General features: G+C 35.7%; 8 protein-coding genes across 10 annotated transcripts in view; 5 read left to right on the top strand and 3 right to left on the bottom strand.

The window, feature by feature from the left end:
* LOC133866585 (uncharacterized) overlaps positions 1-8,583 on the top strand; it is a 17,052-nt gene extending 8,469 nt beyond the window's left edge. For 2 of the 3 annotated variants that reach the window (XM_062303153.1, XM_062303151.1), the window contains 4 exons: positions 3,301-3,352; positions 4,345-4,418; positions 5,514-5,603; positions 8,306-8,583. In XM_062303153.1, coding sequence (XP_062159137.1) covers positions 3,301-3,352; positions 4,345-4,418; positions 5,514-5,603; positions 8,306-8,372 — 283 coding nt within the window. In that variant the 3' untranslated portion in view covers positions 8,373-8,583. The remainder of the gene's footprint in view (positions 1-3,300; positions 3,353-4,344; positions 4,419-5,513; positions 5,604-8,305) is intronic. The other variant, XM_062303152.1, reaches the window with a different exon arrangement.
* A 3,686-nt stretch (positions 8,584-12,269) lies between these two features.
* Positions 12,270-17,977, bottom strand: LOC133865252 (putative laccase-9). The gene is made up of 7 exons (XM_062301623.1): positions 17,787-17,977; positions 17,532-17,683; positions 16,284-16,528; positions 15,964-16,089; positions 14,364-14,958; positions 13,525-13,883; positions 12,270-12,631 (listed from the first exon to the last, which is right to left on the bottom strand). Exons 1-7 carry the CDS (start codon positions 17,880-17,882, stop codon positions 12,426-12,428), a joined length of 1,779 nt encoding a protein of 592 aa, XP_062157607.1. The 5' UTR covers positions 17,883-17,977; the 3' UTR covers positions 12,270-12,425.
* A 10,313-nt stretch (positions 17,978-28,290) lies between these two features.
* LOC133866792 (polyadenylate-binding protein 3) lies at positions 28,291-37,051 on the top strand. The gene is made up of 7 exons (XM_062303435.1): positions 28,291-28,802; positions 31,425-32,203; positions 32,347-32,424; positions 32,540-32,629; positions 34,841-35,134; positions 35,678-35,902; positions 36,309-37,051. The coding sequence occupies exons 1-7, from the start codon at positions 28,562-28,564 to the stop codon at positions 36,531-36,533; spliced, it is 1,932 nt and encodes a 643-aa protein (XP_062159419.1). The 5' UTR covers positions 28,291-28,561; the 3' UTR covers positions 36,534-37,051.
* Positions 37,052-37,485: 434 nt separating this feature from the next.
* LOC133866078 (uncharacterized) lies at positions 37,486-38,915 on the bottom strand. Its single transcript, XM_062302639.1, has 4 exons — positions 38,865-38,915; positions 38,439-38,736; positions 38,199-38,363; positions 37,486-37,964 (listed from the first exon to the last, which is right to left on the bottom strand). The coding sequence occupies exons 1-4, from the start codon at positions 38,913-38,915 to the stop codon at positions 37,660-37,662; spliced, it is 819 nt and encodes a 272-aa protein (XP_062158623.1). The 3' UTR covers positions 37,486-37,659.
* Positions 38,916-40,863: 1,948 nt separating this feature from the next.
* On the top strand, positions 40,864-44,121 carry LOC133866788 (uncharacterized). Its single transcript, XM_062303423.1, has 3 exons — positions 40,864-41,208; positions 41,455-41,619; positions 43,920-44,121. Exons 1-3 carry the CDS (start codon positions 40,891-40,893, stop codon positions 44,016-44,018), a joined length of 582 nt encoding a protein of 193 aa, XP_062159407.1. The 5' UTR covers positions 40,864-40,890; the 3' UTR covers positions 44,019-44,121.
* A 2,567-nt stretch (positions 44,122-46,688) lies between these two features.
* On the top strand, positions 46,689-55,019 carry LOC133866628 (DEAD-box ATP-dependent RNA helicase 39). Its single transcript, XM_062303216.1, has 9 exons — positions 46,689-47,467; positions 48,027-48,122; positions 48,380-48,568; positions 48,739-48,879; positions 50,617-50,757; positions 51,605-51,747; positions 53,561-53,690; positions 53,866-53,914; positions 54,443-55,019. The coding sequence occupies exons 1-9, from the start codon at positions 46,931-46,933 to the stop codon at positions 54,904-54,906; spliced, it is 1,890 nt and encodes a 629-aa protein (XP_062159200.1). The 5' UTR covers positions 46,689-46,930; the 3' UTR covers positions 54,907-55,019.
* Positions 55,020-55,325: 306 nt separating this feature from the next.
* On the bottom strand, positions 55,326-55,928 carry LOC133866629 (uncharacterized). The gene has a single exon (XM_062303218.1). It carries the CDS (start codon positions 55,887-55,889, stop codon positions 55,491-55,493), a length of 399 nt encoding a protein of 132 aa, XP_062159202.1. The 5' UTR covers positions 55,890-55,928; the 3' UTR covers positions 55,326-55,490.
* Positions 55,929-57,451: 1,523 nt separating this feature from the next.
* LOC133865352 (embryogenesis-like protein) lies at positions 57,452-58,492 on the top strand. The gene has a single exon (XM_062301742.1). It carries the CDS (start codon positions 57,631-57,633, stop codon positions 58,153-58,155), a length of 525 nt encoding a protein of 174 aa, XP_062157726.1. The 5' UTR covers positions 57,452-57,630; the 3' UTR covers positions 58,156-58,492.
* Positions 58,493-70,415: the final 11,923 nt, after the last annotated feature.

Here is a 70,415-nt window from a genome sequence, read left to right as displayed (position 1 = left end):
TGTTCTTTTGTGATCCCTGGCTTATTATGTTCTAATTGAAAATATTGCTGATATATAAAAAAGAAAAAAGAAAAGAAATATATATGGAGTTAATGTTATGAAATTTGTTTGGATGTTTTACTTTTCATGAACTTAAGTTTGTATTCTCCTTTATATCCCAAAACGGATCTATGTTGTCACACCCCCGTTTTGGGATATAAAGGGGAATGCGAACTTAGGTTCATGAAAAGTAAAACATCCAAATAAATTTCATAACATTAACTCCATATATATATATTTTATTTTTTTATATATCAGCAATATTTTCAGTTAGTACATAATAAGCTAGGGATCACAAAAGAACACTGTTCATATACAAAAAGGTCAGTTCGGTCTATGTCCTGTTGCTTAAGGGGGCTTCTACCATCCTCCAAAGTAATCCGGTCTTGCAGTGTCATTAAACTTTACATAAACAAAAAAAAAAGATCACTGACTAAACACTACGGTCAATCAAAGCAAATATAGACCCATTGGTTTGCATCAATGGGCCAAAACTGCGGGTCGTCATAGGTTGCGACCCCTATAAGTATGCCTGCTAGGAGGACAATGATGTGGAGTGCCATCTGAAAGTTTAGAGGGGAAAAAAAAAAAGGAGAAGGGGAATGGGTCTTGTGCGAGTGATGGAAAGAAAAGCATTAATAAAGGCTGAATAAAATAAAAGGAAAGAGGGCTTTTGAAACTACCTCTTGAGTTGAACAACTTTGAAGCTCGAGAATATCTGAAAATTAACTTGTTGCTGATGTCTTGAACGGCAAGAATGGTTGATTAAATAGAGGAAGGAGAGGAGTGTTGTGGTTTGAAGGCCCAGAGCATGGGTGCAACATGTAGTTGGTCGACTGAAATGTGGCGATGGGTTTCAGCAACGTGCAAGTGAAGATCAGAAATGTGGCGATGTTTTGCGGAGGTGGCTTTCAGACACGTAAATAAAGATTTGAAAAGTGGCAATGCTTTTGCAAAGTGTCAAAGACTTCAAGTCATTCACTGTAACGTGTAAGGGGAAAAAGAAAGCAATCTGTGGTGGGAGAAGTGAAAGGTGGAAGACATGCATGTGGAGGAAAAAAAAAGAAGAAAAATTAGTACCAAAGTGAAAAAGAAGAAGAAGAGAGTTCTTAGATGCATTATGTTCATGCTTCAAAGATTCTGCTTTGTTGTTGTACTAATGCTGGGGATAATGGGTAATGTTTAGCATTGCTATTTAGATTTTATAAAAATAATTATCAATACTCCAAAGAATCCAACAGAAGTTTTTACATTATATGTAGAATACTTGATGTTACCTTAAGTCATGCCAGTACAGCAAGCTACCTGTTCGGTTAGATTTACCTTATAGAGTAGCATATTTCTACATTCCTTCTTGCAACTGTAAATTGTAATTGCCTGAGCCTCATTTACACTTTCTTTTTCCATTAATTCTCAGTCGATATCCGTTATGCTATGACATCTTTGTTGGTAATCCATGTCTTGAAAGATGTCTTTTCCATTTCAAGCTGAGAAATTAGGCATTGGGTATGAGGAACGTTATTAGCATATAAGCAAAACCTGTATCTGGGTTAAGTGGGACAGGCTGGAAATGTCTGCTGTAGTGTTCCATCCTATCTCTTAGGAAGCATATGAAACTGCTTAGAGGTTATCTTGACATCAACTTCCAATACTGATAGTTTTAGATAAGAAGTTACTTAAGTTGTATTTTTCCTAGTTATTTTCACTAGCTGAAGCCACTTGTGGTTGGACATGCGAATGTCACAGTAAATCTGCCCGCCTCTAACAACTTGGATTACTCCTGCACATCGAGGGGATTGATGGCATGTTATGACAGCTAGCACAAGATAAGATAGTTTCAGCGTCACTTAGATGAATCAGTATGTAGGCAGTTTCGTTTTGGTTAGGCTTTTAATTTTCAATTACGAAAAAAAGATCTAGTCAAACAATATTTAAAATTACACCCTTTTTATTTTGTTCTTACCCATACAAGAAGAGTACTTAGTAAATTTCCGTCCATTGTGTCTGGTTGTAAGTGCGTAATTCTATACACCATCATTTTATCCCCCAAAGCTGATGTGGTGTGGTCCCCAACGAACAAAACCCATTGCCATGCACCACATGCTATGGGGGACCACATCACATCAGCTTTGAGGGGATAAAAAGATGGTGTATAACATGACTCAGTTATAAGTTGCTTTTCAATGTCATGAATATTCTGTCTTTTTATATTAGGATGTAGAATAATAAAAAACTATTTCATGGAATCTTAAAACAATATTCTGATATGCAATGCTCTGGTTGGTTTGTCTGATTGGATTTCAAATTGCGGGCCTTCCACTTTTCTATTGTAGGTTTAATCCATCTAAAATTGAGAGTTGGCAAGTGTGCTCATGGGTAGTCTCTCACTTCCTGTTGGGACTAATCTGACCAACATAGGGAATTAGAAGAGAAGGATATTAAAATATTATTGAGGCCTTTTGGTTTAATTATATATGCCTGTTAGTTTATCTCTCATGTATGTTTCTACCAAATAAGAGGAATTTCTTTTCCCCTGTAACTGGCATGCCCAGAGTGTTTGCTGTATATTAACTCTTGCCACATTCCTTCGATACAGCCCCAAGCCTCCAAGGTTTCTAAGACTGTCCTGCATTATGATTCATATTCTTCACTCGGTATTATTATTATTTATTATTTATTTGTTTTTTTTTTTTAAAAAAAAACTCTTTTTGATGAACAATTTAAAAACTACATATTTTGGATACATTTCATATGGGTGGCACCTTTTTTGATATTGCTCATTGACACTTCAGACCGAACTATTTTTAAGGTTTTGGCTTGATGTTATGACATGATTAGATAAATGAGTCTGGTTACCTTTTTCAGCAGGCTTATGATTTATCTACTTTAGGTTGAGATTCCAATACCTAATGTGTTATAGCAATATTCATTTTTCCTTTTTCATTTTTAACAGTTCTATCATTATTGAAAGTTACTAGTATCATATATTTGACATAAATTTTGCATTTGCTACTTCTTTTCCTTCTTTTTTCATTTGTAACTTACACTCGCATCCAGTGGGTTTAGAACTTTTACCTCACCCTCCATCCTGTTCTCGAAAGGGAAGGAGATGCCATTTGAGCTAAAGCTCATTTGCTTCTTTTACACTTGCTTTTCGTGCATGCTTGTGCGTGGGACATATATGTTTCCTTTTCAAGTTTCTCTTTCTGAAGGTCATTTATCTGTAATGTGAATGTAATGATTCTGATAAAATGTTTGCAGGTGGATGAAAGCAACACTAATCGACTTCTATATCAATGTTGTGGCTCTATCAGTACGTCCCAAGTGCCTTCATTTTTGTGGGTTCGTTTCTTTTTGAAAACAAATGATGTCACCACTTAAATTGTAATGAACATGGAGAAGTGATTGATCAACTTTTACTAGAAAGTCGAAAAGCAATTATGTGTTGCATTGTGACTATCATCATCCTAGTGGACATCCAATTAGTATTATGCTTCTGAAATCCTAGAATCAGCTTTTTTAATTAATGAATATATCTTTCAATAATAATTTAAGCACCGCTAGGTTCAGCTTCTGGAAAGAACTTATTAAAAGCGCAAGTTTTATTTTTTTTAATTTTTTTTTAAGTATAATTTTGAATTTCATCTATTCTTCCGGGAGCGAAAAGTAGTAAGAGGAATGTGAAAGGGGTGCTCCTATGAGATGATCTCAAGTTAGTTACATAATGCAGCTATATGTGGCTCTAGTACATCAGAAATTATGCCAGTACAAATATTGCTTACTGTTAAAATCATTATCAAATAGCATATCAAACTTTTAAGCATGAGAACTGAAAAATAAATTTATAAATTTTGACTGGATTTTATCTCTTCTATTTGATTATTAGAGATTAATTTTTCCCATTGAACTTGTTAAATTTGTGTCAAATTTCAGCTGCCAAAAACTATGCCTAAATTTGATTCTTATTCTACATAGTTGCCCCTTCTGCTAGACTTCTTTCATATTTGTGCCTCAAACTCTGTACTTCGTTGCTGACCAATGAATTTCATCAAATTCAATTTTTTTCTTCTTTTCTTCTTCTTCTTTCTTTCTTTCTTTTTTTTTTTTTTTTTTTTTTTTCTTTTTCTTTCTTTCTTTCTTTTTTTTTTTTTCTTTTTTTTTTCTTTTCTTTTTTTTTTTTTTTTTTTTATAAAAAAAAAGGTTGTGATGTATCAGAAGATTTACCTGGCATAGTAAGTGTTTAACATTTATGGATTTTTAATATCTGTATAATTAGTATGTTCATACTTCCATTTTAAATATCAGGTTTGGGTGAACTACAAGGAATCAAGTTGGATTAGTTCAATCTTTTGGATAATTCTATTGATATCTTTTGGCAGGTAACATTTCACTGATGATTTTAATGTTGCTGCCCTTAGATTTATTTTTATTGCCTGGATTACCTAGTTCTATGCCTCCAGAATATGATGTTTCTTAATAAAAATGGTTTTGACATCTACCTTGTTGCTGTTATTATTTATTATCTTTGAAAGGATCCATGACATCATATTGTTGTTGATTACTTCCTATCTTGGACAAACCATGAATTAAGTTATTCAATGAATTTTCTTAATTTTCTCAGAAATTATGCCTTTTTTCGAAACTCGTGTTTGTCTATGTATGGATATAGATGAATGTATTGTAACACCTCAGCCCTATATTGAGAAGATGAGTAACCCACGTAGAGTGGACGGTTTATAAAGATAGTCATGAGTGCTAAGTCTTATATTGCCTAGTTATTAGGTAAAACTGAGTTTTATAAGAAATTTTAGAGAAATCCCAAATTGATTAGTTCTTTTGAGGTGATAGCGCAGATGTAGTTAGCGTTTTTTCCTAGGTCGTTACAAATAGTATCAGAGCCACCTAGTAATGCCAGGCCATGTGGTATTCGAGCTTTGCATGATGTGACCCTAACGAGGATGTCAGAAGTTTAAGAGGGATAGTTTGTAACACTTCGGTCTCATATTAGGAAGATGAGTAGCCCACATAGAGTTGGTGGTTTATAAAGATAATCATGAGTGCTAAGTCCCACATTACTTAGTTATTTGGTGAAACTGAGCTTAATAAGGAATTCTAGGGAAACTCCAAATTTACTAGTTCTTCTAGGGTGATAGCGCAGATGTGGCTAGCGCTTTTCTCTAGGTCGTTACATGTATGTTTCAGCAACATAAGATAATGCTCCTTTGAAAAATTTGAAAATAGCAAAGACAAGATTTTTTTTTTTGTCTTATTACAGTACAACAATCTAGCAACTAAACCAAAAAAATATGGTATTAAACTATAAGTGTGAAATTTTTTGGTTGGGCACATCTCTTCTATGTTATCATTTTAGGTGTCCATGCTCTTTTAACACCAGCATAGGGCATAAAATTGTTCTGACTGCTTTAACGTAGTTTGGACTTGTTACTAATATTTTTGTTTCTCCAATGCTTTAGTATTACTACATGTTTCTTCATTGCCTGGAAGCTGTTCCAGCTCAATTTGGAAGATCCAGTCTACCTTGTTTTATCGAATTGTGGCAACAGGCAAGTTTAATCCCATGTTTGGCTTTTGAATTTTCACACTACATGTAAGTAATAAGACCTGGTTTACCTGTTTCTTTGTGATTATCATGGACTTATGGAAGACTTTCATAATATGTATTTGGGATTCATTTTTATTCATAATATATGGATATGTGTATGTACATGTGTGTGCATGTGCATGCGTGTGTGTGTGTGTAGTGTATGCGTGTGTAGAAACAAAGCCCTATTTGTTTGATGGCTGCACCTACTGTGCACGGGGGTATGTTGTAGACGTTTTGAAATGCTTCAAGTGTCCTTACATTCGAGGACTATTTTTAGTAAATATATGGATGTCTCACCAAAAATTTATCTACTACATATATGACCCTTTAATCTTAAATTATAAATAATCTTCTCTAATTTGGATTGTACTTAACAAAGAATTATATTTTTGATAAGTAATCGAAATTTCATTAAAAGCAAAGATGTAACTCAAGTACACAAGAAGTATACAAGAGTAACTTAACAAAGAATTACATTGATACAGGAATGTGTATCTATGTTTGGTCATCCTACTGAAAGACTAGGGTTGATGACATCTTAGTAAGGAAGCAAACACCTTAAGCAAACATAAGGAAACTTTTTACTGTCTTGAGGATAACTGAGCTCAAAAATTAAGATCTTGTTATTCAATAAGTTTTTAGGGTGTATTTACTAATAATAACAGAATCTAAAACTTAAGAATTGTTGAAGTTTTGTAATCACTCCTAAGACGTGTCTCTTGGTGTTTGGAAACTTGGTTGTGGATTGACCTGGAGTTGTTTTAAACTTGTTAATTTACTTAAGGGTATGCTTACTTAAAGAATCTACGTGCAAGAAGTTGTTTGGGATATCAAGGGATTAGATAGCTGGTTTATACTAACTCCAACTTGGCTGATATTTTAGTAACCGGCTTAAGCTGGTGATGATAATGGCATTCTTTTGCAATGTTCCGCGTATTTTCTTTCAGGCTTCCACAACCTACGAAACTGATGTGTTAGGAAATTGCTTAAGTTCTGATCAAAGTGTACTGCAATACTTGGACAATATTTTGGGGTAAATTTACCTAACAGGTTCAGAACAGTAAACAAACTAAAGAACAAGATTTTTTTTCTCTGGGTGGGTAGACGGTTTCGTTTTTTACCTTTGAATATGTACAAATGGAGTAACCTTTATTGCCTATGCACAAGCTAAAACTGTGTAAAAGAAAAAAGAAATGGAAACCCAAAGAAGAAAAAAGGAAAGCCCAAGTTGGTGTTACCTCCACCAGTACTGTAATGTTAATATTTAGCCATTAGCCCATAATGCTTGCTATATGACAGTTGTAGTGGTTGCTCCCAAATGAGATCAGTCTTCAGTACTCACTCAGCTCGGCCTACTTATACACCTATTGGCTTTGAAGGGAGCTTGTTCAAATTGCTAAGAATGATTCTTGCAATGGGATCTTCACCTCCATTAACTTTGGAGTGTTGGGCGAAGTCACAGGTTCAAATCCCATTGAGTGCATGAGCAATTGCCATGGAAAAAATAAAAATAAAACAAGAGAGAGAAGAGGGTAGGATACATGTTAGGGAAGAATTTGGTGATATTACTATTATAGCTGACTGTTATCCTTTATGTTGATACTCAAAGAGGAAATAATCCTAGAAAGAGACGAGAAAGGTGGCTCCTTTGTGCATGTGATGTTTATATGCTCAATATTGTTTTGTATTTTGCCCTTGTCGTGTGACTCAGTGACTAAGAATAACATAGGAGGATTTACAAGTATTTTGACATCTTTTTGCACTCCTACTGTTGCATGTTTCTTGTTTCCTTAATCCTTGGTATCAAAAGGGTTCTGAGATGTTGAGTACAGTTTGTTGTTCTGTTCCTTGATTGCTTTCTCCAACATTGAGTGCAACTGTGGAAGGTTAGTGGTTGGCTCAAAATTTACTGTTACCAAGTGAACATGTTAATTATTAGTTTTGTCAAACTGCAAATGAAACAGAACAGGACTGCTTACTTCAGTTGCTGACTACTATTGATCCTTCTGATGGTTGTCACTGTAGCCAATAGTGATGAGGCATGCCTGACCGTCCTCCAATTTTGTGCTGTGTAACCCATCTATAGGATGGATCTCAATTCAAGCATGTTGCATGTCCTTCCTAGCTGCAACCACGATTGTTAGCCAGTCATGACTATGACTAACATTTTGTGTCAAAATGACCATCCCTTAGTTCTGGGAAGGGGGGGAAATTTTTGTTTGCGTGTCGGGTTTGGTCGTATTAATGCATGGGTATAAGACTACATAAGTTAAATGTAATCCCATTCATTTAATTAAACAAATCAAAATTTTCAATCCTAATTCGCTGATTTCGTATTCGGTTTGTGTTGGATTCACACACCGTGTTCAAAATTGTCAGCTCTAGTGCTGGGGTCAAATTGTTGTAGAATTTGATAATCTACCAGTACCATGTGCAGCTCACTTCGAATTATGGTGGTTCCTTCTCTTAACTTTTTTTCCTTTCTCCCCTCTTATAACTTATCTAGAAGTAGGTTTTGTATGAGGATTTGAAATAAAAAAATTCCAATGCAGTCCCAAATCTTCTTTTGTCATTTTATCTTATCACTATTATTATTGTCATTATTATTATTTTTTTTCTTTTGGAATTTTCATTAATTGTCTCCATAATTGTTCATGGTAGGGCAGAAAACAGGTATAAGTTTGTGGGGAAACGGTGTAACACTGGTCTTGATGAGCAAGGTTCTTAGGTCAATCTGGTGCATATGAAAATTAGAAAACACAATTAGTTGAATATGGAAACTACCCATTTATCATGCTTTTATTTTCTTATTTATTTCTATTATTTTGATTGTAATCTCCTAACAATTTCTTTCCATAATAGTTTGTATTCATTTCCTATTTAAACCCATGTAAACGTATGGAACAATATCATGGAATAAAACAATTTCGCTTCTCCAACTTTCTCTTCTTTCTTCTTCAACTTGGTATGAGAGCAGTTTCTTAAATTTTTTCTGGGTTGTGTGTACTGTTGTGCATTGTCTCGCACAGAGACTGATGTGAGCCTTACGAATGCTGACATTAGCATAAACCCGAGTCCATGTGGCTGTGCGACCGGTGCACCTGACGTGAAAGACTGTCGTTTTTTGACGAATCGGTCGTGAAGGGTTGTCCTTTTTGGTTATTTGAAGGCTTCCGGGGGTTTTTGTGGATCACCGGTGTGCAAAATCATATTCTTTTATTTGGGTAGTCAATCAATACCACCGGTGTATTCCTATAGTTGGGTTTTTCTTAAATTATTAGGGTTGATCTTGTTGCAAAACTTACATTTGGGGACTCTTCAAAGGGAAAACCAACCACTATTTACAACGTGCAAGGTGCTCATTGACGGTTGGTTGGCATTTTAGTTTCGAGTCTTGGAAGTTAGAAATCCATGTAATATCTTTTGCTCAGCGTTTGAAGGCAAGCTGCATAATCTTTGGATGTAGATTTGGCTCCTCCTAACATATAAACCTATGTATTCTTACCGATCCGACAAACAAATGAAATAATAGCCACTTTATTTTTAGAAGGATAAAGTTATCCTTCAAAAAAAAGCCCAGAGAGAGAGAGAGACAACTTGAGCATTGTTGCGCCGGGGGAGGGAGGCTTCACGCCACCCTCCTCCCGGAGCTGGTTTTTTTGGCCTTCCCTGGTGTGTACCAGTGGAAGCTAGGAGTCTCCCAGCCTCTAGGGCCGTGGAGTTTTGTTCCCCCGGCTTGTCTCCGGTTGTGGCTGCTTTCCTCCAAGCTTTATGCTTTGGAGTTTTTCCTTTCTGTTTGTTTTTTGGTTTTTTTCTAGCAGAAGCTACACTAGCAGTGGGTTGAGGGGAGCGGTCGTTTCGTGGTGTCTCCGGCGATGGTTTGTCTGGTCGTGCTAAAGTTGAGGGTAACAATCTAGAAAAGCTTCTGCTCTCGAGAAATTTTCCTTCAGAGGGGAAGAGGCCTCGGTTTCACAGTGAAGGGGGAGGGAGGCACGCCTCCCTCCTCCCTAGTGTTTTTCCTCCCAGCCCTTCTGGCTATGGAGGCTTTTGTTCTCTCCTGGTTGTTCCAGGAGAGTTTTGTTCTCCCTGGTTTTTGTCTCCAGTGGAGCTGATCTCCTCCTAGTCCTCTGGGTCTATGGAGCTTTTCTTTGGTTTGTTTTCTTTGTTTTTTCTTAGTTGTTATGGCAGAAAAGCTCATCTAGAGTAGGCTTTTGGGGAAGTTTTTCTTCTTGTGTCTCCGACGTTCCGAGTCAGATCTACAGTTTGTTGCCGGTTTCTTCACGACACGCGCCCCTCCACTGGCCTCCCAGTCTTCTTCCGGTCCAGTCGCCGCCAACCACGGCCGTGTGGGTCCTCCTTGCTCGGCGCGTGGCTTGCACGCGTCAGGGTGGTTTTCGCCTTGGGCCGCGCGTGTGGGCCACATTCTGCTTTTCCGACTGTGTTCGGTGCTGTCCGGTGTTCTCTGGTGGTCGGTCGTGCAGGGATAACTCCAGGGATGGCGCGTGGCTTCCACGCGCTGTCTCTCCGACGTCGGAATTCCTCCCCGACGGTGGCTCTGTTGTTTTGAGTTTTTTCTGTGCTGTTTGTATATTCCCTTGTTGACTGTGTGTCTCACAGTGTCTTTGTAGTGCACAAATACTTACTGGACTTATTTGTAGTGGTGGTGCTTAAGGGTTGTTCATGTAATATTTGTGTATTGTTTAGACAACTGCTTTGTCAGATTTGTGTCTGACTGAATGTTGGGGTGTCTTGTACCTCTCATTCTATCTCTGTAATACCTTTGGGCTTTTAGAAATGAAAGGAGCACATGCTTCTTTGTTCAAAAAAAAAAAAAGATCTGTGGACCTCGGCGGGTTCTTTGTTGACACGCGCTCTTCCGTGGTGGTCGCCGGCTTCCTCTGGTCCGGTTGTGTCAAGCCACGGCCGTGGTGGTCCCTCCTGCTCGGCGCGTGGCCAGCACGCGCCAGGGAGTTTTCTCCCGCTGCTGCGCGTGCGGGCCTCAGTCTGTCGTTCCGGTGGTGGTTGACGGTGATCGGTGGTTTCGGGCATCCTCCGCTTCTCAAGAGCTTCTGACGACGGCGCGTCTTCTGCACGCGCCGGTTCCGGTGACGACGCTCCCCGATTCTGGCTGTTTGTGTGGTCTCTATTTTGTGTTATTCCTGTGTTCTTCCGATTACAGACTGTCTTTGTAATACTTAAATTTGTACTGGACTATTTATTGGCATGTTGCTAGATCGGCCATCTTTTTTTAGGAGTGTGCGTTATTGTAAAGAGAGGCCCAAACGGTGTCCTTGTATTGTTTATGTATTGCTAGGCAGCTGTTTTTAAGTCAGATCCTTCTAGCTTATGATTTAGGGGTCTTGTACCTCTTTGTCATGTAATTGCCTTCGGGCTTTTAGCAATATATTGTAGCACATGCTACTTGTTCGAAAAAAAAATGCATATATTTTTTATTCTGACATGCACATTTAATCGAGTATCTAACTTAAAAATCACGTGAGAATTACGCGCATTTGAGATGGATATCATTTTTTACACTGCAAGTTTCTTTTATGTCACTTTCTCAGTGTTAGAATATATTCTAAATATAATGCTTCGTTTGTTTGGGAGTAACATGGTTTCTGAAAAATGATTTTGACATTTTTCAATGTTTGGTGGGGGGTAAAAATAATAGTCAACCGGAAAATGATTTCCATCTGACCAAAATTGTTTAGAATTTCGGAAAATGATTTACGTTTTTTCTCCAGACGGCAGGCGCATTCGACTCTTTTTTAAACGATGCAGTTGACCTTCACGTTCAAGTAATCGACCACCACTGGAATCTGGCCAGTGCCGAAATTCGACAACGTCCGGTCATTGTTGCCGGAATCCAGTCATCCCAGATTTCGGAGACCAGGACGATCAGATTCCAGCCATTTTGTGCCGAATTCTAGTCGTTTTGGAGGGATTCTGGCTGTGCCGGCTTCCGGCCTATGGAAGGCCGGAATCCGACCAACCCAGATTCTGAAGAAACTGTCCGGATTCCAACAATACTAGTCAGAATCCGATGAAAGTGCCGGTCAGTTATGGAATCTCGTCACCGGTGATTTTTATATTATTTTACATTAATATTTATATGCTGTGAATAAAAATTGATTTTTATAAGTTAATATAATTGACCAAAAATATATATAAAAAAATAAAAAATAAATAAAAAATTGTGATTTTCCGTATACACCAAACACTGGAAAATGCTTTCAGCGAAAAACATTTTCTTGAAAAATGACTTCTTTGAAACTATTTTACGTCGAAACAAACGGAGCATAATATTATTTATTTATATTTCCTAATCTAGGTTGATTTGTGTTTTATAATATAAGTCGATTTAGGTTTACTTGTATAGGTCGACTTATTCAACTATAAATAGGGAGCTATATATTGTAAAGAATTAAGTTTTTGAGCACAATGTAGCTCTTTAGGCTTTATATTATGAATATAAGTTATAGACCGAACTACGTAAATTTTATATATCTTTTTCCTCTCTTGCTTCCGCTGCTATTCCACTTTTATTCTATTTTACTCATCACTCAGGATTTAAATAAGCCCAATTGGAGGAGAAATTTGCAATTTTGCAAATCTTGCTCTAATAGTAATTAATTATAATCATAAGTAATCATGATCGTAAGTAATTCAATTGTTTTACAATAAAAGTCTTTTTATTATTGAAAACTAGGGCCTCTCCTTGATGTAATAAATAAATAAAACAAAAACTTCATCTAAGGGCTAGCTGTCCAACTAATAATTAATTAATCCTGTCTACTTTATTTTCATCATGTGATTTCCCAACATGTAGGAGCCTAATGTTTGATGAACCGGCCGTACATGGAGGCATGTAAGTAGGGCGCTCGATGATGCTCGTCTCAGGGGTGCCGCCATTTTTTACTATAAACACAGTGTTCATGCCCCAGCTCAGATGTCGATCCAAATGGCAATGCCATAGCCACACTCCTGCAACTCCAACAATGTTTCTTCCATCATTAAACAAAGTTAAATACAATTAAGCTTGTAATTAAAGTATAACAAAACATAGCCCGCCCGCGAGTGTGAGCTCGAATGGTCAATCTTTTTTTTGGTTAATACCATGAGATCAACGGTTCAAGTCCTTACTCGATCAACTGTGTAATACACGGTTGGTGTATTTGAATTTTACCCGATTAGGGATGGGTCACAAAGTGCCATTTGGATCCTCTCCAGTTCTAATGAACTGAGGAGATTCAGTTAGTGTTATTTGGGAGGCAAAATTATCCATAAAAATGTGAAAGGACAATTTTGCCCCTTAAATAAAGTGGTCTTACCTTGAAGGGATTCCAAACGTCATTAAAAAGAAAAAAAAATGAAAACTTCACTTAACGCTTATATTACATTTGCAATTATCTCCCTAAACTTCAAAAACTCTCAATTTAGTGTATCAATCTTTTAATTTTCTTTTTCAATTTTATCTATCCGTTAGGATTTTATGTTAAATCCTAGCAGAGAGGGTGTCAAAATTTTCAAAATACATTTCCTTTATTTTAAAAGAAATAAAAATAAAAGAAGAAAAAAGAAAAAAGAAGATCGAAGAAGAAAAAAAAAATTGTAATGATTTAGGAACTAATCAAGATTTAACGGAATTTGCAAAAATACTCATGCTTGAATCTTTGAAAATTTTAGAGTATTTTGGGTTTTAATCGGATTTAACGGAAAATCATGATGAATGCGTGAAATTAAAAAAAAAATTGAAAGATAAATACAATAAATTGACACTTTTTAAACTTTTAAAATATAATTGTAAAAGTAATAAAAAATTAGAGAATTAAATAAAAAATTTAAGAAAAAAAAAAAGAAAAGTAAAAGAAGCATACCAGGATTACTTGCTTTGAATCTAATGGCAGTCCATCCTTTCTTGGGCAGCGAGACGGTGTTCATCTTAGGAGGATCAATCAAATTGTAGCCTGTTGGGTCAGTCACGTTATCGAAGTTCCCATAACCCGACCCGACTACATAAAAGGTGTAGCCATGGAGGTGCATCGGATGATCCTCCGACGCGTCAAGCACATTGGTTCCCTGAAACACTATCTCCACCTCCTCGTTATAGTTGAGCACCTTCACCTTCGTCCCTTGGACAGTCTTTGTGGCATAATCCGGCACCGTATCTGCCGTGAAGTTGTAAAGAGATGGTGGGTAGTCGGGAAAATCTGTGGTGTAAAACCCACTCATGTTGCTGCACGTGTAACCATTAAGGCTTAGTGGGGTTAATTAACTAATTTAGCTCCCCCATCCCTAATCAATATCTATAACCTCTAAATCCTGACCAACGCCTCCATCATTGCAATTTTTTTCTGTTTTTTTTTTTTTTTTTTTTCCAAAAATAAAGGATGGGTATTTTGAAAATTTTGACATCCGTCCGATATGATTTAACATAAAATCTTAACAGATCGGTGAAATTAGAAGATTTATACATTAAATTGAAAATTTTTTAAGTTTAAGGGAGTAATTACAAATGTAATAAAAGTTCAGATGGATCGGATTAAGTGAAGTTTCTCCTAGCTAGATACTAACGGTAAGACAATTTTTCACATGATCATTTATATATATTCTTGTAGTTGATTTTGTAATTTGACAGTTAACAAACAAAAAAAAAAATTATTGTAATAATTAAGAAAAATAAGGATTAATTATAAGCTAGTAGTAGTATATATACCTGTAGTAGGCAAGCAGTACATCTGTGGAGGGGTTAACCCAGCTGACGTTGTTTAAGCTGGAAGAAAGATCGGTTTCGGTTGTTCCCTCCTTGTCGAAGACAACGTTGTTCATAGAAGCCGTTATATACATTCTGGTGGTTATGTTTTTGGGGACATTGACCGGGTGGGCTTGGTCGGCTAAGCTCCTAAGCCGGCTCGTGAAGTTTAATGCAGGGATGAACTCCTCGTAGCTTGGAAGGCTGCTGGGGAAAATGGGGCTTGCGGAGGGATCATAGCCGCCGCCGCTATATTCAAGAATTGCGGTGGCATTTGTTTGGTCGTAGTCTGTGTCATCCGGCCGAACGCTGTCGTACTGTCTGGCGGCCATGTAATAGCGGTAAGGAGGCTGGTCTGCTGTCACCAAAATATCCATTGTTTGTCCCGGGGCTATCATCAGATAACTGGTGACCACGGGTTTGACGTACGACCCATCCATTCCTACCAAGGTGAGGGTATGTTGGGCAATCGCAAAATACAGCTCTGCGTTCATGGCTGCATTCACTAGACGAAGAAGATAGGTCTTCCCATATTCTACCTGCCAACGGTATGTACTGTCTGCACCACAACATTGATGATTGTATTTACAAATGATGTTGAACAATCATTCCCTTACGATTAATAAGAAATTAGCGAGTTAGATTACTTGGGATTTAATCTATTTAATTATATGAGTTGTAATTAAAATGGGTCTGATTAGGGTTGACTTATATAGTCTTATATCATACTTCGACAACACCAGAACCCGACACGTGACATAATTAAGGACCGACAATTTAATTTTGACAGGTTCCACAAACCTAATTAGTGAATTAGGATTAAGGGGTTTGACTTGTTTAATCAAATTAGTCGAGTTATGATTGACTTATATGATTTTATACACATGTATAACCTTTCAAGAAGTGGAAACTTTCGTGCGCACTATCTCTCCAAATGGACCGCTACTAACCTTGTGTTTGAAAGCATTGCCAATACTACCCTCATTTTCTCCTCTATTAGGATCAATACTGGAAATGATCCCAATATATATAACCTTTCTCTTGTTTGTAATTTGCTTAGAAAAACAAAAGATATAAATATGTATAATCTTATATAGATATCTCGGCACTACACGAACTTTACACTTAAACACGAATTATCATTCATCCTATTATAAGCAACAACTATATTATTGCATAAAGACAATGTGTTTCACAGTAATATATATATATATATATATATATATATATATATATATATATATATATATATATATATATATACCGTAACTCAGGCTCCGTTTGAAATTCACTTTCTCCTCTCCTTCCTTTATTTTCATTTCTTCCAAAAAATACATAAACTTTAAAACATTCTTTATTTTTATTTTTTTTTACTTTTTAAATAACAAACTCACTATAATACAAATTTTGTTCACTTTTTCATATAAATTATTTTAACTTTATATCACATCAATCCTATTTTTTAATAATTAAAAAAAAATTTCCTAAAAGGAAGGAAAGGGTGAAAAATTTTCAAACAGAGCCTTAATTTGATGTGTGCGTGTGTACAAATGAACCTACGTACCGTTAGAGCATGGCAAGAAATCTCCCGGTTGGCCATTGATAATGTAACAATCTGAGCGAGGAACGTCGGCACCGTCGTCGAGGTCCTCAGCAACTTCTTTGTTCACGTCACCCTTATACCAAGATCCTGATCAAAGTAGCAAAAAAACAATTTGCTTGATATATATATATATATATATATATTGGCAATATTGCAGACATTAATCAAAATATTAATTAAGTGATTGTACATAATTATGTGAAGATCGATTAATAATATAATTAATCTTATAATTAGGAACAAATTAATATAATGTAGGAAGATTTAGCAGCAGTACGTACCGAGAACGACAATTTCTTCTCCATCGGGCTGGGGAAAGGGAAAACCGGTTTCCTCATTGGGCAAGGCAACAATGGCACCATGGACACCAGCTCGAGTCCAGTCACTGTGGGCATGCCACCAAAGGGTTCCTTCCTCGTCCGAAAATCTGATCTCGTAAGTGAAGTTTGAACCCGCTTCTATTGGGCACTGTGTGATGTACTCTGGCCCATCTGACCATGGGTTCCTTGGTTGATGCACTCCATGCCTATATATATATATATATAACCAAATAATTAGATATATACTTTCACGATTTAATTAAAAGAATTAGTTCACGTTACAATCGGAATTCTTTAAATTCATTTTTAATATTCAAGCGACACATTATTTTTAATATAAATATATATATATATATTATATTTAATTTTTTTTTTTAATTTCTTTTATTTTTTGTACTATGACACTCCCGGTCCCACCTACTTTGTGGCGTTTAATGTTTGATCTTTTGGAAGTGGGAACTAATGTGCTTTTTCGATGAAGTGGAATTACAGTTAGAGCTAAGGGTCAATCAGTCAATCAGAGGACTTTCCCACTTAGGGCCAGTGATGCTTGGAAGTTGGAACACAAACGTCATTTAGGGGTGGTGCATAAGTCTAAGTTGGCTGGCTTAAATTCAATTTCGTCTCGATTCAAAAAATAAAACATAAATTATTCATAAATATAATAATAGTGTATTTGGTAACAGAATTCTAAAAATTGAATATAATTTTGATTTTGTTTTTAAAAAAATAAATCATATTTAATCAACTTTTTTTTAAACAAATTATATTTTATTTAACTTTTTCTAAAAAGTTAAACTTCGAAATTGGTACACCAAATAAAAATTAAATTTTACTTTCAATAATTTAACCCCAAACGCATCATAATTTGTTCTTATATTAAATAAGACTTACTGATATAAACTTAATTCGATTCAAATAAAGCTCAAGAATTTGACTTTAATTTCGACTTGAATACAACCTTAAGTTGTCAGAGGGTAGTGTAGTTTTAATGAAGTGTAAGTACAAGTAGGAGGGCGGAGGTAGCAAGCTGCTAAGACTCAAGGTTTTTCTTAAAAACAAATAAATTAAAATATGCAATATATATATATATATATATATATATATATATATATATAATATATATATATATATATATATATATATATATGAATGCATGTGTTTACTTATTTTGAGTCGGGGAGAGAGAGAGAGAGAGAGAGTTATTACCAATGAATAGTAACACCATAGTCTCCTTGATTATGGACATTTACAAACACAGTATCGCCTTTTGTTACACGAATCACTGGGCCTGGAAGACTTCCATTGACGACCAACAAGCTCTTGCTGAGGCACAACCTCGTAAAGTTGGTCTCCTTCAGCTACATCGTATATATATAAACCAACAGAAGATCAAAAACAACAGGAAAACAAGAGAGAGAGAGAGAGAGAGAGAGAGAGAGAGAAGAAGTGCATGGTACATACAATAAAGTCATGGTAATGGACGAAGGCTTGAGCCAAGGGAAGGAACGTGCATTGGAGAAGCAGAAGGGCAAGAAAGGCTGAAGGGATCCCCATCATCTCGATCAGAACGTTCTCAAGCCCTGTCTAGCTTCTTGGTTGAAGTATATAATATCTGTAGTAAAATTAGGGTGACTGAAGTGCGCATGTGTTTGAGAGTTAGCTAGGCAGGTATTTATGGAGTACAGTTAGGTTGAATTTCAGCTAGCTTCTGATCGATCAATAATCGTTATGTTGAATGCTTGTTATAAGGTTTAATATATATATATATAGTACGACGTACAATGGAATGCTGGTTGTAAGTTAGGTAGAGACCTAGATGCAGCTTTCTTTTCTTTCTTTTTATTTATTATTATCTATTTACTATATATATATATATATATTGGCGTATATATGCGCGCAGGACACGCAGACAAAAAAGAGATATTGTTCAAGCTAGTTTGTAGATTAATCAATCATAAAATTTATAAAGCACGTGTAATATATATATATATTCATGAAATCTTTCAAGTTTATGATATTATTATTAATTTACACTTTTATAAAATGTTGATACTGTTCTTTTTTTAATAATAAAATAATAATAAAAAAAAAGTCTACATATATACCTCCTTCAAACTATCACTTAATTGACAATTTTTCCCAAACTTAAAAAAAATTGTCAATGTCTCCCTCAACGACAAAAATACTCTTAATAAAAAAAATTATAGGGATTTTTCCAGCAATGAGAATTTTTTTTTTAAAAAATATATATATTTGTTTAGTTTTAAGTTTTTATTTATTTTCCCTTTTTTGAATTTATTAGGATTTTTTGCCTTATTGTAAAACTTTTAAGGTCATTTTTTCTTTTTGCTAGCCTTGGAAATCTTGACAAATTTTGAGAGTTTAGAGGAACATTTGTCGCAATCTAAAGTTTGGGGGACATCGTCAATTCAATGGTAGTTTGAGCTTTGAGGGAATTAATACGTGTACTTTTCCTTCTTAATTTTTTTTTAAAATTTTTTATTTTTAATGAATGAGTGAGTATTTATTAAAAGAAACTCAAAGTTTACAAATACTCCATAAATCAACTAGATCAGCGTAGCTAAATAAGAGCTTGTTTGAAATTACGTTAAGGAGTTTAAAAATTATTTTTTATACTTAAGACGTTGTGCCTAACAAAAAGTTAGTATGTTTGGTAAAAAAAAAAAAAACTCAAAAATAATTTTTTGACTTTCTTACTTTAAGAGTGGCTAAAACGTACTTTTGAAAATTAAAATGCTAAAAAATAAAGTTCTTTTTTCTAAAAAGTTCTTTTTGGCTTTAAAAGAATAGTAGCTTGTTTGGATGTTCAAATTTTCCAACCCATTTTTTTTTACCCGAATTGATGTTAAAAAGAAAGAATGTACGAGTGCGCGCAGTAGTTTTTGGACACCCAAAGGCCACTTTTAAAATTCCCCAAAACTAGGAATTAAAGCTGTATCTGGGCTAGTTTGACAAACTATTTTCATTCTTCCTCTATTTCTTTCTATTTTTTTCAAAAATATCAAATAAAAAACATTTTAACTTTTTTACACTTTTTTATATCACATTAATAATTTTTTATTATTATTCAAATAAAAAAATTCACTACAAAATAAAACATTTTCACTTTTCTATAAAATATTCTCAAATTTTATATCACATCAATCACCTTTTATTATACAATACATAAATATTTCTCAACCCAATTACTTATCAAACAGGTCTCTATCTTTGCGGCCATAAAAATAGGAATAGGAATTCACCCATAATTTTTATTACAATTTTCACCCAAACATAAAGTTTTTCTAACAAATATATTTAATTTTTTTAAAAAATAAAATTCATCTTTTCAAAGAATTTTGTGTTCTGTTTTCTGTTTAGAACTTTTTCTGTTCTTCTTCTTCTTCTTCTTTCTTCTAGGGATATTTCAATTCTCTCCTTCCTTAGTTCCAGGAGAAATTAGTTATGAGCCTAAAAGAAGTAATTTGGTGAAAACACTCAAAAAGTACTACTTCCATTAGATTCACTAATTTAACCAAATCATTAAAAAACTATAAAAACTGTCATTACATCTAACGGTATAAATGATGTCACATCATTTAAATTTTTTAAGACTATATATTCACTATGTAACCAGAGACAGAACAAGAAGTTCTCATGGGCAAGGACTAGGGGTCAAAAAAAATTTTTGGTAGGAGTCAGTATGCTAGATTTTTATTTTTTACTGAATTTTTTTCTTTTTTTTTCTTTTTTAGAATTGAGGGGAGCCATGGCCTATACTGCCCCCCTAAATCCTTCCCTGAATGTAACATCAAGTGCACAGTTAAATTTGTGAAATAAAATATTGACCATAAAATAACTATTTTTTTTTTTATTATTATTATTGTTATTGGCATAAAATAACAATTCTATCCATGTCCTAAGGCTGTAATATTTATTTGCTGGGTGCAACGTAGGGATCGTGCTCATCAGCTCATGGATGGTTGGAATTGTAGTTGCGGGGCTTGGAAGTTCGATAAACCCACGTGAATGCATGATCGTGCCTTTGGTTCAGCATTTGAAATTTGAATGGGGAGCTGCATAATCAGATTTTTTTATTTTTTTTTTTATTTTTTTTTTAAGTGCACCTCAATTTTCGTTTATCAGTCAAATTATCCTTTTTAATCCCGACGTTTATTTTTTATGTCAAATTTCCGAGAATTAATTAGCACCTCAATTTTCATTCAGGATGGGAGAAAAAAAAAATAATCTATGGCAATTATCACATGCAAATTATATTTTTCGGAATTACTAGTGTAGAAAAAAAGAGCTCACTCAAATATATATATATATATATATATATATATATATATATATATATATCAACCTCCTAGAGTAAATGTAGTCAGTTGATGATACAAAATTGGACATAAATTAGTTACAAACGGGTTTGTAGCTAATTTTTACAAACCAGTCTAATAAAGTAATATGTGTCTCTTAATTAGCATGTGAAAATCTTTGACCCTTTTCTCATCCTCTTACTTTTTAAAATTACCGTTGGATCAGTGTGGTTTATATGTGGGATAACATAGACCCCACATATCTAATGGTAAATTTGAAAAGTGGGAGGATAGGAGGATGACCAAAGGAGAAAATGAATCATTTCTCTTTTTAATAGCATGTGTCTCTTACCTGATTTTTTTAGTAGTATTAATAAATAATAAGAAAGCATGTGCTTTATCATTTAAATTGGATATTGGATTAATGTGATTAAATGTGCATCCTAACACTAATTAATGTTGTTGGGGATAGAATTAATCCATCTTAGGTCCCATTCAATCAACTCCACTTGGATTAAGAATCTCTCATAAAAGCCTAATGCTTAATTGGAAGAAGCACACTGCCCCTTATAAAAAAAAGGGATTCTGAATCTCTCAAAAACTCTCCCTTATTTCAAAAATATCATTCAAACACCATGCTAACCCTTGGCACTGCCGAATTCAGTGACAATTTTCTTTATTTTGCAGATAATCCATAGCCGGTCTGGCGGTCTAGAAGACTACACTAACAACGTACGTACTAATAGTGACAATTCTTGCATCAAACCCTCAAAAATTTAGATGCCTCTTCAAATGAACAGTCGTTTTGGAAGAATAATATTGTCAACATTCAAATGGCCTTTTGAGTGCTAGCTGTACTTACATTTGGAAAATTTCTGTTCGCATGGATAGAAAAACTCTTCCAAATAATTCGTCTGTGGGTGAGACTGGGGCCACGTTACTTGCCATCATTCACAAGGTTTTTCTTTTTCTTTTTCTTTTTCGAAAAGAACAGAAGTCGGTTGCCTTGTAAATTAATGTAGCATAATCCAAAGAATAAGGTCAAACTTTAATTAAATATGCTAGCTTTTAAAACTTGAAGCGACTTTACAACAACTTTCAAATTGTTTGTGTTAGATAATTTGTGGCGTTCCGCATCGCTTCGTTATAGGGATTAGTGTATATTTATATGTATATTCGCATCATTCTTGCACAACACGTTTTGAAACTGTGATGACCATTAGCCTATTAAAATTTTGCAGTTAAACTAGCGTGCTTCTGCGAGAGTAGTATCGAGATGTGTAACCTCTTGAGAAGTCTGATTCGGATGAGCTAAAGGTGAAAAATATTATGTCGTTGGATATAAATCGTTACATAATTTTATTTTCATGGCATTGAGTCCAAAGATATTGTTAAGGGTCTAACTAGTAATCCATTAGCATTAAGATAATTAGATATTGATTTGATTAAACTCTTAACCTTTAGGACCGTAATATTTCATTACGCTTCCAAATTCAACCTCCACAACAACCCACTCTATCGTCACTCATCCGATGGTATGCGGTTAGCTAGCTAGTGATACTTCATCTTTTTCATTTAGAAAGGAGGTTTAGGATTTAATAAACTATGAGCGTATAATTGTGAGGTAAAAGTTTCTTTCATCAATTTAAAGCAAAATGTTAAACAATTGGATTTGTATTTATCATTTAATCAGTGAGACTTTATCTATATACTATGATAAGAATAGCATGCTTGTTCCGACTATTTGAATAAAGTTGAAATAACAGCATTATATCAATATGGGAGAAATTGTTCATACAAACTCCAATCAGAAAATGGCTTTATTTGTTATTGTATTTTGAAAAAAAAAAATATATATATATATATATATATATATATATATATATATATATTTATTTGAAAAATGTGTTTTGATTTGATATAAATGTGAAAATTATCTTTATATTTTTAAGAATGATTTGTGTTTGAGTTGTTTGTCAATATTGCAAAATTTATTTTTATTTTTTTAGAAAAAAAGAAAAAAAAAAAAAAAAAAAAGAAAAGAGGAAAGTAAAGGGACCTTAGAAGATTGGATTGCGTCTAACTTTCCGAGTCATTGCTTTTATCAGCTTTGAATGGAGGGAAACATAATCAAATTCTATTCCTTCTGTCACCGGCTACTCCTCTACCTAAGTTTAAAAAGCAGTTACTTCAAGTCTTCAACTCTTCAAGCCCCTGAAAAGAAATAAAATTAAAAAAATATATATAATAATAGCAACAGCTTATTATATTTTTTTTTTATTTTTTATAAATGACCTGACACTTGTGAATGTGGCATTGCATTGAAGTGTTGACATGGATGCTAACATATTAAATGAAACATAAGTGGTAGACGATAAACTGTTAACTTTGACAGTAAAATGATAAAGATATCTATCTTAAATTTAGACAAAACTTAAGGACTATATTCTTCAAATTGAAAACTCAAAGTCTAGGGCTGTATTCAAGCTGAACTTGGAGCTACTGAATTCGGCTCGAATACATAGAATAAGGGGTTCGAGCTCGACTCAAGCTTGAACCAAGTTTTAAAGGGTTGTTCAAATTCGGCTTGTTAAGAGCCTAGCAAAGCCTCTGGCTCGAGCTCGGTTGGAGTTTTATATATATATATATATACATATTATGAATACTATTTATATACACGAGCGAGCTAATGATTTGAACCGAACGGGTCGAGTCGTACTTATACAAGTCGAGGTCACAAACTTTGTCCGAGCAAAGTCGAGTTTATATGAGTATGTCTCATCTAATATACGAGCGAATTACTATGTTCACAAACAACTCATTTAATTTTAAAATTAAGACTGAATCAAGTTTAATCGAGTCGAGTTCAAGAGCAGTCAGGCTCATCTAACACCCTTACTCAAAGACTAAATCCAAATAAAATGAAAATATATGGATTAAATGTTATTTTTTTTCCCCTAAAATAAGGGTATAATAAATTATTTTTAAATTTTGATATAATAATAAATTTAAAAATCACATAAAAAAAAATTAAAAAAAAAAATGATATATAACATTACTCGATTGGATCCAAATACTGAAGCGTGACATTGAGTTGAAGGGAAGGGTTTGAGGGTAATGGCAAATTATTGGACTTGACAATTAAGATGCTGCGTGCTTAGTTTGGGCTTGTGCCATGGCCCATGGGGACTAATTCGACTGGGTTTATATAATGCTTAAACCCATTAGCCCTCAAACTTGATCATAGCCTCATAGGTCACATGTGGAGCAAAAAAACCTTGGAAAAAGACAAAATGTCATCTACTAGCAAAAGGAAAAGTTATAGCCTATTAGGAGGTGACAATTTTTATTTTTTATTTTTTAATTGGGTTCAAAGAATTTTATTAAATTAACATAACGTTTTTAGATCATGTAAATTTTACATTTATTTTTTAAAAATACATATAAAAATCACAAATTCTGTTAAAAATGAATATAAATATTGAAACAATAGTTACAAGAACTCAAGAGACAAGAATTACAATAACTAAACATACAAGAGTTACAAGATGATAAATTATATTTATTGTTGTTAATATAAAAGTAAAAGAGACTTGTAATGTTGAGCATATTTCTCTACAAATAGAGTCTTGTATATAATCAAATAAATCAAGGAGAAACGTATTTAACAAAAGACTTTGACGTGTAGACGTATGACATAGGTTAAACCACCTAAAATCTGTGTTTCCTTTATTTCTTTTATATCTTTTTAAATTATTATTAGTTCTTACATGGTATGAAAAGCTATCGGCTAATGCCAGTACTCGATCTTTTACCAATTTTTTTTTTTTTTTTTCACTCATTCTTGCATCTTCAATCCTAACTAAAATTAAAATGCGCACAAATATACATTTAAAAAAAAAAATAAAGAGAGGATTTATTCATTGTGTGCCCGAGCAGGATGAGAAAATATCATATGTTATTTTCTCTGATTCAGCTTGAAAGAAAAATTTTGTCCTTTAGAACAGGAGTATCTTTGAGGTAGTTGAAAAGAAAAGAAAGAGATAGTGCATACCCACCGCTCCTCTTATTCGAGGGTTTTTCTCAAGAAAAGTAAAGGAAGTTCCTCCCACCCCTCCTTCTATCTAAAGAGGTTTTTTTTTTTTTTTTTTTTACTTACCCATTTTCTATAAACCAAACGTAATGTAAATGATTGCGAAATTGTGTATAATTTTATTTCTCTTCATCATTCTTCACACGCAAATTACATCATGATTAGGAATTTCAAGCAAAGTTGTCCTAACTAATCAATCATTTTCCCATCCCCTTATTAAAATAGCCATGACAAACAATCAAATCAAGTTGAGGTGGATCAACAAATTTGAGCTAATATAAACTTGGTTAGTCTAATCACAAGTGCATCCTAACAATTAAGCCAAAAGTCTTAAGATACTAAGTTTTTTCTAAACTAGATACGAGTAATGTTATTTTTCACACTTATTTATCATACCTATTTTATTTGATTAACGTGTTATATTTTAAGTGACTTTTTATATTAGCCATTTGAAACATATAACGTTAACAAGTATAAAATGAGTCTGGGTGTGAAGAGTAGTCTTACTCATTAGTTATTTTGTCATAGTTCAAGTGATTATTTTTAATAGAGTAATGATATTTAGTAGACTGTCATGTAACTCGATAATGTGGCAGTAAAAATTAAACATTTGGATAAGCACTTGTTAAAAGAAAAAGAATAAGAAATAATTGTTCATTTTCACTCTCACACCATTCTTATTGTATGACAGTCGTGTACCGGTCAAATTAATAGCATTACTATTTGAAATAATAATTTTTTTTGCAATTAGTTGTCTGAATTATGTACAATTTCGATAGCTCCTTTGGAGCCCACTTATTGCGGGCAGATAAAAACCTCATCTTACTTGGAATTTAAGAAAAAAAAAATTTGTTTGTCATTGTTTTTTGGGATGCTTTTTGTTTTTGGATTAAAAAAATGTTCTGACATTACATAAAAGTGAAAAATGTTTTTGATTTTTTAGGACTTATGATTGTATGGTAATGCTTTCATTTTAATAATGAAAGAAAAAAAAAATGAAAAACTTCACTTATAACCCTTGATTTTCCATTACTTTTAAAATGAGGTACCCAAATTTTAAAAAGTGTCTATTTAGGGTATTCATTTTTCAAATTTTTTTCAATTTCAACTCTCAGTTATAATTTCTCGTGAAATCCTATAAAAAATTTTAAAATACCTTTGTTTTTTTTTTTTAATATATAAAAAAAATTTCAAACATTCATGCATGTGTTTTTTTTTAGAATTCCGTTAAATTCTAACCAACACCTAAACCCTTGCATTTTTTTTTTTTCTAAAAAAAAGATGGGTATTTTGAAAATTTTGATATGATTTAAAGGAAAATTATAATGGAGGGTTGAAATTGAAAAAATGTGAAAGATGAATACCCTAAATTGACATTTTTTAATGTTTGGATATCTTATTTCAAAAATTATGAAATATCAGAGGTTATAAGTGAAGTTATTCCAAAAAAACAAAGAGTAATTCTATTTTTCACACTAGCTGGCGTGAAGTGTTTTAAGTGATTTCCTATGTTAGCCATTTAAAAATAATAAAATAAAAATCACTTAAAATACGCCACATTAGTTAGTGTAAAATTAGTGTAAATAATAACATTAATAACAAGACAAAAGACATAAAACAAAATTTTAACAATCGGACCCATATACCTTTTATATAGAGATATTAAGATATAGTACATCCTTAAATCATAGATTTGATAAAAAGTAGAAGACACGTTATCACATTTAGAGAGTGGAGATGACATAAGATTCTACTTGTAAGAGTATCTCCAAGAGACCAGATAAATGGCTCAGATTATATATATTTGAATATTATTATCTATTTTTCTTATCTAACAAACTAGCCAAAAATACCTTTTTATGCTACAGTAAATAGCCAATTCTAACTATTAATTGCAGCGCAATAGAGGGGAATAAAACAAAGAAGGCTAACTTTTTTAGTTTTTTATTATATTATCTGAAGCCTTGCTACACAGGGGACACTCATCAGTCCCATGTGAGTCTATTTTTAACAAAAAATATTTTTTTTTATTATAAATGGGTGCCGGGGGACGGATGAGTGTCCCCCAGCAAGCATTTTCCATTGTACAAATATCCTACAGTCAATACATATATGGTAGGATCCATGCATGTGGATTCCACATGTGGGTTCCACCCAATATATCTTGAAGTTGTAACCTTGTAGGATAGTTGTACAAATGTTGTAATTTTATCATTTCTACGAGAAATGGCCATCAAGCTCCAAAAAAAGATCTACAACAAATTCACACTCCCCTTCACTGCCCTCTTCCCCTCCGCCCCACCACCCCTATACTTTACCTTCTTACCGATTTGAGCTCGGGCACGGTGTAGCGCATTGGACGGACGAGGGGAGGCTAGTGAAGGGGGGGAGGGGGGAGGAAGAGGGGGATGCAGTTGGTCTATTGATGCAGCAACGACAACGGTGGAGGAGGAGGAGGAGGAGGGGAGCACCACAATATTATCAAATTACCATTAGACCAAAATACAGTAATGATTCATCCAAAATTCAATAACGATTTTAAAAGCCATGTCACGTGTAGGGGAATATGAGTCTTGTATATAATATTACCCTTTCATTGTATATAGTTTTCAATCCATTATGTTATTTTTAACAAGATTAAAAAATAAACAATCACAATAATATGATTCAAACTCCTTTTTCTTTTTATCCTCCAAGTGACTCAAACTCTTTAGAGCATTTTAGAGTAATTCAATACGTTGTACCCATGTCCTTCTTGTGTCCCTCTAAAAATGATTTGGCTTTTAATATTATCATTTCATCAAAATTTAATAATAATCAATCACAAATCTAATGATAATTTTAAAAGCCATATCATTATTATAGAGATATGAGTATGACGCCTAGAATTACTCAGCATCCCCAATAGAATAATTCTACAAATCTCTCTAATGTCCTTCTTGTGTTCATCAAATAAATAATGAAACATGAGTGAACAATTTGTAGAAAATTAAAGTCATTAATATCCTCTTTCCCTTTTTATTCCTAATTCGCTTTGGACGAAACTAACCAATCAAAAAGGTAAAAAAATTTTTTAAAAAAAAAAAAAAAAGAAAGAAAGAAAGAGAAAATCACTAAAGATTTGTTGTTGATTTTGTTTCCTTTTTTAATTTTTAATTTTTGTTTTGTGAGTGGATTTTGTTTCCTTAAACACAAGTAAAAAACACATTGTAGAAAAAGAAAAAAAGAAATATTATCGTTTAATAGATATATATTTTTTAGGAAAAAATCAAAATTAATCAAATAGCTTTTTAAAACTAATGAAAAAAAAATAAATGTCGCCCCCAGTAAAGCAAACAAGAAAATTATTTAAATATTTTTCTTCTATTTACGTGTATATATATAATAAGCAAACAAGAAAACTGGGGGGCGACATAAAGGACTAAAGCGCCCCAACCCGGGAGACAAGTACAATGCTCGAATTCCACGTCATCGCCTACGCGTGCGCTTCCTTAAACGTTACGAACCCGAAACGCACCGGTTCAAGTCACTCCCGTCTCCCAACCCACACCCCTCGGTCATGTATAAATGTCTCATCTCGCCATCTTTCGCTCCCTCTCTTCCTCCCTCTTTCTATTTTCAGAGGAAAACAAAAACCAAAAAAAGAAGAAAACCCTCACCGTATCAGGAGAGGGAAACCCTACCTTTTCCTTCTTCGATACATTCTATCACAAACCCTAACCTGAGTGACCTATATATATATATATATTTTTTTTTCCATTTTTTTTTTACTATCTATTTATCAAAACTTTTTTTTTTTCCGAGTTTCTTTTTCTGAGATACCAATGGCAGCGGCGATTTCAGCTCCGGCGGCTCCTGCGGCGGCGTCTCAGCCTGCGACGGCGGATGCGGCGCACGCGAACCCGTCGCTGTACGTGGGGGATCTGGACCCGAGCGTGGACGAAGGGCAGCTCTTCGACGTGTTCGGGCCGGTGGGTCAGGTGGTCTCCATTAGGGTTTGCAGGGATCAGACTCGGCGGTCCTCTCTGGGCTACGCTTATGTCAATTACGCCAACGCTCAGGACGGTCAGTAACTGTTCCATCACCCACTGCCATCGTTCTCTCGTATTCAACTCTTTCCTTTCTTTTTGTTCTAATCGTTATGTGTGTGTACTTGTATAGATATGTCATATGTGGGTTTTTTTTTTTTTTTTTTTTTTTACTCGGCCTCTGATTTTAGTGATTTTTTTTTTTTTTTTGGATGAAATAGTGAATGGTTTTAAGTATCTGATCATTGTGTTTGTGTTTGATCAATGCTTGCTTTGCTTTTGTAAGTTTGGAGCTTGTGTGTGTGTTTTGTGTGAAGTCGCGTTTTTTGGTATGTTCTGTGATTGCATTTTTTGACGTTTGATTTTGTTAATTTTTTTTGGTCTTCTAAAGAGTACTACTTTTTTCAGTGAATTTTTATCCGTTTGTATCTTTCTTTAATTTAAAATATTTTTGGTTTTTGGTTTATGTTTTCGTAATTGTCTGGATATAGTGACTCGGGTATGATCAATGTATGTTTTGGTTTTGTTACTTTTGTAAGTTTGGAGCTTTGTGTGTGAAAGGTTGCCTTTTTAAGATATATTCGGTGGTTGCATTTTTTTTAATGTGATTTTTATGAGAAAAGTTGTTTCAAGTCTTTCGAAAAAAATTCGCTCTCTTTTCTTTTAGGGGAATATTCTGTAGTTTGATATATGAACTTATCTCATTGAAATAAATTAGTTGTAATTAATTTGTGCTGGGAATTAAGAAAGAAAGAAAAAATGAACATTTAAATGTTTGCTTTTTATGCCTTTATTATACAAAAGTAGTCTTTGTTGCGATTTAGACCTGAACTTGATTGTCTTTTTTCATATTTAAGATGAAGTGTGAAAAAAATTAATCTTTGGTATATGGGATATGTTTTATGCAGTTAATTTATTTTAAGGAATGAGTTTCTTAGATCTTGTCATGGTCATTATAGTGCTCTATGCTTTAGACTTTTTTTTAACCTAATTACTGTCAAGTTCCAATATTTCCCACTACTTGTGTAATTCTGAAACAGGCTTAGTTGACCACTGAGCTTCTGGATCAGTGCTTGTGAACTTTCAATCTGATTCAAGCAAACTATCAATGTTGGGTATATCATGTGACCTCTTTGAGAGTTTACATATACACATTCATACATTTATTACTGTATGATATTGCAGACACACACATGTTTGTATCATAGAAAAAAAATTGTAGCGTTGCTCAAATTACGAAAATTTAAGGTAGATATATCATGTTGAATTCTATGCATTTTTTTTTTCCAGATCTTTTTTTAAAAAAGGAAAAAAAAAATCATATTTAGCCCTGAGGTTTTCGTATGATTTGAATTTAGTCATTTGGTTTCTAATTTTAAAAATAAGTGTTCTTTAGGTTTTACCCAGGTTTTAAATAGGTTCCTTTGTCACTCTACTGTCAAAGTTCACAGTTTGTTATTTGTTACGTGTGTCTCATTTGACAGGCCAGTGTCCATTGCAGCACCCAGTATCAATGTAATATCATCAAGTGTCAAATCTTCCATAGGAAAAAAAAATGGGACAAAATTGATGGACTTTATTTTTTTTTCAAACCGCACCTTGTGGGCAAGGTGCTTTTGAAGAGGTGTGTATTGTCACATGCCTATATAACAGGTGGAGGATCAATTGATATTGGGCTATTTGGCACATGGGCTAACTGATAGGCGTGATTCAAGGCTGAACAACCAACTGGGTTGGAGAGTTGTGATTTCAGTTGGGCTTTGGATATGGTATAAAATGTAAACAATTGCTTTTAGGAATTCATTCAGAGTTTTGATGTGTAACCGTAGCTTAGTTTCGGTAGTTAGCTTAGTGATAATTGGAGGCCCGGTCTACCTCGAATCAGACCAGTTCTTGTAAACTACCATTCTATTCTCAATCAATGAAATTCAGTATTTCTCATTGAGTTCCATTGTTGATTTCTTACAAAGAATTTACAGAAAAGCCTTAGAAAGATAACTGAAGTGTTACAAGGGGGAAACTGTGGACCACCTTCTTCTTCATTGTGATGTGGCTTCTACTTTGTGGAATCATGTCTTTTCTTAGTTTGGTATGTCTTGGGTTATACTTAGGAGAGTTGTCGATTTATTTTCTTGTTGGTGGAAGGCGGGTAGGTCAAGGAGTGCTGCAGTTTGGAAGATGGTGCCTATATGCATTCATTGGTGTGTTTGGAAGGAGAGAAATCTTAAGTGTTTTGAAGACTTGGAAAATTCTATGGAGAATATTGTTGCATCGTTTTTACATTTGTGGTATCTTTGGACGGAGGCATTTTTGTCACCCGTGTCTATTAGCTTTTCTGATTCTTTTATTCGTTTTTCTTTGCCTTCTTAGGCGTTTCCTTGTGTTTACGTCCAGTGTACTTAGAGGGGCGCCTTACGCTTTTTTTATAAAATTTCATTTACTTATATAAAAAGAAGGATTAAATCAAAATTAGATGAAAACTTAGGGGCTAAATATGATTTTTCTCTTAAAAAAATTTCCTTAGGTTTTTTTTGATAATCCAATCGTGCATTAACAACAAGTTAGCGCGTGTGATGCTTGTTTTGTTTCTTGTTATTGTTTTCAAAATTAATTTTTGCAGCCAAGCTTAGTGACCCTGATCTGGTTACTTAAATTGCAGCTGCTCATGCCATGGGGGTTTTGAATTTTTCTCCTATCAATGGGAAACCTATCAGGATTATGTTTTCTCATAGAGATCCTAGCATCCGGAAAAGCGGATATGCCAACATTTTTATTAAGAACCTGGACACATCAATAGATAACAAGGCATTGCATGAAACTTTTGCTGCTTTTGGGACTGTACTTTCTTGCAAGGTGGCAGTCGATAGCAATGGCCAGTCGAAAGGTTATGGATTTGTACAGTTTGATAGTGAGGAACCTGCACAAAATGCAATCAAACAATTGAATGGCATGCTGATAAATGATAAAAAAGTCTATGTTGGACTTTTTATTCGACGTCAAGAAAGGACTCAAGCAAATGGATCACCTAAGTTCACTAATGTTTATGTGAAAAACTTGCCTGAAACAACTACTGATGAGGACCTTGAGAAACTTTTTGGCCCCTATGGTATAATCACTAGTGCAGTTGTTATGAGAGACCCAAATGGGAAGTCTAGATGTTTTGGTTTTGTAAACTTCCGGACACCAGATGCTGCTGCTGCTGCAGTTGAGAATTTGCATGGGGCCACTGCTAGTGATGAGAAGATTTTATATGTGGGGAGGGCTCAAAGTAAAGCAGAAAGGGAGGCACAGTTGAGGGCCAAATTTGAACAGGAGAGAATTAGTAGATATGAAAAATTACAAGGTGCTAATTTATACCTGAAAAATCTTGATGATGACATAAATGACGATAAGCTGAAGGATTTATTCTCTAATTTTGGAACAATAACATCATGCAAGGTATATATTCTGTTCCAAGTGAAGTAAAATTTTCCCCTTCTTTCCTGGTTGGTCCTTGGTCGGACATCTCTCTGAGTCAATTATGATCATTCTTTTCAAGTGCTAACATCTAGTTTGGCTTTGTTTCTATATAATTCTTTTAGGTCATGCTTGATCCACAAGGTCACAGCAAGGGATCTGGTTTTGTGGCCTTTTCTACACCAGAGGAAGCTACTAAAGCTGTGAGTTATTAGTTCTTTTTTCTAGGGCTGCTTTGGAGACCCTCCTTTTGCACCTATTGCTCACCCAGTCTTTATCTCATGCATGTGTCGATTGTTTTTCTTATTTCTGGTTCAGTTAGATGAAATGAATGGAAAGATGATTGGACGGAAACCCCTTTATGTTGCTGTGGCCCAGCATAAAGAAGAGAGGAAGGCTCGGCTTCAGGTGATTTTTCTTCGTACATATTTTGATGGTCATATTGGAAAAACATTTGTTCTTCATTTTGAAAGTGCAGTTGGTGCTTGCTCATTTTTGTTCACCTTTGATGCCAATGTCTTAAGGTAGGTCTTAACTAATGTAGTTGTCAGCTGAAAAAGAAAAGGTGCCTACTTTTTGAATTTGCAGTCAGTCTGGCAGCCATTTGTTTTTAGGGAAAAATACACTTTAGTAATTGGCATTAAAATGGAAGGGAAATCTCTCACGTACGCAACACATGACTTTTTTTGCATTTAATTTCCCAAAGTGCCCTTAAAATTATAATAAAAATAAAACTGAAAATAAAAACTAAGGGGTGGCCAAACCACCCCTACAGCCTGTTTGGGTGGGTTGTCCACCCCTTAGTTTATTTTATTATTTTTAAGGGAATTTTGGGAATAAAAATTCAAAAATAGTCGTGTGGCTCCCATGACTTTTTTTTTCCGTCCATTTTAATGCCAAATGTTAACAAAGGGGGCTTATTTGTAATGGGGTTGGTATTTGGAGGTCAAATGTCACTTTTTAAAGTTTGGTAGTCTCAGTGCCATAGGGGTAAAGTGTATTTTTCCCTTACTTCTATTATCGCACAAGTAGTGCAGTACATACTGGAATTGCTAAGCATTATGTGAATGAGAGAACTTCACTTATAACTCCTGAACTTTCATCCATTTTGAAAGAAGGTACCTAAACTTTAAAACGTCTCAATTTAAGGTATCCATTTTTCAGAAAGTTTCAATTTCAGGCCTATATTAGAATTTTTGGTTAAATCCTGTCAAAATTCCAAAAAAACCCTTCTTTTTTTTAGGAAAAAAAGAAAAAATAATTGCTAGAATTTATATGTTGGTTAGAATAAAAATACTCGTACATGAATCTTTAAAAAAAAATTATAATTTTTTTTTTTAAAAAAAAAAAACACAGGAGTATTTTGAGAATTTTGATAGGATTTAACGGAAAATTCTAACGGAAGACTGAGATTAAAACTTTTTGAAAAATGAATACCCTAAATTGAAACGTTTTAAAGTTTAGGTACATTCTTTTAAAAATGGTGAAAGTCTAGGGGTTATAAGTGAAGTTCTCCTTATGTGAAATTAGACTTTGAATGTCTTTTTGTCTTATTTCAAATGTGTAGGTCTTTCTTTCCCAAGTTGTTAGTGCAGGAGTGAACAGATTTTTGGACCCCATACTTTTTGGTTTTTCGGTGTTTCTCTTGTATACTTCTGGTGTATTTGGATTGTGACCTTTTGATCTCAAAAAATTTCAACTACTTATAAATAAATAAAAAATAACTTTTTGGTCTAGGAGTTTTGGATGGCACAGTATTTGCAAGATGAACAAATTTGTAATTATATTTCAAGACATTGTTTATGGCATTTTTCTTTAACGCTATCCAACCAGCAAATAGTTTTCAATTAATTTCTACCAATTTTTCTTTTAAACCCGTATACAACTATTTTGCTGTATGAATTTCTTTCCTCTAAACTTCCATGTTGAAAAGTTAGTTGTTCAGAATTGTAATATTCTTTAAAATTCTAAACTCTGCATGGAAATTTGCGTCTTAAATGGCGCATCCTCCCTTTGGCGCTGTTAGCTGTAAGAATAGGGTGGAGGAGTCATGGATTCAAGACCTAATGGATGTGTGTGCAAATTCAATAAAAAAAAAGTTTGCCTTTCACTGCTTATCATGAAAGAAATTGGTGCCATCGCTATTATTCTCATTGTGTCAAATGTGTCAACCCTGGCAGACTATAACCTAACTGATCTGTTTTCTAGGCACATTTTTGCTCAAATCCGAGCACCTGGTTGCATGACACCTTTATCTTCTGGAATTCCTGGATTTTATCCTGGCACCTAGATTTGCCGTTGCTTAAAATTTTAAACTCTGCATGTAAATTTACCTCTCAAATGGCACATCCTCCCTCCAGCACAGTAATATTCTTTAAAATTTTAAAATCTGCATGGAAATTTGTCTCTCAAATGGCACATCCCCTCCCTCCAGCACAGTAAGAATATTGTGGAGGTGAAGTCATGGATTCAAGACCTAATGGATGTTTAAATTACAATAATAAAACAAGTTTGCCTTTCAGTGCTTATCATTAAAGAAATTGGTGCCATCGCTTATATTCTCATTCTGTCAATTGTGCCAAACCTGGCGAACGATAACCTAAATGATCTGTTTTCTAGGCACATTTTTCTCAAATCCGAGCACCTGGTGGCATGGCACCTTTATCTCCAGGAATTCCTGGATTTCATCCTGGGGCACCTAGATTTGCCTCGCAACATATGTATTTTGGTCAAAGTAACCCTGGTCTGCTACCCCCTCAGCCTTATGGCTTCCAGCAGCAACTCTTGCCTGGAATGCGCCCGGGTGTTGCCCCAAACTATGTTGTATCATACCCCTTTCAGCGGCAAGGACAGCCAGGTCAGCGGATGGGTCTGCGACGAGGTGGAAACCTTCAACAAGTGCCACAGCAGCAGGTGATATGATTAACCTTTTTTTTTCTTTTTCTTTTTTTCTGTTCTCTTTTCATTTTTCCCTCATTATCTAGGTTCATCGCATTTTATCCATCTAAAGGTCACATTATTGCTGATTGGTCGTCATGTCAGCGAACAATTTCTTTTTATTCAAATGCAAAAAGTTTTTACAAGAGCTTTGAGATTGCGTGGCTCTCTCACTATATACAACTAGGAATTTGCTTGATAGAAAGTGAGGAGCTCCATTTTTTTATTTCCTCTTAATTTGTTAGTCAGGTGATAGAAACTTGAATAGATAGATTGAAGCCATTTTTATCTACTCATCCTGGGAGCTCATTTGGGTTTTGTTTTTTATTTTATTTTTCATAGTCCAAATTTGCGTATTTTCTGATGGTTGTAAATATAGTTTAATAACTTGCTATTTGTATAATAATGACTTTGTAGTGCAAGATAAATGGATTCATCCATGGATAGGCTTTAGAAGCGTTGTAGTGTAATGATTCGTTGTTCACTCCTAATATTTCTTTCTCCGCTTCTCAAATTCAGTTACTGCATCGTAACTCTAACCAAGGCTTCAGATATATGGGAAATTCTCGAAGTGGCATGGATCCATCTGTGGTTCCTCAAGGTGTTGCGGGTCCAGTGATGCCATTGTCTTTTGATGGTTCTGGAATGCCGTTGACTCCTATTGATATCCAGCGGCCTGGGCAAATGCATATGTCAGCACTTTTGTCATCGTTGGCTTCAGCTAGCCCTGAGAATCAGCGAGCTGTATGTTATTCTTTTCTTTTATATAATGAATTGTGAGACGTGATTTGTTTAGGATTGTTGTTTGACTTGTTGATGGCTAGTTGTAGATTATTGTTGCTATTGTCTTTTCTTTTGTGTGGTTCTCTTGTATAGTCCCATGTATTCGAGTTTGTCCTTCTAATTTTTATTACTTCAACATGCGCACATACACACAACACATGATTTGGTTGGGGTTTAGAGATCTTGTGATTCCAATGAATTTTTTCCTTATCACTAGTGATTGCTTCTGATTTTAAACCACCCGTGTTATCCTTTCAACAATTTATAAATAAAATATTAAAAAGTTTATACTGAAATCAATCATAGAATATGAAAATCATAAGCCGTGGAAGGTAATTGTTGCACTTGTTGTTTCTTAAAATCACAGACGCTGGGTGAACACCTGTATCCCCATGTGGAGAAGCTTGAGCCCAACAATGCAGCAAAAGTGACTGGGATGTTGCTGGAGATGGACCAATCAGAGGTAATTCATCTCTTAGAGTCTCCAGATGCCCTGAAGCGGAAGGTGGCTGAGGCAATGGAAGTCCTCGTTAAAGCTGCATCAGAGTCTGGTGTTAGTGATCAGCTTGGTTCATTGGCACTGAATGCTTGAAGCAGAATGGTTTTTTTTTTTTTTTTCAAAGGGTAAATACATTATATATATATATATATATGTTTGTGAGCCCATGTTTTACAGGGCTTGACGAGCTGTCATTGTTACCGGGTTTTTGCCAAAATTATTGGTTTATTTAGCGGGGTTATATGTGGCTGGATGTGAGGAATTTGAAGACCTAAGATTATTAGGATTTTTTTGACAGTATTTTTTTCCGTTTCCTTTATTATCATTACTGTTGTTATTATTTATGGCATATCTGAGGAATTAAGTTGGGATTTTGGTAGGAATTTTTTGATTTCTCTCTTCCGTTGGTTGCTACTGTTGTGGGCTCACCACCCCAACCTTGAGATGTGATTCTAGTAAGATCTACTTGAGAGGTTGATTCATGAATTAATTGACCCAAGAGAGCCCTTTGCTTATGGCACTATTTGCTGTATTATTGATCCAAGACTGGAATACCAGGGTTTTGTTTTTTGTTCATTGAATTGGTTAAAGACCCGGAGCTCATTATCACATCTGTTTTATCTGAAGAAAAATCTTAAACTTCCAACTACTTTATAACTTTTGACACATATCAGCATGTGATTGAAAAGTATCAGCTGATGTTAAATGCTTACAACTTTTAGTTCTAATTACATGTTGGCACATGTCAAAAGTTATAAAATAGTTGTATGTGTAGGAAATAGCTTTAATGACCAATTCCACTGTTTGAGATTTATATGTTTTCACCCATGTGTAGTGTTTGCAAGCTTGTCGGATTCGGTAAGACAACATTTTGTTGTTCTTGCCTCTCTTTCACCACCACTGTTTATGAGCGAGTCTGTAGTTTAGCTGCATAGCTAGTTTACAATTCTGTGTTGTTCTTGCCTCTCTTTCACCACCATTGTTTATGAGTGAGTCTGTAGTTTAGCTGCATAGCTAGTTTACAATGCACAGAATGTATTCAATTTTCCCTCTAAAATGTATTTTGCTGTCCAAGACATAAATGTTCTCAAAGTCAATCTTGCAAGTAAATGAGGTAGTCCAATGCCAGCCCCATCGCCATCAGATTTGGTTTGGCACCCAGAAAGGGATATGGTAGATACAGTGGAGGAAGCACAAGACAAGCGACAAAAACAGAGCTTCACAACAGGAAATCCGGGTGGACATCATCTTCTACCTTTTGATCATCAGTTATGGTCTTGAAGTCCTGCAAGATATCGTGCATCTGACAACCCGTACGATCTCTGAAATTCATTTCGCTTGCATGTATCAAGTCCTTGTCGTTGTCTTCGGTGGTTACGTAGTCGTTCCATTTGGAAACCCTCCTGCCAGTTGCCATAGGCAGCTGAACCTTCCTCCTTGGCTCCTGTTCATCTTGTGTCATGGTGTCATTCCCTTTTGAAGAGCCCTTGGCCATCAATGGCTGATAATTCCTTGGCTCTTTGCCTTACATTTCAGATAAATTATGCAGTCACAAGCACATATGCACAAAACTCAGCTCTTTGTTTTGGTTTCACAAAGTGTTCAATGCTAAGCTAAGCAAGCCAATAAGGTAGAGAAACGAGTCGTTTACAGTGCATAAATCCTGGAATTTAATTCGTGCCCTGCTTTTTATTGAAGTGACAAGAATGATATAGGCTAATTACAAAGACAAGAAACCAAAAGGCTCAAAATAATTACCTTGGGAGATGACTTTTTTGGTGCTGGAATTTCTCTTCGAGAAAACCGGCTTGTAAAGCTGGTCACTGTCGCCTTCTCCAACATCTAAACAGCTGTTCAATCTCGGTTTCTTGAACATTCCGTCCGGCAACTCCGTCACAATCTTTGGCTCAAAACCACCACCCTCTGTACAAAACCCAATTTTATTTTATTATTATTTTTAAAATGAATGAATTAATTTTGCTCAAAATTAAAGAGTACCCATTTCTTCTTCTTTGATAGGATTGTGGTCCTCCGAATCGAGGTACTCGCTCCAATCGCTTCGTCTCTTGCTACGATCATTGCATAGGAATCGGTGATCGGTGATATCTTCTTCGTCTGTGGAATGTGGTAGTGGGGTTTGAAGGTGGTCGGAGCGATTGCGGGACATGTTGAAGGACTGGACGAAGCGTCGAAGGTCCTTGGCCATGAAGCCCTGAGCGAACACCTTCCGTAGGGACTGCCTCTGGTTGCACACGACGCAGCTCCACTTGCTCACGCTCTTGCTCTTCTGCCTCACCTGTCACAAATCAAATTCCGATCAATCACCCATCACATTCACCACCATAATACCCCACACACACACTCATATATATATATATATATAGAGAGAGAGAGAGAGAGAGAGAGAGAGAGAGAGAGAGATGCCTGCATTGTGGAGCATTGGCAGCACTGAACGGCGATGAAGATCGTCGACATAGCTGGGCTACAGGTGCTCTCTCTGTATCGATGATTTTTTATTTAGGGATTTTGGCGCCAAAATTTTAGTTATTTGAAATTGAGGGTTTGGGCTTGGGCCTGAGAATTGTGGGAAAGACGATGGACAACTATTATTGAATAAGTTTTGGAGTTGTTCAATACATGAGACTTTCTACAGTCCATCTTCCGTCATTTCTTCTGCGTGTCATTTTTTTTTTTTTTTTGTGTGTGTATGTGTGTGTGAAAGGTTGAAAACTATAAGGTTTAAATTAAGAAAGTCGGCTCCGTCCATAAGAGATAGCTCAATCAGATGGGGACTACGTCTCATAAAGCACAAATCATTAGTTTGAATTCTTCATCTCTCTCTTGTGTGACCACCTACTACTGCCCTCCCCCACCGTCCCACTTCCCCACCAAACGGTCGACACCTAACGACTAGCGCCCACCGAAGACCGACGCCCAATGACAGGCTTAACGCCTTCCCCCCATTTCTCCCCATTTTCGGCGCCAACCACCTATAGCTGCCCTCCCCCACCGCAGATCTCCAACAAGGAGCGCCAGAGTCAGCCTTTTTCTGGACTACAGATCTACGGTCAGAACAATTCAATCCCCCTCCCTATGTGACGCCTCCTTCTCTCCCAGTGTCTACAAAATCTCAAGTTTTTCTTCTCAATCTCTCATCTCATTCTTTAGAGTTTGATTTTTCTGGAGTCTGGGTTTGATTGTTATCAACTAGCTGGGTCTGAATCTGGCTTTGGGTTTTTGTATGTGTATACCGTCAAATGTTTGCTTTCTATTATCTTGTTGTTGTCATTGTTTTTTGTTCTTGGCATTATTGCTTCGGTTGGTGGCGGAGGGAATATCACTTTTTTTTTCCTTTTTGTGATCACTTTTTTGCTTTGGTCGGTGGTGGAGGGTGAATAAATACGTATGTTGGTGTGAATATAAGTTTGGGAAGTGATTCATGCACAACTCATATTGTACAATTATCCCACAATCAAGACATATGGAGTGGGACCCATGCATGTGGATACTACATGTAGGTTCCACCCAATGTATCTTGGGGTTGTTGAATAGTTGTGCAAGAGTTGTAATTTTATCATTTCCAAAAGTTTTGTTATTATTGTCAAAGTCAAAGTCAAACTTGGTTTTAGGTTTAAACTGTTGGATTCGGCTTACATGCTGTTATAAAAATAACAGCATGTTTGTTGTTGTGTTAAAGACGAAAATGCCCCCAGCATATGAAAAAAATAAAAATAAAATGAACATAGAAAACCACGCTTTTCTCGTTCCCCGGCCAAATTTCTTTGATCCTAGTAGGTTGGCTGGAGTTGGCCGTTCCCTGGCCAGGACGGCCGGTTGGTCAGGATTGGCCGTTCTTGGACAAATCCATCGGATCCCGGCCGGGAACAACTAGAATGGTCGGATCTTGACCAGTTGGTCGGGATCTAGCCGTTCCGGGCTAGAACGGTTGGATTCTAGCGGATTTGTCTAGGGAACGGGGTCGTCGGGTCGGCTGGATCATTAGGTTGGTCGGATTCAATTGCTTCCTATTGGTGTTCAACCGGAGAGGTGAAAGGACTAGTAAAGGGCATTATCAAAAGGGCATCATGTGGGAGAAAAAATATTAATAGTTTCGGTACATACTCCACGCCTGATGGTTAACTCTCTGTGTGACACATCACAACAGCAGCATGCTGTTAAGAAAATAACAGCATGTAAGCTGGATTCTAAACTGTTAAGCAAACGGAATCGCCGACAAAAATCCTTTTCTGAATAATTACAAAAATGCCATCCATAAGCAAAATTTCTGGATGTAATCCAGGAATTTTTATTTTTTATTTTTATTTTTTATTTTTTTTTGACATGAATCCGAAAATTTTGCTTCTCCCAAATATTATCCATTATTAAATCCCCTTAATACAATTAAAGAAAAGCCAAACACAAACACAAAACTCAAAACAGAATATATCCAATGGACTTGCACTCGCACATAGAGCGAGTCCTATGGGGACAGGACCAAATCGCCCGCCGAGTCGCCGAGCTCGCCTGCGAAATCTCGGCCGATTTTGGCGCTGGCGATTCGGCTCATACTCCGCGTCCGCCACCTGTCCTGGTGGGCGTGGCCACCGGGGCCTTCCTCTTCCTGGCCGACCTGGTCAGGACCATTGACCTGCCCATCTCCGTCGATTTCGTTCGCGCACATTCCTACGGCTCCGGCACCCTCTCCAGTGGGGCTCCCGTACTCTCCCTCGACCTCAAAGTCGATGTCAAGGGCAAGCACGTCATTCTGGTAGTACTACTTGTTCTCATTCTACGACTTCACGAATATTATTTTCATTGCTTTTTCTATTCTGTTACAGTATGCTAGCAAACGTTTCTTTCTTCTTCTTCTTCTTTTTTTTTTTTGGGTTGTAATTTTAATTGTTTTTACAAACAAAACAACAACAAAAAAGGGGGAAAATATGGATAAGATTTTTAATATTGAGGGGCCATGTATATGTTTATATATAATGGGACTTTTTTTTTTTGGCATAAGGTTGAGGACATTGTTGATACGGGAAACACGTTGTCCTGCCTGATTTCGCATATGGAATCAAAGGGAGCATCTTCTGTGTCAGTGTGTGCCTTCCTTGACAAGCCAGCAAGAAGGAAGGTCCATTTTCAGCTAGTGGGCGAAGGAAAATTTTACCGGGGGTTTGAGGTAAACATCATCAAAGCAATTTTTTTTTTGGTGATTTCTTGGTAAAGTGGAGAAGCAGTTTAAATAAACGAGTGATTGTTGTTCAATTTGAAATCAAAAATCGAAGAGGAATTAGAGGAAGAACAAAATCTAGGTTAACAAAGGGCAAGAACCGAAAAGTGGCAGGTTTAATGATGGTTCGGAAAAGTGTTTTGTTACATATAAAGGTGAGACATTTGAAAAATGTTTTATTTTATTTTTTGAAAATTGTGCGTTTGAATTGGTGGTTAATGGGATGTGTTTGCTGCACAACTCACTTACATAACTCCTACACAATCTAAGACACATCGGTAGGTTGGGTCCAATGTGTCTTGGGTTGTGTAGGAGTTGCGTAAGTGGGTTGTGCAACAAACATTTTCCGGTGGTTAATAGTTTGGAGAAGGGGTTTGATTCCTACACTTCACCGGTCCAATAATTGCACAACACCCCCTCATATGGGGGTGGGCTCCACACACTGGGTCTCACCCCATGTAAGGATGTGTTGTGTAATTGTTGTCTACTGTTGTAAATCCATCATTTTCCTTTGGAGAAAGGGGGTGATTCTTATACAACCCCTTTTACACAACTTTCATACAACCACGACACATTGGTGGGATCTATGCATGTGGGTCCTACTAATATGTCTTGGTTGCGTGAAAGTTGTGCAAAAGGGTTGTGAAATAATCATTTTTCTTGGGGAAAAGTGTGCTCTTTGGTTTTGTCTTAAACCTAACAGGCCGAGTTTTTTTTTTCAAAATCTTGGACTCTGGGGTTTAGTTTGGGACTCATTCATTTGGGCTAGAATATTAATTAAATACTTAAATCAACAATTTTCCATCCGTTTAAGTGTTCAAGTTAACATGGTATCACACATGACTTCTACAGTTTATCCCAATTTTAAGTAAAATATTCTAAATGTTTTCTTGTCACATGTGAAGGGAATATTAGAATATTAATTAAATGATTAAATCAATCATTTTTCTATTAGCTTAAATTTTTAAGATAATTAGTGATTTAACACTCAACAATTAATTAATGAACAACTACTAAAGAGGACCATAACTCTTTGAGATTATTCAGGAACTCAAAAGGGTTATGACTTAGTTGCATGTTACGTTGGAGGAAGAAAGGGTAGGAAAAGTTTCATTTGAGATGACTTTTTGGTTCTTGGGTCTTCTTTGGGATTCACTCACCTAAAGGTTAGGAGGAGCTAGGACTCGCTCACTTACAAGAGGACTACTTATTTTGTGGGTTAGATTCCAAGAAAGTAACATGTTGCATTTTATTTACAATTTACAAAAGGAGACTTAAGGAAAACAAAATAAAAGAAGAGCATAAAATTTTATTATTTACGTCTCCTTGCTTATTCAGAAAAAGTGGAGGAAGAATTATGACATCCCAGAAAGTTAGTCTCATATTGGGAAGATGGATTGCTCATATTGAGTGGGTGTGTTATAAGAGAAATGCTTGACATCCCAACACCATTTTTTTTTTTAGAATTTGGTTTTAACCTGATGTGTCACAATCCTATGAGATTGTGGCACATTTTCCAAAATAATAGATCTCATGGGATTGTGACACATCAAGTTATAACCAAATTCTGAAAAAAAATGTTTGGATGTCTAGTATTCCTCGTGTTATAAAGGTGCTTATTGGTATTAAGTCCTATATCGATTTCTTACTAGGTGAGATTGAGATTTATAAGTAATTCCAAGGAGCTGTAATTATAACTTGACTAGTTTTTTTGGAGTGATAGTACAGATGTAACTAACGCTTTTCTTGAATTGTTACAATAAATAGAAAATTTTGGTGTCTTTTGTTGCTAATACTATACTTTTTCTCCAGACTAATCTATTTTGTAATTATCTAATTGGTTCACATTTTATGACATAGAATTAAATAGAAAAAAAAATGTGAGAAAGCAAAGAAGGGAAAACACAGTTAGGGGGTCGACAGTTTCGTCAGAAATCAAGAGAAAATCCATGTCTTTTGTAGTACCATATGTTCTCCCAGGTCTTTTGTTGCGTTTGGATGCTGGAATTGTTACAAGAGTACTGCTATATATATTTTTAGTTTTGCTACAAGTTTTGTAAGCCTGCTGCTTGCATTAAAATACAGAGGAGTGGAGGTGTTGTTTGATACACATAAATAAAATGTATTAAAACTTGTGGTAAAATAAGAATGTATATATACTCTTGAAATATTAATTATTCTTGAATTTCATGGCCTAATTACCAAGCGAATTGTTCATTTATTTATTTTACTTATTTTCTGTTTTGCAGTCTCCAGATTATTTTGTAGTGGGTTATGGAATGGACTTCGCGGAATTATACAGGAACTTGCCCTATGTTGGTGTGTTGAAACCTGAATATTACGAGTGATTTTATAGGTACCACAAAGTATGCAAACTTTTGAGTCTCTGATTATTCTTACTCCACAAAATGGAGGCGTAATAATAATCTTACATTTGTGAGATTGGAGTTATTTTTGAGCATATTTTTCCTATGGTTGCTTGAAAATATTTGTTTTACTGCTTACACTATATTATTCACCTTGTCAAGCAGAAAAAGAAAAGGATTCTTCTCTTTGTAAATTCTATTTTTTTTTTTTTTTTTTGTCATATACATCTAATACTGGGGGGGGGGTACCTTTCCTTGAGTTGTTTCATTGCTTACACAATTCTGATACAACATAGTAAACAGCACAGTTGCAGTAGGGGGTACCGTTCCTTATGTGGAAACCAAATTTCTTATTTTGGAAGAGAAAGGAAGAGGTTGGGGTTTGGGAATTCCAATTCAGTTTGGTTCTTGTGGAAGTGAATTTCCCACGGAATACTTTACTATATCAGAGGGTTTTTTTTTTCCCAATAAAATGAGGAAAAGGGACTAAGTAGTCCTGTTTGCATTTCCAAAAACTTTTCATTGCTGAAATTCCATAATAAGATCCCTTGTGTGACATAATGGAATCTTGGTATCCCACTCCCAAATTTCTTATTTTAGAGAAATGCTTGATGTTTCACTCTCATTCCACTCTTATTCAACCTTTGTTTACGTGAACCAATAATGTTAAAAAATCAGGGTCTCACTACACACTCTCTAATATCTCTCACATTATTGGTCCACGTAGATAAGGGTGAGATAGGAGTGGGACATCAAGCATTTCTCGTTTTATTTTTTAATCCCTTATGTGACATCGTTTCACTATAAAAACGACGTTCTTCTAGAGTGACGTCGTTTCAATAGTGAAATGACATCACACTAGGGACGTCGTTTTTGTTGAAATGACGTTAGTTATTGTCATTTGGAAAAACGACACTAACTAGAACGTCACTAATTAGCTTGTTTTTTGTAGTGTAATTAAATTTTATCTCGATGACATGATTTTGCTTATGCAAAGGGCTTAAGAGAAGACTATACTATCGGAGTTTATGAGTTGAGGTGCTGAAGACTCTTCCACATTGGAGTAACTCATAAAGGATGTAATAAAGTTTTTTTGAATAGATTTTACAAATTAAGCCGCAGAATAAAGAATGAACCGTAATTTTCATTGTGTTAGATTGACACGCAAGGAAAGTTCTATCTTGAATCAAACACCAAGAGAAAACTTATCCGGAGTTATTTAAATGTTAGTAATCCGCATAAAGAATTGATTGATGTAATATAGAATAGAAATAAATTTTAAAATTTTTGTGAGAAAAAAGCGAAGAAAGTTATTTAATAATAATAAAAATAAATAAAAAATTGACTTTTTAAAGAGAAAATATAGGAGTTGTTTGCCAAATATAGCCGAAAATGTTCTTGGTGGTTGGAATACAAACCACAGCAAATTGTATTTATTATTATTATTATTATTTTAAAAAAACTTGTTAATACATTGACTAATAAAAATAAATACACAATATTTGTTATGCTAGAACTAATGAAAATCACGTCCTTAAATAATAATAATAAAAAAAAAAAAACAATCTGATCAATTTAAATGACAACAAGAAGTTACAAAATGACAGATTCTGGGTGAAGAACTATCTCCATTTGTGGAGCATCTGGAGCACGATCATGCAAGACAACCTGCTAGAGATGGACAAAACAAAAGTATTTCAACTCAGTAAGTCTCTGGATGCTCCACAGATGGTGAAACTCTGTACATGCAGACTTACAATTTGATGTTTGTGGCAACTTGAATGTTGATCATTCTTTAGGCTTCTGACTGCTAGTAGTAGGGATTGCAAATTACAATTGCCAGTAGACTCACAATTTTCTTCCTACTACTTTACGGGTTATTTGTACACGTAGATGCGGTTATTCGTAATATTTACAAATAATCGCATCAGTAAAATGTGGATATTACTTTTATATATCTGCATTCGAGTCATGTCCTTTACTAATCGAATTCGCACGGTTATTGTGGTTATTATCCACTATCCGCATATTAAGTAATTGATATTTTTTGCATATTTTAATCTTTTGGATCTCTATTAGAGTTTATTTAAACGATTTTGAAAATAATTTGGATTGGATTTTTTTAAGCCCTAATGTTTTGAAACCATATTGATTTCACACTACTTTTACCTTTTTGCCCAAGTGTTACATGATAAAGCAACACAGCGAACCAAATCATCTACGACACCTCTTCACAATATGAAATATAATATTATTTATAAAGGGTACGCAATGAGGTTATTAATCAAATTCGCACTCTAAAATTACTATATGCATCAACGTGTGTGAATATATATATATATATGTAACGTGTAAATAACAGATGTAAATAACAGATGTGAGCTGTTAATATCTAAACGCGTATACACTCCTAATAACATTCCCGCAATTAAGTATAACGATTAATTTTCCTTGCAATAACTCACCCATGAAAAAAAAAATAAATAAAAAAATAAAATAAAATAAAATTCTCCTTGCAATTGGCAATGGGGGACAAGAGCGCCCTACGCAAACAGGGCCAGGCCCGAACAAATTGGTCGAACAAAGGACTTCCTGCTGGAACCCTATCTTTCACAGGGCCTACAATTCTCCTGCAGGGTCTCTTTGGGCTGGAGATTGTGGTGAATACCCACCGTACAGGAAAGGGGCAAGGGGGCAAGCTGCCTAGTGCCTATCTGTTACTTGTAATTTTGTCAGAACCAAAATATCAGCCAGTAGAGGCTATATGATATATATATATTCATGCCAATTTCATTCATTTTGCAGAAAACCAGCACCGCTGTGCTGCTGCAAGCCTGCAAGAAATACAAATATTAATATCCCCACAAACAGAAATAATAGAACCTCGAAAAGCCATGGGAGGCACAGCAAGAACCCTCCTTTCCACCACTCTCTCCTCATGCCTCTTCACTCTCTCTCGCCTCTCGCCAGCACCCAAACGCTTCCCACTCCTCAAACTGCCCAAATCCACTAGGGTTTTTCGAGGGTTTAGGCCTCTATGCACCGCCATCACTACCACTACCACTCCCACTACCCCCACCACTGAACCAGAGCAAATGAAGCACTCAATTCTCCTTGAGAGGCTGAGGCTCAGACACCTCAAGGACTCTCCCAATCCCCCACAGACAAGAAATCCAAAACCAGTCAGTACTGCTGTGAGTGAAAATGAGGATGGGCCCAAGGGGAAGAAGAAGGAGAAGAGGGTTGTTGGGAATTTTAGAGAGTTGGGTCTGAGTGAGGAGGTCATGGGGGCTGTGAGGGAGATGGGTATTGAGGTTCCTACTGAGATTCAGTGTATTGGGGTCCCTGCTGTCTTGGAAGGGAAGAGTGTGGTTTTGGGTTCTCACACTGGGTCTGGCAAAACTCTGGCTTACATGCTGCCCCTTGTTCAGGTACTTGTTCATTCACGTTTCTTTTTTAATTTATATTTGCATGTTATTTAACAGAGTCCTGTATGTTTTTACCTTTTGCTTTGTTGGTCAATAAAATTCTTGGGTTTGGGCTTGCTTTCAGTTTTACGTATGTTGTTTGTCTAAAATGCTGTCTTTAGTAAATGTTGATTATGTATGACATTTTAGGGTTCGGTGTTTGCTTTATGATATGTGCCCTGGTTTGTGTTATGATTTTACATCCACATCATTGAAATGGAATCTTGTGAGTATGTGTGACTCATTTAATCTGTTCAATTCCCAGAATGTGCTGTGCTGGGTGGTTTGGAAGTGTTCCCTTAGCATCTTCCTCTCACAAAATCTGTTATACACATTGAGAGGATTGAAGTTTCTTTATCTGTAACTGTTTTTTTAGATTTTTGACTACTTCTAGTCTTTTCTGTTGCTTATAAATTCACTTATGTTGAGAAAAACACAATATTCCTGAAAAAAAAAAATAAATAAAAAAAAATTATGTTAATATTCCAAGTGTTATGTTCTTGTCAATTTTTGGATTTTGTAGTTGTTGAGACGGGACGAGGAATTGTATGGTATACTAATGAGGCCCAGGCGTCCTCGAGCTGTTGTACTATGCCCCACAAGGGAGTTATCTGAGCAGGTATCTATGTGCTTTCTTCAGGATGTGAAGATAACTTTTCTATGTGGACTCTTTAGATAAATTTGTCAATTTCTACTTTTTCTGACTTCTTAGATTTATGTTCTTCTTTCTCTATGGATTAGGGGTTATCCTGTATACATCATGTGTACTTGGGTTGTGCCCCTCTTCTCTTTGAATGAATTTACATTATTTATCTAAAAAAAAAACTTTTCTATGTGGACTTATGATTTGCAATTGAAGTTAGATTGGTTTTATAGGTATTTCGGGTTGCAAAGTCTATCAGCCATCATGCACGGTTCCGTTGTACAATGGTAAGTGGTGGGGGCCGGCTAAGACCCCAGGAGGATACATTAAATAACCCAATCGATATGGTAGTTGGGACCCCTGGTCGGGTTCTTCAACATATTGAAGAGGGAAACATAGTGTACGGTGACATTAAATACGTGGTGAGTATCATAGTATATAAAATCATGTTGTTTCATATATATGACTGCACAATTTTCTACTATTTTTTACATGTGCACAATATATTATTTGTTTATATCGATGTTGCAAATTCTAGTTTGTCCTCATTGGTAAGGTGGTGCACTTAATGATGGCGGTAATATTTTAGTAGGTGTTGGATGAGGCTGACACCATGTTTGATCGTGGCTTTGGTCCTGACATTCGGAAGTTTCTTGTCCCATTAAAAAATCGTGCATCAAAGACTGATGGCCAAGGGTTTCAAACTGTTTTAGTTACTGCAACAATGACAACGGTATGCCAACATGCACTGTCATTTTCTTGCAAATGAAACTGTATATTATCTCCACTATTACAAATGGAACCTCCAATTTTTTCTGGCAGGTAAATTTAACCTCATTTAATCTTTAAAGCTTATGACAAGTTCATTTGTATATCTTATGTGACTATTTAAGAGTTCCTCATATTGGATTTTGGAAAAATGAATATTTGCCAATAAGTTCTGGGATTCCGTAAAACTGGCAATATATATATGTATGTATTTTGGCTTCCCTCTCCACTAATTTACCTTTTAAATTGATGTTATGAACTAGAGGATGTAGAGATCTGATTTAACATCCAAAGCCCTCATTGCTCTGTTCAAATCAAGTTACATAGAAATACACAAAATTTTGAGACTTATGGCACTGTTTATTTTTCCAAGGATAAAAATGTTTTATAATTTACATTGATCAACTTACTAAAGAATTTCACATTATGTCCTTCAGTTACACCAGATGGGGACAAATTGTACATTAAATAGCTAGTGTCCTCTTTTTCTGTTTTTTTTTTTTTTTTTTTTTAAAATCATTTTTATAATTTTCCTTTTTTATGGTCTCTGTTTTCATCGTATCCATTATGTACCTATGGAGGGGAGAGGATTTTTGTGGAGATCTGTAAAACTGCACAAATTTGTGGTTTTGGTGAATCAGGCCATTTTTTTGGCTGCTTCTAAGAGAGGTCTATCTTTCTGTGGAGTTTTAAAAATACTATGGAATTTGTGGTGTTTCTTAAGCCACTTGTATTATGAAAATCCTGAAAGGGTTTCAGGCCCAAAGTTGCCTGCTATTCAGCAATTCAGTAGTGGTTTAAGTAAGAATCACGTAATGATGTAGCTTAAAGCAATTTTTCCTTCCATATCAATAGGAATGTGCTAATACTCTAGTAGAGGTATGAAACACTAAGGAATTCAGTAGTGGTTAAAGTAAGAATCACGTAATGATATAGCTAAAGCAATCTTTCCTTCCATATCTATAGGAATGAGCTAATACTCTAGTAGAGGCATGAAACCCTAAAGAAAAAGGGGAAAATACATTTCAGCCCCTTGAACTACCACCACTTTTACACTTATGGCACCAAATTTAAAAAAGTGACACATCGGTCCCTCCAACTACCACCCCATTACAAATAAGCTAGTTTGTTAGCAATTGGCTTCAAAATAGACTGAAAAATAGTCAAAGGCAGATTTAACTTCCCAAAATTCCCTTAAAATTAAAAATAAAATAAAATAAAAAAAGAAAACGAAAAAAGAAAGAGAAAGAGAAAGAAATGGTCGAACCATGGGCGGTTCGGCGGCCCCCTTTGGAATTTGGTGTTTCAGTTTGTTTTTTTTTTTTTTTAATCATTATTTTATTTTATAAGGACATTATGGTAAGAAACATTTGAAAGTAGTCACGTCCAATTGCTAACGGAGTGGCTTATTGTAATTGGGTGGTAGTTGAAGGGACCCAAGTGTCACTTTTTAAAGTTTGGTGGCATAAGTGCAAAAGTGATGTTTGTTCATAGGGTTGAAGTGTATTTTCCCCAAAGAAAAACATTTATGCCGAAACCTCTCTTAGTTGATGGTCCTAGAGCCTTCAATTCTTTATTGGATCCTGTATCAAACTAATCCGGTTGCAATTTGGTAACTTTCGGTGGTTTCCTTTTTAATTGCAATCTAATTTTCTTCTACACATTTTTGTCCATACAAAAGCTTAATTTTTGACATTTGCAGGCAGTGCAAAAGCTGATTGATGAGGAATTTCAAGGCATTGTACATTTGCGCACATCAACACTGCATAAGAAAGTTGCATCTGCTCGTCATGATTTCATCAGACTTTCAGGTTCTGAAAACAAGCTGGAAGCTTTATTACAGGTATACTTCTGTAGTGATTTATCGTATTTTTTCTATTTATCAACAACCACTAATGGTTATATGTACAAAACACTTCATTAGTAGTAATAGTTGCATCAACACTGTACTGCTGTATAACTAATCTCATTAAGAGCTTGTTATGGTTATATATCAGATGTGCTACATGTGTAGTGCTTGATGGTAGTATTGATGAACTTTGATTCCCTGCTTTTACATCTTTCTATATCATCTGAAGTAAATAGTTCAGTCTCTAAATTTTACACTTCCCACCCCCACAAAAAAAAAAAAAGCCAAACTAGTCTCACCTTGTACATTTTACCTTAAATGAAGACACGAAAATGTGAAATAGTCACATGCAAGTGCAAATTTTTCAGTTACATTGATGACATTGATATCTGGCCAAACTGCTCTTCTACAGCATGTAACATACAATGTTATGCTGAAGTAATGTCATCTACCCAACTTGACACTGCCTGTTCGGTTGCAAGAATAGAAGTAAAAAATAAATTTCTAGTCCGTAAGATATGTGCCTCAAATATGGCAAAGTACCACATTATTAACAATCTAGGGGCTGTTAGAAACTTATCTTTTACTTGGAGTTGGTTTCATATGCATGCACCCGAACTTACTTTTTGTTAGCATTTGATTTTGTTTTTCTGGTCTATGATTGTGGTCTTGGGAGCCTGTGACAATCTCTTCATTTTTTCACTATGAATTTTACTGTCTATGAAGCCTACATTTTGAACAAAGTAAGTTTTTTTGGTTTAGACAGTTATATTAGAATTTACTTTGCAAAGTTAATTCACCAAACAATTTTTTTGTGGTTTAAATGGTGATGAAATGACAGGTTCTGGAGCCAAGTTTGGCAAAGGGGAATAGGGTGATGGTGTTCTGTAACACACTAAATTCTAGCCGTGCTGTGGATCACTTTCTGGATGAAAATCAAATTTCTACAGTGAATTATCATGGCGAGGTGCCTGCGGAGCAAAGGTGATATGATACAACATGTTTATTCCCTAAATGTCTTTATGTTTGCAATTTCAGATTAAATTTTCTGTTTAGAAATAATGACAGATTGCTGTGGCAAATACTTATATTTTCAACTGCCACAAACATGGCTCTCTTTAGGAGGGTGCTGAATTATGATGTAGAGGCTCTAGAAAAGGACGTCATCAAATATATGTGGTTCTTTTATGATTAATTGAACTATCTATATTATTTGATGACTGGCAGCTTCTAAAGAGTGCTATGGTGGGTATCACTAGTTTAGGGTTTTTTTTTGGGCCACCATTTCTTCTTTTAGATGCTCTAAGTTCTCGTCTTAGTATTAAATTTTGTTCTGAAATCGTAGGATATCGTGGTAGCACTTTTATGCAAAAATGGCATGAAAGAAGCTCTGCCACACAAAATCTTCTTTTATTTTGTTTGTCTAGAAGTTGAACTCTGACCAACTTCTTGTAGAACCTCTAATGTGGTTGATAGTCCTGCCTAAACGAATAGAATAATCTTACTGTGACATTGAACTATAAGCTCACATATATGTGAGAAGGAACTCTTCATTTGTGTTACACTTCGAATGTTAATGTGTATATCTAGTTGATTAAGCATATGGGATTTCTATGAAAATGTCTAATGATGTCTAGTTTTTTCTAGCTGGCTTTATCACGAGGATATTAGGGTATCTTTGTGGTGCTTAATGTCCAAGTAGTGTGAAAGTAACATCTGTTCAGTATCCAAGTGATTTTCCCCCCTTTCTTAATAGATTATTTTCTTTATATTCTTTCTAGGTATTTCCATAAGAATGAAGAGATTGGGGAGGATTGTTGCTCGTAGAATAAGAGCGAGATGGATGAAGTTGAGAAGTGCATTAGGGAGTATATTTGATCGTTGAATACCCATTAAGTTGAAGTGCAAATTCTATTGGATCGCTATAAGACCAGCAACTATGGTGTATGATACAAAATCTTGGGTTATTTAGAAGCAATATGTTCATAAAATGAGTGTAGTTGAAATGAGAATGTTGAGATGGATGAGTCGGAATACTACGAAAGATAAGGAATAAAGTCAATGAAAACTGATAAAAACGAAAAAAAAAGGAGGGATAGTCACCTAAAATGGATTGGCCATGTATAATGGAGATTGGTTGATGCATCAATTAGAACGAATTTGGAGAGTGAAAAGAGGTAGAGGGTGGTGTATAATAACATTGGTAGAACTGTAGAACTAGCGAAGATGGATATATTAAATAGGAAGGCAACAGAGAGAATGAGGTAAGGATATACAGACAAATAAAATTACAAGTGGTCAACCCAATTAGTTGATGAGGATCGAAAGCCGATCCAATTTAATTGGTTTAATGCTTAGTTCATTTGGGTTAAATTGAACAATTTATCAATGAGATTTCACTGCTTGAGTACAATATATGGTAGATAGCACATGCTGTTTAAGATAACAGAAGTTATAGTATGAACATGGGTGGGAACTTGGCACGTATTACCTTTTTCAAATTTAGCCAAATTTTTTTCAACATTGGAAACTTACGAACCTTGTCAATGTGTTTACTTATTTGTGTGTGCCTATGAAGACAGTGAACTCTTGCTGGTAAAAGCTCAGGTGTGTATGAGCACTTTTTGCATACGCATGCCTATAAATTTTGAACACTAGACATGCATTGGTGCATATTATGTATTCTAGGTGGTGGTTGAACTTTTGAAACAGAGTCCATTTTATATCCGCATTTTTGTTTGTATGCATGCATATCAGTTTCTAGTACTTATCCTCATTTTTTCTCCTCCTAAACCAGGGTTGAAAACCTCAAGAGGTTTAAAAGCGATGATGGAGATTGCCCCACATTGGTGTGCACAGACTTGGCTGCCAGGGGACTCGACTTGGATGTAGATCATGTTATCATGTTTGATTTTCCCTTGAACTCTGTAAGCATCATTTCAATGGTCTCTTTTGGGCTTTTCTTTTGGTTTCCCCTCTCCTCCTCCTCCTATTCTTCTTCTTCTTCTTCTTCTTCTTCTTCTCTTTTTTTTTTTTTCATCAAATTATTTCTTTTCAATTCTTCATTTGGTGCTTTAACCCTACTTTTGTTTTAACTTTTAGATTGATTACCTTCATCGCACGGGAAGAACTGCTCGTATGGGTGCAAAAGGTGTGCAACAAACTGTGCCCACATAATGTGTCCATTTCTGTCCTTTTCAAGTAAAGAATTCATGCTTTCCTTTAAAGTTGCAGTGAAAAGAACAATGGATGCAATTGTAGAAAACTCTACTTTCGTCTACTGTAGTTTAAGTGGATATAGCAGTGAAGGTACAAGGCTTTTCAATCAGTGCTGCATGGAGTTGTATGGTCTCCACGTTTGAGAAAGGGAGAAAAATAAAGAAAGAAAAAAGAGCTAGGAAATTTGGAAAAGTAAAACAAGAGAATTATTTCTAAGTCACTTGATTCATCTTTGCAATTTTCTGGATTCAGCAAGATGAATCCTGCCCAATTTTTCTAACTTCTAAAACATATCTAGTCGTATCCATTTGTGTCTGAGCTGTATCTCCTTGATTACAGTAAATCCTCTGTATTGAGTAAAGAAATTCTTGAAATGTGACAATTACCATATTCCACTTTTGGCAGCTGGAGGCCAAAAGTACCTGATCACGTTTCCATAAAAAACATTTTCTTCTTGCAGGAAAAGTGACAAGTTTGGTTGCTAGAAAGGACATCTTGTTAGCCACCCGAATAGAGGAGGCCATAAGGAAGAATGAAAGCTTGGAGTCTCTTACTGTAGATAATGTTCGGAGGGACGTTGCCAGGGCCCGAATAACTGGGAAGATTGGGATGAAAGCTAATTCAGCCAAGCTTTCAAGTCAGAACAGCAGGGTTGCAGTGACTTATCAAAAAAAGAACAGCAAGGTTGCAGTGAAAGCTACAAAGGCATCTCCAGCAAAATCTTCCAAGCCAGCAGTTCAGGTTTCTAAGTCGAGAAAGTCATCCAGTGCCAGTACCTCCAGAAAAGCATCTTCAGTTGGGAAGAAGCAAACAGGCAGCAAAAAGTCCAGCTCTGTTAAATCTATAGCTTCGAAACTAAGTGTTGTTGGGTTCAGGGGGCGCACTTCTTGGTCTGATAAGAAAAAATCATTGAAGTCCAGTTGAATGTAGTTAAACTTTGGATTAAATTTGCAATTTGAGTTTTTGCACATTAAAGTAAGCTTTGCATGTGAATTATTAATTTTGGTATTAATATCACTCTTACAGGGTTCTACTAATTCCTTTGCAGAGGACAGAAATTTCTTTCACTTTTCTCCAACCCAATCTATAAAACTGTCATGCCCTTTGATCATGTGAGAAGTACATGGTTTTTTAACAGTCTTTGCATGGATATGGATGGGGTTTAACCAAATACTGAATGATGTACGCCCTTGAGGATCTCTTTTTCTTGTTCCTTCCGAGCTTGCGAGGATATGTACAAAGTAAGGTTGCATGTTACAGAAACGTGAAAATTATTTTTGTTTTTAAGAGTGTTTTGTGTTTGAGTTGTATATTAATATTTTTGTTTTGAAAAGAGAAAGTAAAAAGCAGAAGGCAAAAATTTTAACAAACGAAACCGGACCTGAAACAGGTTACAGACTTGAATTTTGCAGTAGGACTTGAATTTTGCAGTAGTAAAAAGCTTTGTAATGACATTGAACATAAGGATCCTATCTAGTTTACAGCATTCATTTTGTTTTAAATCTCTATTATTTCCAGGTGAGTAAAGGGCGAGGAGTTTTGGCAGGGGCTATGGTCCCATCGGAGTCATAGATTATGACACCAGAAAAATCCGGTAGCTGGCACTTCCCTCCCATGAGTATGTTCTTCTTCCAGATTGAGAGCTCGCCGCTAAACATGCTTTCACTGCCATTCCCACGTTGAATACCATGGACACCACCGGTAGTTAGGATCGTTGCTTCGGTGTTGAGCTCTATAACAGGATCGCCATTGTTGGAACCATAGCATGCAGTCCATCCGCGACGCCATTTATGGGAATGCGAAGCACACATGAGCAGTGCAATGGCGCACACAACAAGAGTCATCGCCGCTAGGCCGAGTTGAAATGCGGTCGGTAGAGGGTGCATCAATAGAAGCTGCCGAGCCATGGGATGTCTGTCTACTGGTGGGTTATGCCTCAGAAGTGAGACGGTTTATGTAGTCTTCATGATGCCCAAAACCAAATGGGGTTGTTGGATTAGGAAGAGTCGTTAGAGTTCAGTTTGAGGCTTTTGACTTGGTAGTGTGGTTTTGGTGATTGTTGATAACAAGGTGGTCTTGGTGATCTTTGACCTCCACTGTTCCATGTGATATATTTTTTTTATTTATTTATTTCATTTCTTGTTGTTCAAAATTTTTCTTTGATTTCATTTCAAATCACTAAAAGTAATGAAACTTGTGTATAATTTGATCGCAAACCAAGACGACGGTTGAATTATTATGCCATATTTGTTACAAGATACTACTTTCATGAATTTATTGAGGATATGAATAGAAATGCTGCCATATGAAAAACTTGGTATCGTCGGATGTAATCGTGTGTCAATTGATAACATCATCGTGGTGAAATTTGCAATACATTTTTTCCAAATATTACTTGTTTTGGAAAATGCTTTCGATTCTACAAGTTTTATTACAATTTTTTTACAAATTTATGTGATAATCTACATTTTAAAGAAATGAATGCCATGTGTCAGTTAACATTTTAGTGGTTAGCGTGTTAATTATCTAAAGAACTTATAATATAAAGTATCTCTGGTAGCTCTCTTTATTTTTTTGGCACTTTTATTTATCGAAGCTTTTTTTTTACTTTGGGTAAAATGATTTATTTGTCGAAGCTTTTTGAGGATAGAGATTCGGTGCAATACACTTGCCTTATTGCATTGCAATAGAGCATGGGTATGCAAGTGCATGAGAGGGTTTTGCCAGCTCGTACTGCCCAAGTAAATAGGATTTGAGCTGCTCAGAGCACCTGTTAGAGTAAGTAAGGCCTTTCCCTGCACTCACATATTCCTACCTTATTGTAGTGCAATAGACAGGTGTATTCAATATGGCAAGAGTGTGCGAGTGCTGCGAAGGATCCCACCTTCTTGGTAGGTACCCGAGCAATCCAAACAGATGGGCTCGAGCTACTTGGGTACCTATTAGAGCAGGTGGAGCCTTTCCCTGCACTCACATACCCTTACCCATATTGCAGTGTAATAAATAACAGTATTGCACTGAATCTTAATCTATACAACGAGGGTAATCTTCCTCTTCCTGTAACCCATTATAACTTCTATTCTAAGGTCTCTAGTAAAAAATTAAGAGTTAAGTCAACTACTACCCACTCTCCTTTATGGGGTTAAAGTAGAACTATTAATTTTTTACACGATTAACAAATTTGGCATGAAATTAGCGAGTTCGAATCAATAAGTTTGACCTGTTTAATTTAATGAGTTAGGTTATAATTGATTTCAACATGATTCAAATCTGGCATGCGATATTTAAGACTGACAATTTTTTACACGACCCACAAACCCAACACTAATTTAGTAAATTAGAATTGAGGAGCATGATAAATTTAATAGATTAAGATTGACCATATAATTTTATACCCATATTTCGAATGATCCGTGTACCCGACACCCAAACACAAATAGCTTCCCTTACGTTAAAAAGCCAACCAACACCCACCTTTGCGGGTCAGGTGACATTTCTGGGTCTAAGTATTTGTTCCTGATCAAGTTGCTTCACTTGATCCCCCAGTCGTTGTTGAGACCGAGCCACTTGGTAACTACCGCCGTGGCAACCAAAGCTTCCTTCCACCTCTGCTCTTGTTGTTTTGCTGAAAATTGGGGAAGAGCGAAAATGCATCAACGTTCTCAAATTTCTCTCTGTAAATTGTTTTTCAGACACCCTTTTCAACGATTTCCAATACCCACTTCTGCATCTTCCCTTAATTCGCTCGCAGCGGTTCCAACTCAACTCGTTTCAGGCTCGGTCTTGTTTCCAAGACCCAAGTTTTCCATTACACCCACCTCAAGTTTCCACCATCTCCCTCATCTAACTCTCTCAAACGCGCAGACCCAGTTGATGAAATACAGTGCTGCGACTGGTGACTCAGTGGCCGAGTTGGACAAGAACAAAGAGGTGGACATGATCAACCTCAAGTTTGCTGAAGCTAGAGAGGAGATAGAGATGGCTATGGATTCCAAAGAGACTGTGTATTTTGATGAGGAAGCTGAGTGTGCTCGGGCTGCAGCGAATGAAGTGGTCGAAATGTTTGAGGGGCTATTGGCGAAGCTGCCGGAGAGCGAAAAGGCGGCCTTGCAGAGGTCAATGGGGCTGAAGATTGAGCAGTTGAAGGCTGAGCTTCAGCAATTGAATGAGTAATGAGGTTGGTGAAAATGGGTTTTGTTCCAATTTTCATTTGGATTCGCTGATTTATTTGTTCTTTTTAGCTTATTGTTTGTTGAGGACAAATTGGAACGTTATATTTTAGGTGAAAGAGTTGGTGATTGCGGCGAAAATTTGTAGTAGTTAAAAATAGAGAGGAATTTTGAACAATAATTTCGCAGTTTGTTATTCAAAATGGATGTTGCCAACTCTGAAATTGATGTACTTCAAATTGGTACTGCATTCAATGGCTTATGGAACTTAGTATTACTGTTGTTTATTTTTCTATAATTGTTGCATTATCATACGATCTAGTTAAGCTTGCTATTATTTTCGAGATCATCTACAGCTACTTGAAACGAATATCATGAATGGTGTATGCTTCTTAGATATGTATTCATCCATTCATAGATCATATGTTGCTTGTCTTTTGAGGTTGAAGATCTAGTGTCTCGTATTATTTTTTGATAAGTAGAGCGAAGTCAATTTGAGAGTACCTTATATCTCTATGGGTTTTCTTGGTGGTAACTAAATGATCTAATAAGGTGGTTATTGATTCCGACAACATGCAGAAGAAATAAGTTTCCTAAGGATAAATTAAGGTCACAAGTAGAAAATAATGACAACAGAACACAATTTTTGCACCAGCAGGTTATGCTCTTAACCCACCCACAAAAAAAGAAAAAAAAGTTATGCTTTTTATCCGTAATAGGGCTATAGTGCTGGTCTATCTGGGAAGTTATCATATGTTCAAACTACTTTTAGAATATAACATGATTTGGAAAGCCATATGTTCCTCTTTCCTTGTGCAAAGGATCTAACCTATCTTGTTAATCAACTGAAAAACCTAAGCTAGGTGCTTGATCACAACCAGACCATCACTTGAGTTGTCACGCTCCATACCAACTGCATGATAGGGTTGCCTGATACATTCTTTGGTGCCATTTGTCTGCCTGCTTATACCATCTAGCACCATGGAGCAGATAATACGTGAGGTTGTTTGTTTTTGTATAGCTCAAGTTATATTCTTGACATGGTTGTCTCAAATTATGCTCTTGACTTCTCGTATCTCATATAGTTCTTGGCACACTGATCCAAGACCCTCAATCATAAGACAACTATTGAAACTTTAATTCATGTTAGTGGGAAAAGGTTACTTCGTCACTAATATGGGATGATACTCTCCTCTGCTGCTACTTCCTGACTGGAATTATGCTATTGTTGCTATGCAGAAAGTAGGAAAGAGCTAGTTGGGAAGCCCACTCACCATGGACACTTCTCAACTTAAACGGCTAATTACATCTCCCTTATGTAGGTTTCAAGCTAGAGTAACTTAGAATCCAGAGTGTAGAATCCTAAAACATACTCTCCACGTCTTAAAAAAGATTTGATTGTTAACTATTGCCAACTCCAAAAAAGCAAATAATGAATGATATGATTTTAACGTTTAGTGGCACTTTATATCTTATACCTGTTTGGTTTTAGTTGGACTGTAACAGGAGTAGGTTTGATTTTTATTTCTTGCTACTAGACCCACGAATTTTCCCCCAAAGATTCACCGTTGTTTGAAGAGTAATTTGCACCTTAAATCATCAACTGATATGAAGGATGATATAATGTGGGAAGCTGACTACCATTGTTTCTTCAATCTATTAAGACTAAACAATTAAATTGAATGAGGCTTCAAATACATGGAATGCCTATGTCTTTTAGTGACAAACTGAGGAGCTTAGAGATAGGGCTACTAGGCAATTGAACTGATAACTACAGGGCCTGAATTCAGTTTTCCATTGCTTCACCTAACACGAGTTTTGTTAGAGAGGCGCATGATTGGGAAGTGGGTATCTTTGCTTCCTTCTTCCAGGTGCTAAACTCAGCCATGGTGAGTAGAGATTGTGCAGATAGGCTTTGGCCGGTCCATTCCAAGAAAGGTTTGTTCAAGGTCAAGTCATACTTCAGCTCCTTGGCTGGCTCTGAAGGTAGACATTTCCCTTGGAAGAGTGTGTGGCAGACTCGGGCTCCTTCAAGGGTGGCTTTTTTTGCGTGGTCGGCAGCCCTAGGCAAGATCCTTACGGTGGACAATCTCAGGAAGAGGCATATCATCATTGTGGACAGATGCTGCTTGTGCAAGAGAGATGAGGAATCAGTGGACCACTTTCTTCTTCACTGTGATGTGGCTTCCGCTCTGTGGAATCACATTTTTACTCAGTTTGGTATGTCTCGGGTTATGCCTAAAAGAGTTATTGACTTATTTGCCTGTTGGTGGAAGTCTGGAAGGCCAAGGAGTGCTGCGATTTGGAAGATAGTGCCAATATGCATTTTTTGGTGTGTTTGGAAGGAAAGAAATCTTAGGTGTTTCGAGGATTTGGAGAGTTGAATGAATGATATTTTAGCTTCGTTTCTTCATACGTTGTATCTTTGGATGGTGGCCTTTTTGTCGCCCTTGTCGATTAGCTTTATTGATTTCCTTGTTCGTTTTTCTATTCCTAATTAGGTGTTTCCTTTTGTATACTTTCAGTATACTTAGGGGCACCTTACGCTTTCAATAAGACTATATTTACTTATTAAAAAAATTATTATTATTGTTGTTCTCAGCATCATGCCTTATTGGTTTCTCCTGTTACTACTTCCGTTGTTATCAAGTTATCTCAACCTTTGAACTCAGTATGCGGTAATAGGAAGTTGTGGGGCTTTTAGGACTCCAGCGACCGATTTAAAGTACTGAAATACCATATAAACTATAATGGAAAAGCAGCAGAGTTTATTTGTTGGTATATTTGGTTTAGTATTTTAGAAGTTAAGATTCCACGTGTTTAGACTGGGGATGGACTAACGAGGGGGAAAAGAAACCAGTTGATGATGAAGTTTGTTTATAAGAGAACAGGATATGGTTTCTCACGTAGTGGGCATGGGATGTCTTGGAAATACTCTACGGTGACCTACCGATGTGGAGGCGAGGCACAAAAACTATGGTTGGCAATTCGTGTTTGCATGTCGCATTCGAGTTCTCTCGAAGTATAAGTATATAATTTGTAGGGTCGTACCTGGGGTCCTCGAGCACCCCTCCACCCAAAAAAAAAAATTGTTGAATTTATTTTTTTAGCCTTTAAATATGTTAAAAAGAAATATTAGGTCTTTTTTAACTTTGGCCCCTCAAAAAAAATTTAATGCAGTTTGGCCCTCTTAAAATTAAATATTTAAATTTCTAGTTTCGTCTTTAATTAAACAGGTCCGACTTTTCAATCTTAGTATGCTAATTTTGTATTAAGTTTTTGAATCGTGTAAAAACTATGAGCTCTAATTAAAATAAGATGTACTTACTCTGCCTTCTTGTTCTTTTTCTGGATCATGTGATGTCTACAATGAGCAATTGGCCTAGCTACCAAAGAACCAAGAACCTACGAGAGAAGCTCATTGAATTAACAATACATTTCATATTGATATATGATACATTAATCTCTTAACCAGTACAATCTTACTCGTCATGGGTGGTATAAGTTATCCAGTGTGATTGGCCTCAAGATTTTTTTTTTTTTTTTGGATTTTTCTTTAACCTTCACGGTTTCTTGTTCTTATTTCAATGTTCTTTTAGGGAGTAGGCTCACAATTGATAATTTGAATTGATGAAAATTACTAAATGTTGGCCTCAGAACAAAAACACAAACAACGTACAACAGACTACAAAAAGAAAAACAAAAGGAAAAAAAGAAGAAGGGGTCACGTAAGGGGGATTTGGGATCACTACTAATGCTATTTTATAATTAAGGTCAATGTTGTGGCTAATGCACTAAGCAGGAAATCAACGAGTGGAATTCCCAACCCTAGTTAGTTTTGGAACTGGAAAAGCTGAAGCTTGAAGTGATGGAAGAAGGTGAACCAGCATTACTGGCTGATTTGCTGTTGAAAACATAACTGTTAGAATGGATTAAAGTTGCATAATTTGAAGACCCGGAGTGTCTGAAGATCAAGCAACAGCTCAAGGAAGGCAAGGCACATGAATTTCATCTTAGGGGCGATGGGATGCTCACCCATTTCCAGCAAGTGTGTGTGCCAGGAAGCAGCTGTGAACTAGGGAGCTAGGGAAATCATGGACGAAGCTCATTGATCTCTCTATACTGTTCATCTATGAAGCACCAAGATGTATAAAGATCTGAAAGAATCATATTGGTGGAACAACATGAAGAGAGAAATTGGCAAGTATGTGGAGCAATGTCCCAACTGTCAGCAAGTTTAAGCAGAGCATCAGAGGCCAGCAGGAACGCGAAAATACAATTTGAGAAGTTGACGATGACAACAAAAGTTTCATAATGTGATATATACAAAATTCAAATATAGCTAGCAATCACATTGGTGAGTCTAGCTACAACAACCTTGCCTTCCTTATCATCTTCGGTTGCTGATGAGTACACACTGTCAATGATGTTCAATTGTTGAGTTGGATGATGCTGAGTGAGTTGCGCGCTGATTGAGATTGTATTGTTAACATCTCCATGCAAGCTAATGGGTAGGGAACAAATCCTTTACTTCTCTTGAAGTACTAGAAAGTAGAAACCGAACAGTAGTCAGACCCTTTGTGAAAATATCAGCAAGCTCTTCAAGAGTTGGAAGGTATCAGGTGATAAGATCCTTGCGAACAATCTTCTCCCAAATGAAGCGATAGTTCACTTCAATGTGCTTTGTGCGAGCGAGAAAGACAAGATTGGAGGCTAATGATAATGCTCTAATGTTGTCACACTATAAAACTGGGGGAACATTAATTTGTAAGTTCAAGCTGCTTTTGAAGGAGCATATGAAATTAATATAACTGTGCTGTTGCAAATGACATAGATCTATGTTCAACTTATATACTTGATATAGAGACCACGGGCTGCTTCTTAGCATTGCAACTTATGGTATGTGTGGTCAACCTTTTAGGGTCGACTCAATTTATCAGTCGATCATCAGTGTCAACCTTAAAGTCGACACTGCTGATCGGCTGAGCATCATCAGTGTCGGAATTGTAGCGTCGACTTATTAGTGTCCAAAAGTCGACGCTAATACTCATTAGTGTTGACTTTTGGACTTCTAGCGTCCACCAACAATCGACGCTAATGAGTGAATTTCGTGTAGTGTCAAGATTCTTAGCCCAAGTCACTATTTGCATTAAGTTGAAGAGAAGCTTTGCCAAAAACAAACCATGATTAATTAACGCAACCTTTTAAGATAATGAAGGACTCTTTTTACTGCACACCAATGAGAAGTAATTGGGTTATGCATAAAATGACATAGTTGATTAACAATATTATATTGTAGTGCTCCCACAAATCCACAATGTGCCGATACTCTGCTACATTTTCAAAATGGTCTCCAATCTCCATCATGTTGTGAAAGTTTTGCACAGGCAGGACGAGGTGTCTTGGAAGGCTTGGCTTTGAGCATTTTGGATCGACCAAGAAATTTTGTGATATATATATATATATATATATATAGAGAGAGAGAGAGAGAGAGAGAGAGAGAGAGATTAAGAAAGGTGAAGGCCATCGATCTGTTGTCCAATGAACATGAATTCCCAAGAAAAAAAATTAAGAGACCAAATTAATTAAAGATCCTTCATCACAAACTCTTTCTTCAAGCAATGAATAAGATTGGTAACAGCAAAGAGGCTACTCCCGGTCACAAGTATATATATCATCGACATAAATCAAGATGAATTAGCAGTGAATGCTGGAAGTATGAAAATTAAATAGAGAATAGTACTCCACACCTTGGATTCAATGGACTTGAGACTCAACAAAACCATGCTGGGGGGCTTGTTTGAATTCATAGATTGCCTTTCTCTCAATCAACAGGCATGATCAGGATAATTCATGTCAATAAAACCATGAGGTCGTTTCATAAAGACTGTAATACCCTGACTAAAATATCAAGTCAATACATGAAATATTTGCATATTCCATGTTACATGTTATTTTTGTGTCCCTCTAAAAATGATATAATATTTAAAATTCTTATTGAATTTAATTGTAATAAATCACTATTAAATTTTGATTTAATGATAATTTAAAAAAAAAAAAAAAAAACACTCATATATTTTTAGGTAGAAAAAGGAGAACACAAAAATGACCGTTTGAATTACTCCATAGAAAAGCAGTGGAGAAAAGGTTGTCTCAGACGTGCGACTTATTTTTTTTGTATTTTTTAACAGCTTTCACGTCAAAGCTGAAAGCTGCAGAGAGAATTTTCTCTCTACGTAATCACGCCATTGACGTGAATGTAGCTAAGAAGGAAATTTCCACGAACCTGCACGCGCGTGAAGAAGGACGAATTTTCTTCCCTTGCAAAAGAAAAGTAGAGCTGACAGGACCACACCTTTTCTGGACGTAAAAGTGAAAGAGCTTATTTTCCGCCCTTCTGGAAACTTCACAAAAGTCCCTCTAACTTTCGTTTAGTTTGAAATCACTCTCCTTAAAATTTAAAAACTTTCAATTTTATCTTTCAAATTTTAAATTTATTACAATGTCCCCATTCATTAGGATTTGGCGTTAAATCAGATGATAAAATAACTAAAATGACCTTTATACTCCTGAAATTTTTATAAATTCTAAATTTGCCGATAATTTCAAATTAACTATATATAATAATGCTTATTTTTAATAAAAATAAATGTGCACATTTAAATTATTATTACATTCCAACCCGTACTCATTGTACGTTAGTCCTTAACAATTTAAGAGACTCAAAATAAAATAAATAAAAGAAGACTCAACAAAAGAAAAACAATAATTTAATTTCAATTATTATAATTGTTTTAACCATAGCAAGAATAGTTAATTAGTTCAAGGGCAAAACACTAACGGCTACTAAAGAAAATTCCCATGCCATCAAAACTCATCGTAAGTGAAAAGTTTAGCCAACACAAACACACTCAATTTCAAGAAAAATATGACTCAAATCTTTATTCAAATGCATAATTCTTCAACATCCTTGACTTCCAAAAGATTTGACATCAAAATTTATGAGTTATTAGCATTTCGATAAAAACAAGCTTCCAAATGAAAAGTGAAATCATGAAAATTAACCCCAAGTCCGCCACCGAGAGATTCTTATTTGGTGTTTTTTGTACATGCAGTTGGTAAACCTGCTATTGGATTTAATAAGAGTAGGTCGGTGGAAGCACTAATTAATGTTATAAACTGAGAAAAACCAAGGACCAATTTCATCATCTTCTATACTTAAAAGGCCTCGTTTGGTTTGCACAATGAGTATTTTATTAGGAAAGAGAATAATTATTATTGTGAATGAAAGAGAATGGAATAGAATAGTTATTACAAATCCTTAATTTGGTGACGACGCATATGAGCACCCACAGCCTCACAAAACAGGCCCACTGGTAAGACTTGTTCTGATCTTGATCTGCACCTTCACAATCATGATAATCATTGATCATCTCTCTGATTGGACGTACACTAATTCTATATATTTTACTGCAGGACTTTCATCCCGCATCCTCTTATAATTATTGCTTCCCTCCAAATGAAGTAACCCAGGAATGGTTCGGTCATCAGAGTCGCGGGCACTCAGTGACAATTGACATACCGTCAAATTTGTACAATGACAACAGTTGGATGGGACTCGCTCTATGTGCTTCTTTTTCAACAGACAGGGATCGAGAAACCCTCTTTGACAATTTGGTTTCAGAAACTCCGCACTCGCTAAACTGTCGATTCAGAACGAGTGTAGCTGGTGTGGATGATAAGGTCTTTGATTGTGGCACCTCTAGAATAGAAATCGCCATGTTAGTTTGTGTAGGCAAATTCATTTGGATATCCTACGTACCGGGTGAGCCATTTAAGTATATGCTGCGCCAGTGCAGCAGCATTGAAGCTTCGTTTGAAAGTGATTGGCCAGGTGTGAGGGTGCAAAAATGTGGGTTTCGTCTTTTGTTCCAGCATGATCAGGTAGAATTTGAGCAAAAACTAAAACACTGCAAGGCCTTGATTGATCAACTTGCCGACTCTATTTTGCAATCTGCGAACGACTCCTTAACTCAAATATGTAAAAGACCTATTCATGAGCAAGCGGAGACTGATGATCAACGTCTCGGCAAAAGACAAGTAATATTGGTAAGAAATGCTATATATGCTTCAAATATTACCATCAACCCTCAGCTAGCTCCCTCTCTTTCTTAATTTGTCTCTCTCCCTCATGACTAATGCACTCCATGCATGCACGTACTTTAACTTCGATCTATATATATATTCATTTTACAGGACTTCGATGGATGCTCTGAATTCAATTTGTGTTTCCCTCCAACTCCAAGAGAAATCCTACATTGGTTCAGCCATGCACACCCTAGTAATCATGAGCCGACGTCGTCAGTGAAAATTAACGTACCCACAAATTTGTACGATGACAAGGCCGGTTGGATGGGACTTTTTCTATGTGCTTATTTTTCAGTCCATAAGGATCAATCTGAAATGCTCGATTCATCAATTTCTCCCCAACTTTTTTGCTATTTGGAAAGCAATAATGTAGCTGGCCCGGAGCAAGGAGTACTCCATGTCCATGGCACCACTAAAGAAGAATTTAGGCGGTTATGTATACAACAAGATGAATTCATTTGGCTGTCATATATTCCACATGGGTCATTACCGGATTGGTTGAATCAATCCAGTTGCCTCCAGGCTTCATTCTTTAGCGACTGCCCAGGTTTAATTGTGCAGAAATGTGGGCTTCGTTTCCTCCACGTGCATGATAAGGAGGAGTTTAAGAAAATAATATTCCTTGGCGGCTTGGCTTCTGAGGCTGTGGATCTCGTCCGTCAAATATCGGCTAAAGGCCAGAGCAACCTGCGGGTAATAACTAGCTAGCTAGCGTTTAAACATTATTTAGCCACCTAAATTAACAGTTATTTTTTATGAAGCACTATAAATTGACAAGTATAATAATTTGTCCCAATCAAACTACTAATATGTTATTATTTAATCCCCCTCTGTCAAGTCCTGCTAAAATGTTATTATTTCATCCCCTCTGTCAAGTCTTGGCCGTACGTTACGTTGCATAAAAGTTAAATTTGACTAAAATATTTTGAAAATACATTTATTTTGACCATTAAAAAATCAAAATCACACTTTTTATTTATTAATTAGTAGAAAAAGACGAAAGGTAATTTTAGTTTTTCAATGATCAAAATAAGGATATTCTCAAAATATTTTGCTCAAATTTAATTTTTCATCTAACATAACATACATTCAAGACTGACAGATTTATGGACTAAGTTGTAACAAATTGGCAGTTTGAAGGACAGTGGCGGAGCCCGCCTTGAGAATTTTGGTGGGGGGATGGGGAGGGGACTAAAAAAAATAAAATTAAAATTAGGGGTAAAATTTTAATTTTTTTTAGAAAAAAACAAAAAAAAAAAATTGGGAAAAAATTTTGGGACTCAGGGGACCAGGCCCCCTGCCCCTGAATAAATCCATCACTGTTGAAGGGTTAAAGCATGAGGAATGCTAGACTTCCAAACACTTTTTTCCAGAATTTAATTCCAAAATGATGCGTCATAATTCTATGAGATCTATCATTTTGGAAAGTATGCCACAATCTCATAGAATTGTGACACATCGGTTTGGAACCAAATTCTGGAAAAAAGTGTTTGAATGCCTAGCATTTCTCACTAAATTATATTTAACCCAAGAAACTATGAGTATTTGATTAGCCACAAAGGTACCTAGCTACTATTTACTCTCCCTAGCTTTCTTTCACACTCACTAATCACACAATATTTCTATTTTACAGCACTTTCTTCCATGCTTTAACTGGTGTCTTCCTCCACATGGAATTCTGGACTGGATCAGACATCGGAGTGATGAGCCCCAAGTGACAATCCGTATACCTCCAAATTTGTACGATGATCCTACTTGGATAGGAGTTGATCTGCGTGTTTATTTTTCAGTCCGGGAGCGTTGTCCAATTGCTTGCAACCTTGTTTGTCGGTTCGAAACCGATAACGGTAGTCTGGAACATCTCCATATGTATTGCCTCACGAAAGAAGATCTCATGGTGTTGGGGCTAGGTGGGTTCATTTGGGTGTCTTGTATACCACGTGTGTGGTTTCCAAGCTGGTTGATGAATCAGAGCAGTTGCATTAAGGCTTCAATTAAGACCTATTAATTGCAGAGGTGCGTTTTCCTTCTTTAACTCTAGACTAGGCTTGACGGTGCACAAGTGTGAGTTCCGTCTTTTGTACCTGAACGAAGAGACAAGATCGTTAAGCCAAACCACGAAGGACAAAGCAGCAGCTGAGCCCAGTACTGCAGCCAGCAGCTCTGCTGCTCTGATGATCCTAAGCTTAAAGACAAGGGCAAAAGAATTGTAAGTCATCTAGAATCTATTCCTCTAGTTTCTATCATAATTAAGTTTATTAAAATAAACTCGTCATTTTTACTGTTTAAGTACTACGTACGTTGATTGCTTCAAGAGGAGAAAAACTGGAACGAAACAACGGCTTGCAAGACACTTAAAGAACAGTTTAATCATTTGCATTAGTTGTTGCAAGTTGTTCATCGATCTGATCTTTATTACCTTTTCATATAAAAATAAATTAAAGGTAACACGTGATAATAAATTTTCTAAGACTGATCATATATATCTCTCTTTGAGCTCTCAGCTCGTTTCAAATGATATATATGTTCCATATATAGTTTATATCTCTATTGTGTGTTAATTGTTGATTGTCTTTTTATCTCTTTCACTTATTTGTTAACTTTAGTATCGGAGGTGGTGTCGCCGCATGATCAAGATCTCTTACAATTTCCTTAAAATTGTAGATTCTCAAATTATAAGAATTTAGGTCGTTTCATATATCAAACGGCATGAAAAATGCTACATATTAAAAATGTGACATGTTAACAATGAGAATTGAATATATTTTTATCATGTTCTTACACTTTATGTCTTATAAAAACTTTGAACGAAAAACTGTTTTTTGGTTTAGTAAAGAAGAAATGTCTCTTCAAAAGTAAAGAAAAATACTTTTGGAATGATTTTTTTTTGTTAATTCGATAACATGTCATATATTTAATATGTAGCATTTTTCACTTTATTTGATGTAAAAAATGGTTTGAATTTTTTTTTGAAATTGTAGAGGATTATAATCCGTCCCAACCCCGGCCCCCTACTGTCCGGCGCACCACATCTGATTCTTTATTCATTTTGTAAGATCTTGAGGTCATAATTAAGCAGTTGGGTGTGACAAATGGATTAACATAAGCAATAACTTAATATTTAGGCCCCAATAAATGAAATGTGCCCTTTCTGAATTTTGTATGTATTGGTTTCCAGTACTAAAAACCATAGTTGATTAATTAAATAAATTTTACAAGAATTACTATTTTCTAAATTATATTTCCATGTCCTGCACGGGTAAAAAGCTAGATTTCTTGGGAAAAGAAAGCCTATGAGGAGAACATTGGAAATTGAGATAGTTAAATTATTTTTTTTAACGAATGATTTTCTTTTGATCTGTTTCTTTATGGCATTTTGACCAATGATGAACAACACTGAGTTTTTAAGTTCCTCCTTCTAGTACTTTATATAAGAACACCAAAAGAGACACTACCAAAGACCACTTTGCTGAGAACCAGACAAGGTTTCTTTCCAGTGAAAGTGGGCTGTCTACTGTCTAGGGCTTCCCCTTGAGCCTACTTTTTAAGCACCCTCCCCACAGGGGAGGTTCCAAAACAAGATGAATGTTTTCAGGCTTTGCCTTTATCTTCTGTGCCATTATGGCATGATATATATATATATCAAAGAAACAAAAAGAGATGAATATTGAATCAATCATAGATCTTGCAATGTCTGTTGGCAATGTGGTTTAAGTGCCTGCAATCTTTTCAATGCGGCAATGATTAACTTTGTATTAGAATATGAATTTAAGCTGGTGAAGCTCTGAGTACATCCTATTTTATCTTCTTTTTGACCACTACTTAAATGAAAAATTGAGAGAGGGAAATGGAATGGTCCAGGGGAGAGAATTTTGAGACATGGGAGACAAATCTATTGTCTGGGCAAGCCATGTGGGGGAGGGGGAAGGGAGGCATCAGGCATGGCCTCATTTCTGACTGTCTCTTTTTAGCCTGCACCACAGGACCTACCTAAAATATATAGTAGGGATGGTTTAGTTGAATTGAAGATCAACTCAAGTAGAAATAGGCTTTTGTCCAAATTTGGAAGAAAAAAATAATATTTTCAGATATCTGCATTAGAAAAATATAATAATA

The sequence above is a fragment of the Alnus glutinosa genome, chromosome 4 (assembly GCF_958979055.1).
Source record: "Alnus glutinosa chromosome 4, dhAlnGlut1.1, whole genome shotgun sequence".
Taxonomy (NCBI): Eukaryota; Viridiplantae; Streptophyta; class Magnoliopsida; order Fagales; family Betulaceae; genus Alnus; species Alnus glutinosa.
Note: the sequence above shows the minus strand (reverse complement) of the source record. Positions and strands in the feature narration are given on the sequence as shown.

Coding starts and splice junctions, on each gene's coding strand:
- LOC133866078 (XM_062302639.1), bottom strand. CDS start 38,915: ATGTCGACGATCTTCATCGCCGTTCAGTGCTGCCAATGCTCCACAATG. Junction 38,737..38,864: donor GCCAATGCTCCACAATGCAG/GCATCTCTCTCT, acceptor GATTTGTGACAG/GTGAGGCAGAAGAGCAAGAG. Junction 37,965..38,198: donor CAAAAAAGTCATCTCCCAAG/GTAATTATTTTG, acceptor CTGAAATGTAAG/GCAAAGAGCCAAGGAATTAT.
- LOC133866788 (XM_062303423.1), top strand. CDS start 40,891: ATGGACTTGCACTCGCACATAGAGCGAGTCCTATGGGGACAGGACCAA. Junction 41,209..41,454: donor AGGGCAAGCACGTCATTCTG/GTAGTACTACTT, acceptor TTTTGGCATAAG/GTTGAGGACATTGTTGATAC. Junction 41,620..43,919: donor AATTTTACCGGGGGTTTGAG/GTAAACATCATC, acceptor TCTGTTTTGCAG/TCTCCAGATTATTTTGTAGT.
- LOC133865352 (XM_062301742.1), top strand. CDS start 57,631: ATGCATCAACGTTCTCAAATTTCTCTCTGTAAATTGTTTTTCAGACAC.
- LOC133866792 (XM_062303435.1), top strand. CDS start 28,562: ATGGCAGCGGCGATTTCAGCTCCGGCGGCTCCTGCGGCGGCGTCTCAG. Junction 32,425..32,539: donor CAGAGGAAGCTACTAAAGCT/GTGAGTTATTAG, acceptor TTTCTGGTTCAG/TTAGATGAAATGAATGGAAA. Junction 35,135..35,677: donor AACAAGTGCCACAGCAGCAG/GTGATATGATTA, acceptor TCTCAAATTCAG/TTACTGCATCGTAACTCTAA.
- LOC133865252 (XM_062301623.1), bottom strand. CDS start 17,882: ATGATGGGGATCCCTTCAGCCTTTCTTGCCCTTCTGCTTCTCCAATGC. Junction 16,090..16,283: donor AGAAGAAATTGTCGTTCTCG/GTACGTACTGCT, acceptor TACTTTGATCAG/GATCTTGGTATAAGGGTGAC. Junction 13,884..14,363: donor GTACTGCTTGCCTACTACAG/GTATATATACTA, acceptor TTACACGTGCAG/CAACATGAGTGGGTTTTACA.
- LOC133866629 (XM_062303218.1), bottom strand. CDS start 55,889: ATGGCTCGGCAGCTTCTATTGATGCACCCTCTACCGACCGCATTTCAA.
- LOC133866628 (XM_062303216.1), top strand. CDS start 46,931: ATGGGAGGCACAGCAAGAACCCTCCTTTCCACCACTCTCTCCTCATGC. Junction 47,468..48,026: donor ACATGCTGCCCCTTGTTCAG/GTACTTGTTCAT, acceptor TGGATTTTGTAG/TTGTTGAGACGGGACGAGGA. Junction 53,915..54,442: donor TGCTCGTATGGGTGCAAAAG/GTGTGCAACAAA, acceptor TTCTTCTTGCAG/GAAAAGTGACAAGTTTGGTT.